The following is a 72,089-nucleotide window of genomic DNA, read 5'->3' as shown; positions in this document are numbered from 1 at the left end:
ACTTAATTCGCAGCACGAGCATGCTGTGCGACATGGTTAGGGCGTGCTAGAGCCTGAGTTTTTTTGCTTTATTTTGTTCTTTTCTATGCCAAGACCCTCTAAATTTCCTTAAGATCAAGTGGATTATGATTAAATGAAGCTTTACACAAAAACATAAATAAAATTGAAAATAAAAACTAAATAAGTAATAAAAATGCTAAAAATCCTAATAAGAACTATATTAAAAATACTATAAAAATAACACTATCAAAATTTCCCAAACTTAAACCATTACTTGTCCTCAAGCAATAAAACTAAATACTAAAGAAAAATACAAGCTAAAAAACTAATAAAGCTAGCTTAATATGGTTGGGGATAATTATTCACAATTTCAAAAGTATAAAAAATCATTAACATGAGAATAAATCAAGTGTTCCCTATGCTAATTATATTCTAGCAAAAATTCAATTTTCAATAAAACACATTCCTTTAGTTAAACATAAGTTAATAAGATTTTCAACACCAATAATTTATTCAATCTATGACAAATAGAATATGCAGTTCCACAAAAAGTATTTAACCTTTAAATAAGATGTTTAACAATATAAGTTCAACATTCCCATAGGCAAAATTAGTCATCCCTTCTCCACAATTGAAATGCATACAATTAAAAAGATCAAAAAGTCTTTACTTAGGTTGTAATGGGGTTTTAGGGATATAATCTTAGCTAACAAAGAAAAAGGATAATATGGTAGACAAAAGTGCAAAGAATATATAATATCAAGATTTTCATTTATATTAAAACGAAATTTTGTAAAGGGAGATTCACTTGAAGTTCTTCACTAGCTCAATAATTTGAGATACTTTTGGCAAGGTCTTTTCATAATACTGTTGATAATTTTTTCCTTGCTTTATTTCGCCAAACTTGAATTCTTGATTGATTGTTTCTTTTATGGGGTGTTTCTCTTTGAGTTTTTCTACTTGCTTCACTTGCTAGTAATTTTCTTCCTTTTTGTTGCTATGTTTTAATAAAAATCGAATCCTTCAATTATACATTATTGCACTTAGGGTAGGAATTTAAATTGGTTTAATGGCTAGGCTTAATAAGGGTGAAAAATAAAATTTGGACATAGGCTTCAAATTGGTTGTAAAAGTCATACTTTAATTTAGGTGGCCTAGGCTAAATAAGGGGTTCAACAAAAAATGCCTAAATCATCTCTTTCTAAATGTAAGCATTTAAAATTTTGTCTCAAAAGAAATTTCTAATTTGTTCTAGGAATGCCAAGATGAAATAAATTTTGATTAAAACACATCTATATATCATAGAATTCACAAAAGATTTAGTGTTTATAATCTTAGAAACAAATAGTTGAACCAATTGATTATGTTAAGTCAAAAATTAAAATTTAAGCTAAAAATAATTAACTTCGAAGAACAACTAAATTCACTGCAAGTTAATGAATTATGATAATTTTTAAACTTGCTCAAAATTATTCCAACCATATTAGACTAATGAAACAGAAGAAATATAAAAATTTTAACTAAAATTTCCCTTCCCCCAACTTAATCTAGCACATTGTCCTCAATGAGCTTTAAAATAATTCCCCAAACTTATCATATTATCAATAATGTAAAAGAATAAGAAAGTGTAGGAACAATTACTATCATTGTATTGAAAAATACAATAAGATTGAAGAAAAAGATACGAAACGAACCGGGTGGCAGAAATTAACAAAGCTATAAAACAGAAAACACTAAAAAATAAGAAAATATAATAGCCAAAATACTTAATACACATAAAAAGGAACAGCAATTCAAAATAGACGGCGAATGAAAAAGAACCAAAAATAATCAATATTCAAGTGGTGGAGGTGGATGTGGCTGCAACAATTGGATCACGATTTGGAGTTGACTAGCAATTCCTTGATATTGGCCTTGCATGGTGTCCATACGAGAGTCGAGGCTCCCATGCATAATCTCTATGGACTAGAAACGATCAGCAATCATGGATTCCATTCCATTAAGGCGAGTATCAAACATGTCCATTCGGGACATCATACGTGCAAGAACTTCATCGTTGGACAAGTTAGATGCTCCATAAAAAGAAGGACCAGCTCCAGAAGTACCTACACCAGAAGAAGTACCAAAACTAGGGAAAGGAGTCGGATTACCCTCATCCATATTAGTGTCATCAGCATCCTCAGCCTCTTCATAATCAGAACTCTCTTCTCGAGTAGCCACAATAAAAACGCTATGAATCTCCTACCTTTTCCACCAATTTCATATGCACCATGACATCTAAGTCTAGCCAAGTGCCCTTTCCTCTTCCTATACTATCATAAACTAGCCTAGCAAGGTTCCAAACTCTCAAATACTATGCAATTTGGGTCAAAAAAACACCCCATCATAATAGCTCCTTTATCTGCCCATGCAACTCTAGCCCATCGTAGGCATAACAAATAGCCAACATTCAGAAAAATGCCCTGATCGATCGCCCATATAAAATATAATTCATTTTGACTCAACACCCCGTCACTCTCACTTCGCCCAAAAATAGTGTTGGCTAAGAATTTATGAATATACCTCAAGGCTGGATTTCTCAATTTTGACGCTTTTCAAAATCTAGGATTATTGTTATGTTCTCCAGTCAGATCGGTCCATGTGCTGTGATCTATAAAATCCTTAGGTATTTGATTAAGGGCATTGTCAGTAGGGAAACCAAAGATGTGACTAACCTCATTTATCGAAAGTTCGTAATTTCTTCCCAAAATCCTGAATTTAATTTTGCTAGGGAAATTAACAGCCAAAAGACAAATAAGAGAAGAATATGAACTCAAAAACTCTAAAGTGATAGGTGAATAAACAAGGTCTTTCATGGCAATAAATTGCTCCCACCCAATACGTTTAAGGGGTCCTAAAACAGCATCTCTAAGCCCTACTTGTGCTAGAGCAGATTCATCAATAAAGCGGTTTGGCAAAATAAGGCGAAGAGAGAGTTTATTATACCTTTCCTGCTATTCTGGTGAGTCGATCTCAAATGCTTGTGTTGTCGTTTCCCCGACAACGATGCCAAAAACTTGACAGTGATTTTTCGCAATTATACGAAAATCGCAACAAGTAATATAGAATGAGTAGAGTATCATTTTCACAGGGATTGTATACCAAGTACCAAAATTATGTTAACCTATTATTATTTAAATGGCAATAAGGGGAATTATTTTAAGAAACTAAATTAAACAAAAAAAAGAGAATAAAAAGAAATCAAGCAGCAATATTTGACGAAAAGAAATCAAGGATTTAAAGCTACTAGGAATTTTGACTTCACTTAATTCTATCCAATTTATTTTATTAATTTGATAATCAATTTTAATTGTTTAAGTAGGGAAAACAACCCTAAATCACTAACAATACATCGGAAGACTATGGAACATGAATTTTTTATTGATACTAGTCGGGCAGTTTCTTCATCAAATAAGGATTTTCGTATGGTGGGCATCTTTTTAACAATGAATGCTATTAATTTTCATTCTATGTGCAATGTCTTTGTCGATTTGTGGCATCCTTTGGGGGGTATCACCATTTCTGATCTTGGTTCCAAGCACTATCCTTTCAAATTTTATAATGAGGTTAATATTGATCGCGCTATGGAAGGCTCTTCCAGGAATTTTAATAGACATTTAATTATTTGGCATAGATTATTGGCTGGTGAAGACCCTCTTTCCATTCCTCTTCTGACTACATTGTTTTGGGTTCAAATACAAGACCTACTTCGAGGGTTAATATCAAATAATATAGGAGTCCAAATTTATAACTTTATTGGGTCATTAGCTCAATATGATTCAAGTCTTCCTAATAAATTAGTGTTCATTTTATGAGGGTCTGTGTGAAGCTAGATATCAGCACACTGTTGAAGCATAGGAAGAAATTAGTTGCACCAAATGGGTCAGTTTTATATGTGTTATTTCGCTATGAACACTTACAATATTTTATTATCTCTATGATCAGTTAGACTGTACTGACACATATTGTGAAGTCATTTGTTGCAGAAGGAGGAGATCAAACTAGAATGAGATGATAGAATCTATGTCCTTTTACACCGAAATTTGCCACTAATGAGTAATTAGTTACATATTGATGATGACAGTCAATTATTTAGATTTAGACAAGCAGTTCCAGATGTTTCAACTGTTCATTCATAACTATTCAAACAACGTGAATTCAGGACCATGTTTTTCGGGAGTACCTCTTTCACAGGAAGTGCAACTGCTTTTGATTTGCCAAATTCAAATCCTAATATTTCTGGCATGAACATAACACAAGATGAGAATGAAACCCTTGTTCATATTGATGAGATTAAGAAGCATCCTAAGTATGAATATATGTCAATTACTGAAGTTTCTAAGAAAATTGATTCAACAGTTTTTACGCCTTTGCATTCAAATACTATGGTTATTCTGAAATAAGTTAATCCTGTATGGCAGGATAACTGAGGGTTATGAAATTTAGGAGTTGGAACTGTTAACGTATTGGTAACCCTCAGACAGTTCATGCTCTCAAGGATATTGTCTTGAGCTATAAGCTAATGATTTTTTTTTATGGAAACTAGAGTCTCTAATAGAAGAATAGAAGATTTAATGATTGCTTTGGGTTTTGATGGGAGTTTCTATTTTGATAGAATGGATAGAGGAGGTGGTCTTGCATTATTGTGGAAGAATTCAGTTAATTTACAAGTGTCAAGTTACTCGAACAACTTTATTAACTGTCATATTTCTATAGATAATGCAATTTTCAGATTGAGTGGCTTCTATGACTTCCTAGAGTGGCATCATCGTAGAATGTCTTAGAATTTATTGCGTGTTTTGGCAGCTCACGATTCACTTCCATGGTTGATTATGGGTGATTTCAATGATTTATTATTAGCAGATGATAAACTTAGAGGCCTTCCTTAGCTGAATTTTTCACTTAATGGATTTCAAGGGGCTATTAATGACTGTTAGCTTAGTGAATTTCCTTTTTTGAGTTATCCTTTCACTCGGAGAGGTAAAGGGGTCATCCTGATTGGGTTAGAGAAAGACTTGACCGGGCTTTTGCTACTTTACCATGGATAATTTTTTTTTCAACTACTCAATCTTATTCTCTTATTTTGCCTACATCTGATCACAGCCCTATTTTCATTGCTTTATTGGATAATTATACTAATTTTGTTCCTCGCAAGTTTCAATTTGAAAACAGCTGGATTTTAGAGCCTGATTTGGAATAAATAGTTCGAATAGGCTGGTCTATTGATTCATCTAATCTAATGGTTAGGAAACAAATTTGTATTTCAGGTTTAGAAGTTTGGGGTCGTGACCGTAATAGGGAATATTGGCGGAAACTTAAATATTTGGCTAATATTCTAGAAAATGGTAGGGACAATCTCCATGTTGATGATTATAATAAATTTCTAACTTAGTGGAATTCTTTATTATCACAAAAAGAGATAAGAGCTTGTCAATCAGCTAAAATTCATTGGTTGCACTACGGAGACAAGAATACCATATTCTTCCATAACCAAATCAAGGGTTGTAAGAAATTTTTTTTTTCTTCCCTTCAAAATTCAGATGGTTTACGAAATTCTGATATGGACGATAAGAATGAGATAGTGGCAGATTACTTTGCATCTACTTTCAAGTGGGTATTTTTAATAGAAGTCGACTTTTAGGCCTGATTCGTCCTAAGGTATTGGATTAAGATAATATGGCTTTAAGAAGTCCTTTTATTGCTGATGAATTCAAAGATGCCTTATTCCAAATGCATCCTGATAAAGCGCCAGCACCTGATGGTCTTAACTCGGCATTCTATTAAAGATTTTAGCTTCTTATTGGTTCGAATGTGGTTGTTGGTTGTATGAGTTGATTACAACAAGGTATTTTTCCCCTCAATCATCAACTGAAAGACTGATTGTTTTGATCCCTAAAGTTGAAAATCCTAATTCTATAAAAGATTTTCATCCTATTTCTCTTTGCAATGTGCTACATAAGATTTTGTCCAAAGTATTAGCAAATGGACTTAAAAGGTTTTTTGCATAAAATTATTTCAGCTGACCAGTTTGCTTTTATATCGGGTAGGTAGATTACTGATAATCTGTTAGTCACTTTTGAGATTTTGCATAGTATGAATAGAAAAACTAGGAGCTCATAGGGAGTTACAACTTTAAAAATTTATATTTATAAAGCATATGATAAGATTCGTTGGTGCTTTTTAGAAGATGTATTACATGTTTTAGGATATTCCCTCTTTGGGTGAAATGGATCATGATGTGTGTATCTAATTTTACCTATTCGGTTTTACTTAATGGTTGTAAGATATGTCCTAATGTTCCCAAAAGGGGTATTCCTCAAGGTGACCCTCTTTCCCTGTATTTATATATTTTGTATGCTGAAGGTTTGTCTACTTTTTTTTTCAGAAGCAGAGAGATTCAGATTTATTCATGGTTGCAGGCAGGTTATAGATGTCCTATAGTCTCTCATCTATTATTTGCTTAATGATTCCTTTTTTTTCTTTAAAGCTAGTAATTTTGAGAGTTTTCATATTAAGTGATTTTAAAAGAGTATGAATTGGCTTCAACCCAAGTTGTGAATTTCTAAAAATTAGGTTTATTATTTAGTCCTAATGTTGGTAATGAATTAAAAAAATCATTCTGCTACTTTGGGGTGTCTATTCATCTATAAGTGGGGAAAATATTTAGGTCTCTCTTCTTTATTAGGTAGTAATAAAAAAAAGATATTTGGACATCTCAAAGACAAGCTTTGAGAAAAAAGTTAATAATTGGAGAAATAGATTATTGTCTAGAGCTAGTAAAGAAATAATGTTGAAATCTGTGGCTCAATCTTTATCTTCATATTATATGAGTGTCTTTTTGTTACCCAAGATTTTGTGTTAGGAAATGCATAAAATTATGAATAGTTAGTGGTGGGGTAAAAAAACAGGTAAGGGAAATAATATTCATTGGTTGTCTTGGGAGCGTATGTGTGGTTAAAGAAAGAGGGTGGTATGGGTTTTTGAGACTTACACTATTTTAATACAGCAATGCTAGGGAAATAAAATTGACGTTTGATTTCAAATACCAATACTCTTCTTTACAGGATCTCAAAGTTAAATATTTCCATGAAGGGGATTCCTTATCAGTTTCTCTTTATAGAAATCCAAGTTATACTTGGAAGAACAATTTATTCTCTAGAGATGTGTTAAATTTAGATATGTCTGATAGAGTTATGGTAATTCCATTAATGTTTGACATGATCCATAGATTCCTAGGGATGATTCTTTCTTTGTTAATGATGACCTAAATTTCATTTGTCCTTCTTAAAAGTTAAGGATTTATTAACTAGTGATGGTTTTAGATGGGATGTCTAAATTTCATTTGATTCTTTCTTTGTTTGAGATATTTAGGGTATTCTTAGTATTCCCTGGAGCATTCATCATCGTGTAAACAAGTGGGTATGACATTATGATAAATGAGGTATTTACACTAATAAAAGTTGTTATTTCTTTTGTCAAAGAGTATTGTTAGGGCAAGACACTATTAGAGTTGTAGGTGATTTTTACATAAAATTTGGTCTCTAGTTGTTAGTCCAAAAATAAAGGATTTTTATGGAGAGCATTATGTGATCTTTTACCCATTAAGGATAGATTGATTCGTAGAGGTGTGCAAGTAGAGGATGTTTGTGGTTTTTGTGATAGTTTTGAGAATCTAGATCATGTTTTGATTGACTGTGATAAGGCAAAAATGGTGTGGTGAGATTGCAGATTTAGAGAACTAACAAATAATAGTTCCTTCAAGCTTTGTTTTTTACAAGTTTTTGCCTCATCCTCAAAGGATAAACAAAATGCTTTTGCTGTGATTTCTTGGAAATTATGGTGGCTAGAAATAGATTACTTTCGGATCAAGTGGAGTTTTCATCTATAACCAGATTTTCTGTAGTTTTACAACATTTAAATGATTGAAGGGATGCTACCTGTCACACCCGACTCTAATCACCAGAGGAATTGTCTGCTTTGGATCAAGCCAAATCGCCCATACAAGATGGCAAGACCCACACGGTTTTGTCCCGCAGGTGAAATGGGAAACTTCCCAGGAGGTCACACATCCTGAGATTTCTGTTAAGCGAGCACACTTAACCCTGGAGTTCTTCCAACTCTCCAGCCACTCCACCAAAAGGCGCCTCTAATGATTAGTTTCCCCCTTTTCGATATATGATTCGATTCATTCCTGTGTCCCGCATTCCACTACCCTAGCTAGCCTGCCATCCTAGAAGCTAGCCAGGAGCTTCGCTCTACCCGCCCTCTTAGGATCATTTTGCCAGGTCGAGATGTCACACTACTAAAGTTCCATATGATACAGTTTTTTAGCCTTCTAGGTCCAGTATGCTGCGTTATGGTTTGATTATTAAAAATGGATAATGCTGCCATCTTGATGGAGCCAACTTCCTAAATATGAATATTTCGGGCTTAGGGTGTGTAGTTGAGAATTGTGAAGGTGTCTATTTTGCTGCTATTTCTAGACAATATCATGGGATGGGATCCGCTTATTTGGTAGAGGCTTTAGCTTTGAGGTCGAGTTTGGTGGCTTCTTAAAAAATTCATGGGGCATGGATGTGTTTTTTCTGATTCTCAAATGGTTATTCATGCTCTATGCTCCAACTCTGATTATTTGTCCAAGTTTCGATCAATTATCCAAGATTGTAAGTTTCTTTTAGCTAGCAGATTAGATGTTTCTATTAGATGAGTGCGTAGACAAGCAAATATGAATCCTCAGTCTCTTGCTAGACTTTCATATTCTCATGCTAGTTTATATGTTTGGGATTTCATTCCAAATGTATTTATGGAATTTTTTTAACTTAAGTTGTTTTCTTGATTTTAAAAAATATTAAAGCTTCACTTTTGCTCTCCAAAAAAAAAATAAATAAAAACAAAAACTCAAGCAACATCTTTCAAGTTCTAAGCGATCTCCAAATTAATGGAACCTAGATTATGATACAATAAATGTCAATACATCAAGAGTATTAAGGTAAAAAAAATATTTTGTCCAAATTATACATCATAAATAAATAAATAACCTTCCACAAAATTCATTTTAGAACAAATTGTGCATGTATACCAAAGTAACTAAATATCATCTCTATAGCAACTCATATATTTTTTATTTTCCAAGCAACATACTAACCATCTAGTCATTGAAGCAACAATAAAACAATGATTAAACAACAAAATAATTGAAATAAAATTTCAATTTCTCAACTCGCTAGAAAGAAAATATTTGCTATATAAAAAAGTTAAATTCACCATTTATAAAATGCAATATTTAGCAATCCACTCTGATTCTTTGAATGATTAATTTCATTCCATAATCTCTAAATTTCTTTATAAAAAAAAAGTAAGCTGAATTTAAAAAAAATTAAACATTGAACAATCAAAGATCATACAATTTATTTAATACAAAAGTTTAGTTATGTCTGACCTAACTTTCAAGCTTTTTAATGGATTCTTCAAACTGGATAAACTTGCTTGGATTTCTCAAGCAAACTTTGCAGCAAATGAAGACCTTAGTAGTTGAAAGTAAAAAATTCCTAAATTAATTCAAAATCCTCTCTTGGGTGATGAATGTAGATTCAAAAGCAATAATTAAGCATTGAATAGTCAAAACAACCCTTGCTACCTTATATAAAACGAGATCTAATTGAATTCACTTTTCAACATAATAAGTTGAAATCCTTAATAAATTTCTCAAAACATTCGAATTGGGAGAGTTATTGAGAGAATACCTTTCCATTTCAGATTGAGAAGTTGAACTTTGCTTTTTTTTTTTTTTTGTTTTTTGAATAAAGTACTCATCAATGTGCTCATTTTCTTGTTGCATCATTTTATCATTGCTTTTTCAATAAGTAACTTGTGACATGGACTACCACCTGATATTCTATCATTCTCCCTCTATTATTCTTTTGCTATTTTTTAAAAGCATTTAGCACTCTATCACTCAATATTATAACATCAATTTTAGAATAATAGACAATGTAATTAGCTTTTATATGATACATTTATACCTAGGGTCCAAAACAATTGCTACAAAAGTATCACATATATTTTGTTTAAGAAATTACTATTCTATCATTATATTTTATCAAAATACATAATTTTGCCCCTACATTTTTAGAACTGCATATTTTTGTTTCTATCTTTTACCTTTGTTACACTCTTATATCCTTTTTTTATCAATTTTTGTAATTTTTCTTTAAATATGAGAGAAAATAGTTAATTTTGATATAATATAGGAAAAAAATAGTAATTTATTGAAGAAAAGTACAAAAAATTAATAGAAGGATATAACAATCATAGGCAAAAAAAAAAGAATAAACTATGTATTTCTAAAAAAATAGGGACAATATTGTATACTATAAGAAGATACAATGATAAAATTGTAATTTTTCCTTTCGTTTAATAAGCTCAATATTTGTTAAATTTAACTCTCTTCAACCTTCTCATTTAACTATTTTCTCATCTATGCAAGTTTCACAATTTTGCAATTCATTTAATATAATATTATTAGGTAGAGTACTAATTATTAATAATATTAAGTACATATTATAATACAAGCTATTTGTAATTAGATATGATCATAATACAAGCTATAACTATAAAATCTAAAATTAAAATACTTGTGACATCCTACTCCGAGTCGAGTCTTAGCATAGAGTTGAGTCGAGTTGAACCAAACCCGGTTGGGATAGAATGAGATTATAAGTGGACTTATTTGAGTGAGAGAAAAAGATCAAGCACATGGGTGAGGAGTGATTTGCATTAAAGATTGAGCTTGGATATTAAGTTGTAGCCTGTTTACAATTGAGGTACCATTTAGGAAGTTTTACATAAAATCCCTTGATTTTTGATGGCCTACCCGTAATACTCATTTTCACTTTCCCATTTTCATGTTTATCTTCATCGTCTTCCTTTCCTCTCCCACCTTCCTTTCAATTTTCATGGTAGTTAAGCCTTAACTTCAATTTTTCTTCTATCCAAGTAAGTAAACCTTCTTGAAGTTCATAATTGAATCATTTGGTGCTATTATTTTAGAATTCATAAGAATTCTTATTTATAGGTGAAGGGAGTTCTAAGAGTGTAGAGAAAAGAAGTTAAAGAGGAGCTCAAGCTTTTGGAGCAAAGGTTTGATATCTCTTATTATTTTTCATTTTCTTTGCATGAGAATTGTGTGGTGTGTTGCTATTGAGACAATATTGCTTCATGTTGAGTGGGAGGACTGGTAATGGTGAGAAAACAGGGGAAAACAGGGGAGGTATTGAATAAATGAAGTAAATATTGAGTTTATGTTGAAACAGGTTTTGTTGGAAATTTTACCAGTAACTTCATCTTGATTTTGACCCCATTTAATGATGGAATTAGGAAGTGTCATAGAAGAGTTATTTGTTCCTCTATGTGTTAACTTTACATGGATTTTTGAATCATTCAAATCAGAGTTGTATATTGAGAGATATGACCAAAAGAGTACAGACAGTGCAGGCTGGAAGCGCGCGCGCGAATTGCATGACGAGTTCGCGTTGCCTTCTCGCACTCGCGAATTTGAAGTACGCGCTCGCGTACTTGGCCCTTGGCCTGTAAGCGCTCGCGACCTTCATCGCGCGCTCGCGAATTTAGCCTGAGAACTCACTGTCTCTCATTTGGCACTTCTCGCGCTCGCGACTTTCAAGTACGCGCTCGCGACTTGTGCCCGATAACTCACTGTCTCTCATCTAGTGCATTACGCGCTCGCGACCTTGCAAGGCGCGCTCGCGACTTGTGTTTTCATGCATTTTTGGACTTCATTTTCAATGCAATTGTATTTCTTTGCTTCACTTATGTGCCTCCAATCATTTTAACATCAAATACAACATTAGAACATGTATCAAAACAACATGCAAGCATGCAAATGATGTGAAATCAAATAAACATTATGAATTAGGAAGTTATGAACTATGACTATGATGTTGTGTGATATTATTGACATACCAACATTATGCTCCATTGAGGTTAGGTAGAAACCATGTAGATAAGGCTATGTCGCGACATAGGATAGCAGATCTGCACCTCATACAGTTTGATACTCCGGCTACAGGCCGTTGAGTGGATATGATTATATGGGCCATAGCAGCCAAGCATACAGTATTCATCCAGTTTCATACAGTTTTTCTTATCACTTCAGTTTCACTATAACCTTATGGAGCCATACAGATATTTTGACATAACATTTCATGACTTATACAGTATTATAAACAGTACCAAAGATAATCAAGGTATCATGAAAGTATCATGATGTGTGTGCTTATATGTGCCATATGTGTTTACATGGTTCTTTCTATACATGTATGCGTTTAATTGTTTCTTTATATGTTGAGATATCCACTGAGCTTTATTTGCTCATCGAGTTACCTGTTTAACTCGCAGGTTTTGAGATTGGACCATAGAGAGTCGGCTTACAACTGCTGCAGTTCATCTGTAGAAGACTCAGTCTTCAGGGTAGCTACTCATTTGGATATGTATCTTTTGTCTATCCTTTTCATGGCATGTACAGGGCACTCAGTTGGGCCCATTTCATTTTGACATTAGTATCATGTTTTGTAAATATAAATTACATTATTTTTGTATACTACATCAGCATGCTATTATATTCAATATACATTATGATTTCAGCATGTAAGGCCATACAGTCAACCAGTTTGTAGCGTCTCGGTCCGGTTCATTCGGGTTTACGGGTGGACCGGGAAGGGGTGTTACAATACTACTTGAATACTAATGCATTTATATAATTAATTGATTATGATTTTATAAAAAATATACACAATATAGCTAGCTATTTATGTGTATGTATGTATATATATATAAGTAAGTGATATTATTTAGTAGTCTATAAGTTATAATACAAAAGACAAAAAAGCTTACTTAAGACAAGTGAATGTTTAATTTGGAAAAATGATCCAAATTTAAGTTTACTCTCCAAAATATTAAATTCATTGTTTAATTAATGAAAATACTTCAATCAATTACACTCATATTATTAATATTTATATAATAGCCATGTTTTTATTTTAAACAATAAAAACTTTATTATTACATAATCAGAACCCCCAATAAATATACATTCACATCAACAAATTCAAGATCAAGTTCAAATTTAGTTTTATTTTTCAATTCTCAATCAATTAATTCTTTACCTTGTGGAACTTTAATGTAGCAATCGTTATATTGTGATGGAATTACTAGGGCTTGTTTGTTATGGTCATTTGTTTTTAGTTTTTATTTACTAGAAATAGAAAATAGTTTTTGTCTTTGATTACTCGTTTCTTTAAAATTATTTTTTCTTTTCTTTTGGTCGATGATGTTAAAAATTCTCCCAAGTATCAAATGTCTCCCTTATTTAGCATTTAAAGATTATAGTGAAATAAAAAATTTTAAAAATCTAAAGTTTGAGAACAAAATAATTTTTTAAAAAAAAAGCGCACTTTAATCTTTAAATTTCAAAGTTACAAAAACTATTAAGTATTATGTATATAGTCAATTGAATAAAAATATAACACTCAAGTAGTTGAAACAAACAAATAAATAAATGCTATTAAATTTATATAAATAAGAAGAGATAGAAAAGATGTAGAGAATTTTTTTTTGAAAAATTAATAAATCATTAATAATGAATATAAGTTGAGTATATCATAAAAAATATAGAAAATTGAAATTTTCTAATTGGAAATGTTCTTGATCTTGACAGAAGAGGTTAAACTTCTGGGTTAAAACTGTCCATTTTCAAATAGGACGATAAAAGAAACCTTCTACAATATTATCCCAAACATTATTTTTTCAGAAACTTGTTACAATTGACACCCACAGAAGAATTTAATATATCAAACTTTAATGGAGGAACAAGCCCCACTACCAAGTTCCATTGGTAAGAAATACTTACCTGAACTCGAAGATCTGAAATCTTCAACCACAAGCAATCAATAATCCATATTGCCTTTTGAACTGCTTGAAAAATAAAAGATCTACAAAAAAAAAAAAAAAAAAAACTCCTCAATAACAAGGAACAACCCCATGAAAAGGGAAAAAATTAATAACCCTAGTAAGAGGGTACTAAAAACACTCAAAATCTACAAATCTGTGAAACTAAATCGAAATTTTATTCCAAACGAAAATTGGAGTTAGAAATTATTAGAAAGAAAACTAAACAAAATAAAGAAAAATGATATAGAGGGGCGAAAAGAAACCACTGTCGATCAACCGTCGATCAAAGAAGATGACCGACGGTGATTTATAAATAAAATCTAGAAGAACACAAAAAGAGAGAGCCAAAGAGAGATGGCTAGAGTTTTTGTTACAAGTATATTAAAGATGTAGAAAATTTTAATATAGATAATATTAATGGTTGTGTATTTTGAATAAATAAATGACTTTAGATTTATATATATATATATAGAGAAGATGATGATGATGATGATAAAAAGATAATTTTATCATGATACGTCTTTAAAAAAAAAAAAGAAGAAAAATGAAGATGTAGGACTAAAAAAAATGTAGTTACCTAAACTACTATTTATGTTTTTCACAAAAGTTTTTTTTTTTTTTTTTTACAAATGGTTTTCTAAAAAGGAAAAAAAGAAAATGAAACAATCTTAAACAAATAGTGTTACTAGAAAATGAAATGAAAAAGTGAGTTGATAAATTGTCCCTTGAAACACACATGAATTAAATGCTTAGAATATTTGTGTCTACCACTTTTCTTAATTGTTGAGCTTCAATCTTAAAAAAACACATATACTCTAATGGCTTTTTAGTGTTTTTAACTTGACTTGCATCCCAAAGTTACTATATATAAAAAAGAAAATTTTCTCTAAATAAAAAAACAAACACTACAAAAAAAACGCCAAATTGTGACCGATTTTTGCGACCGACTAAAATCGGTGGCAATTTTGCGACCGATGTGCGACCTCAGGACAAACGGTCGCAGATTTTAGCGCTGAAAATTCCCACGAGTTTGGTTTTCAATTTGCAACCCCTGTACTATGGATTTGCGACCAATTTGCGACTAAGTATATTTCCGTCGCAAAATTGCGTGCTTCAAAATTAGGAATAAGTTCTGAGACCGATTGGAGACAAAATTGCGATCGATTATTTGTGACCGACCGTTTGAGTTGCAAATCGGTCGCAATTTTGTCGCGAAGTAAAACGACGTCGCAGTGTTAAAAATTGCGACCGATATTAATAAAATTTGCGACCGATACGTCGGTCGCAAAAGTTAGGGCTTTAAACGTCAGACGCCCTCCTTCTTCTTTCTTCTTCTTTCCTTTTTCTCCTTCTCCTCTCCTCTCCTCTCCTGCGTCCGCAGCGCCGCTTCAGCCCCTCCTGACACCGCTCCAGCCTGCCTGATGCCGCCACCGCTGCTCAATTGCAAATCCGGTCACTCCTCAACTCCGTTCGCCACCATTTGGACATTAGTTGAGGTAATTAGTTTTGCAATTTTTTTTCGAATTTTTTTTTTCTTTTGCGATTTATGTGTTTTTCGCAATTTATTATTATTATTATTATTATTATTATTATTATTATTATTATTATTATTATTATTATTATTATTATTATTGTTAATGTTGTTATTATTATTATTATTATTATTATTATTATTATTGTATTAAATTGTTACTGTTAGTATCATTATTATTATTATTATTATTATTATTGTTAATGTTATAATAATTATTATTATTATTAATATTGTTATTGTTATTATTTGAAAAATAATATTGTTATTGTTGTTGTTATTATTATTATTATTATTATTATTATTATTATTATTATTGTTATTAAAATTGTTACTGTTATTATTATTATTATTATTATTATTATTATTATTATTATTATTATTATTATTATTATTATTGTATTAAATTGTTACTGTTGTTGTTGTTGTTGTTGTTATTATTATTATTATTATTATTATTATTATTATTATTATTATTTGAAAAATAATATTGTTATTGTTGTTGACTGAAAATGTTATTAAAAAGGGTGGGCTTAAGTAATTAATTAATTATAGTTTTGTTTTATCCAATTATTAAATAGGTTCTAGAGTTTAGGTGAGTAAAATGGGACCAACATTATCAAATTTATATGCTTAAGAAGCTTACAAAAATATGATTATGTCTGCTAATACAAATAAATAAAACATGTAAAAAATACTTCCAAGTTGTACGTGCACATGACAGGTGTGCTACGGAGAGAGACAGATTAGAGTTTTTAATTAATTTTTTCCCAACTTAAGTATATTTTTAATTGTGTTTTCCCTCAATAAGACTACATATTTAATTTTTAATTGTAAGTAGCCAATTTCAGAGGTTTTAGATTTTGGGCCTTTATCATTGACTGAAGCCTATTTGAAAATTAACGACTTATAAATAATTCCAAATATATATAGATATAATAATCACAAACTTAAGCTTCCTGAAACCTATAAAGGATAATAACGAAGCAGAAAAATTCAATTTTTAGAACCGAATGTAATGGGTAAAAATCAAAAGATAATGTACTGGGTAGGTATTGGCGGTCGAGCAATTTAAACATAATCAAAGACTTAATGCAATATTAGGTCATTGCATGTTCTTAATTATTGGCAACTCTTTCTTGAGAAGTTTTGGCTGTGTTTTTTTTATTTTATATTATTGTCATTATTATTCTTAAATATGTTTTTATTAAATGAATGATGAGTTTGGATTGGAGGCCTAGTAGTAGCCATTTTGCCTTTGGAGAATGTTGGTATGATATAAAAGTGTTTATTGAAGTGTTTTTGTATTTGAGATTTGATTGTGTTGTACCGAAATGCTGCCGAATTTTTTTCCAACAAATTCAATATGTGGAATAGTACACTTACGTTTATTATAGTAGGTATATATATATATATATATATATATATATATATATATATATATATATATATATAGCTTTTATATTGAATAAATGAACTTAGTGATTTGACATTTATATATAGTTACCCTTATTATAGAAATAACATGTAACACCCACCGGCCAAGCCCAGAGAACCAGACGGTGGATACCACAATCGGTGCCGGAGCACCGTCTTATGTCACTTATTAAAGCTAGATCACAAATTAAAAGTGGTTAAATTTTCATAAGGAGGCAAGTAATTAACATTTTGTTGTTTTTTTTTTTTTTACAAAAATAATGTTTTAAGGAAATTCCTACGAAAATTTCGCAAGAGTTTCCCCTAAAAATTAACTTGCCACACAAAGAAAATATGCACACTTCCAATTTTCTCCAAACCCCCAAAACTCCAATTCAACACAACATACCACAAGCACTTCTAAATATCCATCAACATACGCATAAGATTCTAAACACATTCTTTTCAAGGAATCTATAATCATCATACACCAAAAATATAATAAGATGTTATTTCCTTAAATAATCATAACTCTTAATACATTATAAACTTATTATATCCAACCTCCACAACACAAGATTTATATACATGCCAAAAATCACCATTTACAAAATATCCTACCCAAAAGGTGATATCTACTCTGATGCTCCTCCTCTGGTCTTGAAGAACACCCTCCGCTCCTAACCTGCGCGTGATAAAAATCAATGCGCTGAATAGAAATATTATGCATTTAATACATAAACTCTCTAATAATATTCATGAAATATTTTCTACCCGCCTAAATCATGCAAACATGCTCCAAAAATAGTAAATAAAATATTAAATATGCATAGTAATTTTTCCGGACTAAAATAATACCAAGTCCCGGACCAATGGTACTATTCACAGACCAATAAATCACTATTACCGACACTAAAAGAAAATCAGTCTGTTACATAACCTTAGTTAGTTATAAGTGTAAATTGAACATTACATTGTGGCATGTTTTAAGGATGGTTTAGACTAATGCAATTACATATAATTTGCCCTTTATAAACACATTGTTAATTAGGTAAAAAAAAATGCGAAATAATCGAGATTGGATGTACTGGAGGTTTGAGGTCAATGGGATATTAAGACAAGAGTTCCTGCAAGGATTGGAGGCGTTTATACAGTTTGCAGTTGGTAATCCCAGTTTTATGGATGGTAATAAGTTAAGGTGTCCATATAATCACAAGAAGTGTCGAAATTGAGCCTTCTTAAACATCGATACAGTGAAACTTCATTTGTGCAAAAATGGATTCGTGGAAAATTATTACGAATGGATACATCATGGTGAACCTCAAGTTGCCAGTGGGTCAGGCCACTCCATTCCGGTAAGTTTAGAAGTTCAGCCTTATCAATTTCTGTATGGTAATCAATGCAATGATATGGTATTCGATGCAAGTAGAGTAGAATGTCATTGGGATAATATGGAGGAATCGCCAAACGTAACAGCACAACAATTGTTTGACATGCTAAGTGCAGCTAACAGTGAACTGTGGCCTGGATGCAAGAATCATTCAGTTCTATCTGTTGTGGCACGATTACTATACATGAAAGCGGAGCACCATTTTTTAGAAAGGTGTTACGATGATTTTGTGCAGTTAGCAAAGGAAATGTTGTCTGAAGGCCATTCAATGGTTGATAATTTTTATCGGACAAAAAAATTAGTTTGGGGATTGGGACTACCCGTAGAAAAGATTGATTGCTGTCGTAATAATTGTATGATATTCTGGGGTGTTGACTCGGAATTTAGAGACTGCAAGTTTTGTAATCTTCTAAGATATCACCGGCGGGGTCAAGGGACTGGTAGAGTACAAAGAGAGAAGGCTTTCAAGAAGATGTATTATTTCCCTCTTGTTCCTCGCCTTCAAAGGTTATATGCATCTAAGGCGACAGCTGAACACATGACATGGCATGCTTTGCATGAATATGAGGATGGTATAATGACTCATCCGTCAGACTTTGAAGCGTGGAAACATTTTGATAACATTCATCCTGTGTTTGCTGCTGATATGAGAAATGTGAGATTGGGGCTTTATACTGATGGGTTTCAGCCGTTTGGCCAATCAGGACAACAATATTCATCATGGCCTGTCATTGTCACACCATATAATCTACCACCGTCAATGTGTATGAAAGATGAATATATGTTTTTGTGTGTTATTGTTCCTGGCCCTACTAATCCAAAACATAAAATTGATGTGTTTCTGAAGCCTTTGATTGCCGAACTTAATTATTTATGGGAATATGGGGTTGAAACATTCGATATTTCGACCAATCAGAATTTCATAATGCGAGCTGCTTTGCTTTTGGAATGTTATTTGGGTGGAGTACGGCTGGCAAATTGGCTAGTCCTCATTGCATGGAAAACACTAATGCATTTACACTAAAGAATGGAGGTAAACAATGTTCGTTTGATTGTCATTGCAAATTCTTACCAGAATCTCACCCTTAGAGGAGAAATCGACAATGCTTTAGAAAGAACACGACTATAGTTGAACCCCCTCCGCCTGTGACGTCTGGAGCTGAAATATTACAAGAAATTGAAGATCTAGGGCTTATGAAAGTTACAGAGTCAGGTGCAGATGAGGCAAATACAAGAATTGGCAGGAATACCAGGTGGAAAAAGCGAAACATCTTCTGGGATTTGCCATACTGGAGTTCACTTCTTATCCATCATAACCTTGATGTGATGCACATAGAAAAAAATGTGTTTGAAAATCTGTTCAACACTGTCATGAACATTGAAGGGAAAACCAAGGATAATGCAAAAGCGAGAGCAGACATGAAGGAAATTTGTCGTCGACCAGAACTCGAGCAATCTAAACTTACTGGTAAATTTCCAAAGGCATGTTATTGTTTAGATAAACCCCAAAGGCAATTATTGTGCGAATGGGTACGATCATTAAGGTTTCCAGATGGATACTGTTCAAATATGGGTAGATGTGTGGACATGAGGAAGTACAGATTGTTTGGCATGAAAAGCCATGACTGCCATGTTTTCATGCAAAGATTGATCCCTGTGGCATTCCGGGAATTATTACCAGGAAAAATTTGGGAAGCAATGACAGAATTGAGTCTTTTTTTCAAGGAATTGACGATGACTATTATCCGATGCGATGATATGGACCAATTAGCGCGAGAAATCCCAGTAGTGATGTGCAAATTGGAGCGAATTTTTCCACCCGGCTTCTTTGATTCTATGGAACATCTGCCGGTTCATTTGCCCTATGAATGTCGTGTAGCAGGACTGGTACAATATCGATGGATGTATCCATTTGAGAGGTGAATCACTAACATCTCATTGTAATCATTACATCATTTATTTGAACTCATACTTACATATTAGCATTGTACAATGACAGACACCTACAGAAAACTAAAAAGAATGTGCACAATAAGGCAAAGGTCGAGGGATCAATTTGCAATGCATATTTGGTGGAAGAAGCTTCCACATTCTGTTCACACTACTTTGACCAACATGTTTTCACCAAGCATCGGAGAGTGCCATGTAACGATGATGGAGGAGATCGCGTACAATCTGAGTTTCAAGGAAATCTAAAAATATTCACCTATCCTGGGCGTATGATTGGTAAATAAAAAAAAAAAAGATGATTGACTGATGTAGAGATACGACTGACTCAAACCTATATTTTATTGAATTGCGAAGAGATTACACCATATGTACAGTAAGTATACATAATGTAGACAGTCTAAACTCGACGTGGGCCATTGTTAAATCATACTTATGCTAATTATTTGGTTCGTTGATACATAGGATATATATCAATCTTTTGCAGCTCCAAAATCCCAATTTGACTCATACTGCAGTTGATGCAAAGCTGGACTCCGAATTTGCAGAATGGTTCAAATATTATGTAAGTTACTTTCAATGTACACAACATGGAACTTGGTTGATTTATTAAATCTCACTGATGTCATTACTATTTCCCATAGGCTCGAAGCTCGGGAATCGATATTGGTAACAGATTCATTACAGATTTAGCAAAGGGACCACTACCGGTTGCTAATGCCTACTCTGGCTACTTTGTAAATGGTTACAAGTTTCACACTGAGGGTTATGGGAGAAGCAGAAAGACAATGAACAACGGTGTTTGCATAAAGGGATCAAACTACAGTAACATGTCAAGCGATTTTTATGGGAACTTGGTTGAGGTTTTGGAGTTAGAATATCCAGGCCTACCAATGAAGTGCACAATCTTATTCAAATGTGAATGGTTTGATCCTATGCCAAACATTGGCATGAAGGTTCATCCTAAGTATAATCTGGTAGATATTAATCAAAGAAGAAGATATACAAAGTATGAACCTTTTGTGTTGGCAATGCAAGCTGCACAGGTGTACTCTGTCCCATATCCATCGTTTAAACGAGATCGTTGCGATTGGATGGCAGTGTGTAAAATCAAGGCTAGATCAGTTGTTCATGCACTTGAAACCAAACAATCTGATTCACTCGCAGTATCGGAGCCATTTCAAGAAATTATGTTTGACACGCAACCGATGCAAGTTGTTGAAGATTTAACAGATAGATTGGATGATGAAAGCCGATCTTATGTTGAAATAGGAGCATCGGATGATGAAGAGGAAGAAGATCAAATCATCATGGGTACCTCAGAAGACGAATATGAAGAAGAGGAAGCTGATGAAGAGGAGGAGGAAGCAGATGATATTGAAGACACTTAAAACTTAGAGTAGTTTTACTGTTACAAATTGATAAATGTATATCTAATTAATATTATTAGTGAAGAATTTCAATGGTATTAACTTTCTTTACTCATATTTACCACATGTTCTATAATTCATATAATCGTATAAATTCATTTTATCTAGGTTCTGATATCTGCAGTACAGATGGCTAGAGGCAGAGCATTTGATTCAGATGCGTCCGGCAGTGGTTCGTGTGGAGGTCGTGGCCCAGGATGCAGTGCCCGTGGACGAGGAGTCCCTCCTTCTTCTTCAGGTACGTCTGGGGCTTCATCCTCTGCTCAACGACCAGTACTGCCGCCATCACATCCTTCTTCAGGTACGTCTGGGGCTTCATCCTCTGCTCAGCGACCAGTACTGCCGCCATCACATCCTTCTGCTCCTTCCTCTTCTACCCCCGTTTCTGGACCAGTACAGACTCCACCAGCTGCACAGTCACCTACTGTGCAAGGTAATCATAAATGTCATTACTGTCATTTCAATTATATATTAATTATCTGCATTTATAGCATTTGTCACTTCTTTTGCAGCTTCATCAGATCCACGTATCAGCCTCAGTTTGGTAGCGGGACAGTAAGTACTTATTCAATTTTTCCAAAGGCATATTTTGTTCAGATTGTGATGCTTTCGTTTAATTATATTTCACTTCTGTTTTTTTTTCAGCATATATCCATCTTCTCGAGCAGTGAGGCAAATTTTGAGGATAATCAAGCTACAGCTGCATAAAGAAGGATACACATGGGATGCCGTACCACAAGAGGCAAGAGACTTTTATTGGGAGGAGTTTCAGGTACTCTTTGGTTTAAGTTATATCATCATTCAATGTTTACAATTCATTAAGATACCTCCTTAGTATTGAAACGCTATATTTCATTTTTTGCAGAAACATTTCATATGGGACAAGGCCATTACGGCTATGCTGAAAGTGGCCTGGGAGAAGATATGCGTTGATCGATATGCTGACTTCACCTATAGGATGAGAAGAAGCGGTAAGAAGCAGCAATGCGTGTCTCAGGAGATATGGGAGAGCTGGCAAAAGGCTTGGGAGGATCATGCATTCAAGAGAAAGAGGGAGATATTTGCACAAAACGGGCGCAGTGAGACTGGCGGTGATGGAGCAGGACCTTCTCGACACACAGGCGGATCAATATCTACTATAGAGACAGCTCGATTATTGGTAAGTGAACTAGTCCCTTTATATGAAACTGATGTTTAATGAAAGGACACTATATATATTAATAAATCATGCAACCAAATTCATTACAGGCTAAACAATTAGGTCGTGAGCCAAACCCGATTGAGGTGTTTACATACACTCACACGAAGGACCACGATCTTAATACGTTTGTCGACAGACGTGCGGTGAGCGTCAATGTAAGTAACAATGAATAATATTTACATTTACCCTCTACTCGTTACGAAGATGTACAAAGTTCAATATAATAAAGCTTGCAATTGCATTGATTAATTAATTTTTTATTTTCAGGAGAACTATACTACAGCTAGGGACCGTCTTGTTTCTTCTCATACTGATGAATCTGAAGCTAAGTCAAGAATTGACGAGGTAGCACTTTATCTCGAGGCTGTAAGGGGTGAGAAGAAGAGGAAGGTATACAGCATCGGGTCTCAGGCATCACAGTTTTACTACGGCTCAGCAGCTCACGCTTCTACAGCCAGCGCAGGACCACAGCCCGAGCACACTGACGAGCATTATACTGAATTACGGGCTCGTGTTGATGATCAGCAGAGACAGATTGCAGAGCTTAGAGCGCATGTGTGCGGCTATCCGGTGAGCCCGGTGCTGGTACTTCTTCCTCTGATCCTGCGCCTGCTACAGACAGAAATGTTTCGACGTCTCAGCAGCAGCCACTACCGGCTCTTGATCCCGATGCTACAGACGATACCTTGGTCACCCCTCCTGGCACTACAGCACATCCAGCAGGTACTCCTCCCGGTGATCTGATATCGGATCGTGCAGATGAGCAGCAGCGTAGATTTGATTTTGGACCTTTTTAATTTTTCATTTGTATTTTGATATTTTGTCTAGTACAATAAAAATTACATTTTTATATTGTTCTTGAATTGCGTGTATGATATATATGTATATCTGTCAATTTTCACATGTGCGAAAAAATTATTGTTTCATAATAATATTTAATTTTTTTATTTTTTTTTTTCAATTTTGGGACCGATTTGCTACCAAAAGTTAAAATTTTAAATTAACCATTTTGCGACCGAATTTTAAAATTGCAATAGATTTTTTCTGCGACTAATTTGTGACAGACTTTCCAAATGAAACACGACCAAAATTTGCGACCGACTATTCAATTTTGCGACCGACGAAAACATCGGTTGCAATAAGATTTGCGACAAGGAATTTTGCGACCGATATTCATCGGTCTCAGATCGGTCGCTAATCTAAATTAGCGACCGATTGGTCGGTCGCAAAATACCGTTTTTTTTGTAGTGAGAGGGAGTATTATTTTTTATTTGTTTGGCTTTCAGGGAGTAATGTTTATATATTTTAAATTAGGAAATAATTGCTATTTTAAAGTTTTAAGATAAGATAAATTAAAGATTATTTTGATAATATCCAAATAGCTAAGAGTTTGGTTGAAAATTTTTATTTTAGTTTAATTAATTTATATTGGACTTTTAACACAGAGAGCATTGCCTTTTAGTAGGTCATTTTTATGCATGGGGGACAATTGCTTAATCATTTAAAGAGTTATGAGTTTGAGTTTAATTAAATTTGTTTTAAATGTTAAATGCATATGTTAAAAGCAAAGGTAAGAGAAAATAAGAAAGAGCTAACATAAAGAGAGTAAAAGGAGTAACATTAAGGCTATGTTCGGCAACAACGCTTAAGGGAGATTTAAAGTTTTGACTGTGTCAAAACACTGGTTTTGTAAATTATATCGTTCGGTAAAGTAGTGTATAAAATAATTGTTAGTGGATAAGATAGCGTTTCTTAAAATGTTAATCCATCTAATGTTTAGCATTTCCATTTTTAATTAAAATTTTTTCTGACAGTTATATCCTTAATTAACTTATATTATCCTTAATTAATTTATATTAAAATTAGTTTAAAATCTTTTGCTATGGTACTGCAAATCTGCAATTAAGTTAAAAATTACATTATTTTACACAAAAATTTAAATAAAATAATTTAATAATTAATTAATAGAGGAATATATGAGGAAATTGTTTTATCATTTTAGAAATGATAATGATTTCAATTTATATAATTGGACTATACAGTATAAATTGGCATACTTCTTTTTTATAATGAGTTCATTATTATAGTCATAAATTAAAAGTCTAACTCAATATTATTTAAATATCTCTTTTTTTTATTTTAAATTTAACAGCTAATTAAATAATTATTTTTACTGAATGCTTTTACTTTAAATAGTTATATAAACAGCTAATAGCTAATATCTAATAGCTCGTAAAACCATTAAGAGCTACTAAAAAAGCTAGTATCGCCAAACAGACCTAAGAGTTATAATGTCATGATAATCACTAGCTCACTTAGAAAGAATAAACTTAAAAACAGAGAAGAGAATAAACAACCAATTGATGAATCAATAGAAACTCAGTTACAACTCGACGATTAGAATCCTTAAACGAGGTCTGTGGACTTCCACGGGCCTTTATCCCTATTTTTAATTCTTGCATTTGGAATCATGGTAGGAAATAACTAATTTCAAATTTCAATCATTATATTTATTTTTTTTCAAATATTTTTATTTTCTCCTTTAGAATACAAGACTTTATCAATACAATCATTTTAAATATCGAAACATTTATTTTTTACAAACATATATACGAGCTTTTATTTTCTTTATATTATCTACTTCAATTTTCAAGTAGTCATGGAAGCTTAAATCCAAACTCTTTCAAATTTTTGATTAGAAGTCAAGTGAGTTTATTCAATTAAATTAATCTTCTAATTATTTAGAGAAGGTATGCTATTGAATTTAATAATCCATGATTCTATCTCACTCATATCAAATGATTTTAAAACTCGCCTTCAATTTCCTTTTCTTTATAAAAAATATTTCAAAATTTTTTTTCACTTCTACTTTATTTTGTATTGATATAAATTTGATCAGAGCCAATAATTGAAACAAAAGATTTATACAGTGAATCACAACTAATTTGAAACTAAGAGGGTTGCTGTTGTAGGGTGGTTATATCTTACTCTTAAGGAATTAGCATTAATTAAATTAAAATTAATTGATTTTTTTTAAATTTAATAATGTAGTAATAAATGGTAGTCTCTTTGCTTATACATAATTACATATGAGACACATCAGATTAGATAAAACGAATTTATAATCTTATAAAAAATAACAAAAAAGGAGCGGTGATTATCGAGCAAAGCGAAACGGAGAGAGCGCTCTCTCTCTATTTCTTCACCATCGCTGTTTCTTTCTCTTTCTCTTTCTCTTTTTCTTTCTCACTTTCTGTCTAATTATTTTCTCTCTCTCTCTCTCTAGAAATTCGAAGAGAGTGAAATCTAGGGTTTCATTTCTTTTTCTTCGCTAGATATAATCTAGGGTTAGGTTATACAATAAAAGGGGAAAAAATCGAAGGGATCTCGATCTCTGATTAAACCAAGAAGAAGATGAGCTTGGATTCGGTCCCTTCGAACACACATGGAAACCTTGATGAGCAGATTAATCAACTCATGCAGTGCAAGCCCTTATCTGAGCAAGAGGTACTTATTTAAATCTCTTCAATTTTCCTTATTTCATGGGTTCTCTTCGCTTTTTGTTTTCCCTTTTTTTCTTTTTTGTGGTTGGTTTCATGGAAATTGTTTGGATCCAGGTTGGTTTATTTGGGTTGCGTTTGGGAATTTGCTCATTTCCTGGTTTTTTGGCCTCTTGCGTAGAGTGATCTGTAATATTTGTTGATTGAGGTCAATTTAGAGGGATCTGAATGTGTTAATCTGAGGGGATCAGGGAGTTCGGAGCAGATTTAGCTGTAAAAGAATTAGATCCGTTGGTGGGTTTCGTTTTGATAGCTTGAAACTGTAGTTTAAAAGGGGTAATTGGCACGAGGCTAATGTTTTTTATTATTAGATTGGACTCCTTAAGGTTTTGTAACCAAGCTTGCTTATCAATGTCTTGCTTTAACTTCAAATTGTGTGCCTTTTTTGTACAATTATTTATGTAAGTTGCTGGAGATTGATTTTTATGTGTATTAATGTGGAAAAATCTTCTTGGGTTTCGAGATATTTACTAAAATGCCAAAATCTGGGACATTAATTGAGTTAAGGTATGCGTCTGGTTCAAGAAGTATCTTTTCCTCTAGCAGTTCCTTCCTTTGGTAGTGATTTTCCACCTTTAATTGCTTATCTTTAGCAGAAAATTATCTACAAGCTTTGCAGTATTGCCCTTTTCAGATTCTTTAATACTAAAATAATTTTCTGGTATAATTTTATTTGATGTCTGCCTTCAACTGACTGCTGTGGTGGATTGATTTTTATGTGGATTAATATGGACAAATCTTCTTGGGTTTCGAGATATTTACTAAAATGCCAAAATCTGGGACATTAATTGAGTTAAGGTATGCGACTGGTTCAAGAAGTATCTTTTCCTCTAGCAGTTCCTTCCTTTGGTAGTGATTTTCTACCTTTAATTGCTTATCTTTAGCAGAAAATTATCTACAAGCTTTGCAGTATTGCCCTTTTCAGATTCTTTAAGACTAAAATAATTTTCTGGTATAATTTTATTTGATGTCTGCCTTCAACTGACTGCTGTGGTGGAGCGATTGCTGCGCTGCCTTATCTTTTTGATTAGAAGATCTGTAGGAATGACTCTTCATAGCATATTTATATTGTCACTTTCTCTTTATATCACCCCCTGATGAGTATGGGTAGAAACTGATTGTCCACAGATGATGTGGGATAGGCTGTACAACGACCCAGTAGATCTGATGAATTTAATGAATCTAAACTTATCCTGCTCAAGGAGGGTGGCCGGCATCAACATGTTGGAGAAAATGAAAAACTGAATTTTGGTTATGGCTTTGGTTTTTTTATATGAGGATTTCACACCTTAAGCAAACTGACAACATTTTGATTTTCATCGAAATGGCTGTTTCCTGATTCCTTTACATATAAATTCACATGAAAAAGGTGTCCAGAATGAGTCTTCTAATCTCTCTCGCATGTCTCACTCTCGCTTCTTCAAATTGAAACTCATTTATTCTTCGGTGACATTCCTTCCTCTTTTTGTTTCTTACTCTCTTTCCTAAATTCAGTCTCCTTCTGGAATCAAATTTTAATCAGTCCCTTTAAGATCAAAAGCAGTGAAAACACGGTGATCTTAATCAGTGGAGAATTTACTAGTATTTAGGAGCTTAATGTATGATATGAGTTTAATGGATCTGAAAAATGGTAAGCAACCTCCATTGGCTTTTCACTGATTAATATAGAAACTTATTATTATGCATATCTGGATTTGGAGAAAGCTAAGGTTGTTAGGAGTTCTATTCGGATTTTACGATTCACGATTCAAATCCTACAATTTGATTCAATTTGATTCAATTTTCATGCTAGACGAGTCGAATTTTATGGGTGAATCGGTACTCATCGTGAATCTAACGATTCATGCGATTTGAATTATACAATTTGAGTCGATTCTCACGATTCTCTTACCTAACAAAACAAGTGGAAAAAGTCAATATAGAGAAAAAAGAGCAAGAGAATATAGTTATATTAGAACATGAAGATCATGAAGAGCTTGAATTTGGAAATGATAATGAATAAAATATGGATTTGGATAGGAAATTTTAATGGCTTGATGGTTTTACTTTGTTGTTATTTTCAAATTTTAATTTCATAGTCTGATATTTTGAACTTGACAACTACAAAAGTCACTAAGTTCTCTTTCATTTTGTGTTTAGTAAATGATTTGGAATTGAAATTTATTTAAATACATTATTGTTAGTTAAATTTGTATCTTTTGATAAAATCAATGGAACTGTATCCATAAATATATATGTATTTATTTTTAATTAATTTTGAAAAGTTATAATGAATTTTACAATTTGATTCTTGATTATTAAATTTCGATCCTCGATTCGATTTGAGATTTGACAGCTATGGTTAAGAATTGTTGCTAACTTTGAAAAACTCTTGAGGAACCTAGACAGAACAGCAGAGATATAATGGTTGGTCCTTTTTGTCTTTTTTTTTTTTTTTTTATTTTCTTTATTATTTTTGTATTTTTCTTAGGTGACTTGGTAGAGGGCGGTGAAGTGTGAACCATTTCCCTGTTGTTTGCTATATGTTGGACAGTCAACTTAGTTCTATGACTTACTTTTGATTTCCGTATCTTATGTTATTCATATGGTCAATTTTGTTTGAAAAAAATGTTTAAGAGTTGAAATCTGGTTAGAAATGGTTGTCTTCAAGCTTAAATGCTCTTCCAAAACCTCTTCGGTTTCAATTTCCCCTGAACTTGAGGTGGTATCAGACTAACTAACCTAACATGTCACTGCAACCTTCATGCAACTCAACATCACCTTGAATGTAATGAAAACTGACATGTTGCAGGTACGAATGACCTGGTGCACATGCACCCCTACTGGGTGGGGGCATGGTATTCTATTATCGTATGAACTAGCAGCATGCTTCCTATCATACAGCACTAAGCCTTGACTCCAAACTAGTTGGGGTTGGCTATATGTATCCTTTATTTCCTTCCCGCTCTGTATGTCATTAAGTCTTCACTAGTATCAGCAGGTTGTAGATCTTTTCAGACTACTTCCCTCCATGTGATTTTAGTTCTACCTCTTCCCTATTTAGCTCTATTCACCATCAATAGCAGCATGCAGGCTATTAAATTTTCAAAAAAATTGTCTGCTAATAAGATGTTCGCTGTTCCTAAATGAGAGCTTTTATTTACAGCTTGTATTTTATCATATCAAATGTTGATACGTATGGCATTGTGTTTTTCACTTCTCCTTTTGGCTTTTATCACTTCTATTCATTTATTTATTTAAAGAAACAGTTTTCTTAATGTAGAGTAGAATATCTACTATTTTTGCTTTAAATTGGGGATAATTTTCATTGTTACTTTAATGGTTTAGGTGAGGGGATTATGTGAGAAAGCTAAGGAAATTTTGATGGAAGAAAGCAATGTTCAGGTACTCTTTTTTCTATTCGTATTTCTTTGTCGTGCTACTTTTTTCGCCTGTGAATGCAATTTTATATGTCTGTGTGGGCTCATATCTTGCTATATTCTATTTTCTCTATGAAATTTGTTGCACCATTAATGTTTGATGTTGAAATGGATGTAGTCTATACTGTATTGCTGCTATCAGGGCTTAAATTGGATAAAAGTCACTGGTCATATAATCTCTGATCCTGGTGGTTCATTTTATGTTAAATTTTATATTTGCTCTGTTATGTTGTACAAGCTGTCAGTTTATCATGATAATGCTGCTAATCTTTTAGGCATTCTGCTTTGCAGCCTGTTAAAAGCCCCGTTACAATATGTGGTGATATCCATGGTCAATTTCATGATCTGGCTGAACTTTTTCGAATTGGTGGAAAGGTAGATTTTCTGATTAAGGCAGTACCTACTGTAATATTTGCTGAGGAATTGGTTATAGATTTGATTCTGTTATTAGTGTAGACATGACCATGGTTCGGTTCCAAACCGGAAATGAACCGGAGCCAAACGGTGGTCAATGGTTCAAGGTTCCAAACCGTAAACGAAACTGGCGGTTTAAGTTGGGAATTAAAAAACAAGCGTTTCCTGTTTGAAACCGTTAAAAAAAAAAAAAAAGAAAATATCTCATTTCACACTTGATTTTTAATTGTTAAATTAATTTTATTTTCATCATTAAATGCAGTAACTTTACCATCATCTTAAAATTTATTAATATAAATATAACTTATAAATTATAAGTTGAAAAAGAGAAAAAAATTGCTCATTAAAATATTTTTAATTTAAAGCTTTTACCTTTTATAATATATATTTTTTACATATAAATTAAACAATATTTATTTAAGATTTATTTTTGACTCTTAAATAAATAAAAAGACATTTTTCTCCCTTATAACGGTAAAAAAAGGGCAATTTGAAGGGTATTTTTTGGAATAAAACTTTATATTGTAGTTTTTTTTAACTCTTAATGTAGTTAGAATGATGTTTTGCCCCTTCATAATGGGAAAAAAAGAGATACTTGAAGGGTATATTTTGGAATAAAAAATTCATATTATGATATTTTTTGTGAATTGTTAAATAAAATTGAAGGATATTTTTATCCTTTATAACGGTAAAAAAAGGGAAAATTTGAAGGGTATTTTTATGAATAAAAATTTATATGTTAATTATAAATACCTTAATAATCGTCCCTTTTTTTCACAATATCAATTCTTTTTCTCTAAACTCCATTGAATTTCTCCTATCATTTCTTTTATCCTAATTTAAATTTATAGAAATTAAATACTAGTAAAGAATTTTAAATTTATGTTTTGTGTAGTTATGATTTTTTAATAAATTTTAAAACTATTAATTTACTCTTTTTAGTCTTTTTCTTTAATTTAATACTGTTATTTGTTATTAATTTCTTATTTAGCTAAAAAAAACTGAAAAGGTTGAAAAGAGATGATCTAAATTCGGTTCTAACCGGAAACGGCGGTTTTAAAACCGTCTTTAAAACAATCTAAAAGCGTTCGGTTCTGGTTCAACCTTTTTTGAAACTGAAACCGGCAGTTTTAGAATCGAAACCGGCGGTTTTGAAACCGTGGTCATACCTATATTAGTGTGCTTTTTCCTTGTCTTTTTATGAATTAGCTATTACAAGTACAACCCTCTCTTTATTTTTCTTTTTTCTTGATTTTTTTCCCCTTAATGATTACAAGTAACTCGAAACATTTTCACTGGCTTTTTAATGTCATATTTTCTTTTCCAAACAGTTCATATTTTCTCTCCATGCTATGTTTGCATTGCACCTGTTTAAGTTAATGGTCATTCTCTTAGGTTTCCTTTCTCAAGTTTTCATATTCTTCTCTTCTTTTTTTTTTTCTCCTATAACCTCATTATATTTTAAGTTGATGGTCATTCTATTATCATTTCTCTCTCTCCTTTTCAATTCTTCATGTTATTTTCTCCTTGTTTTGTTTTCTAAGTATTACATCCTCATATTTTTCAGCTAATAGTCACTTCTTACATTTCAGAAGGATAGTTTTAAAATTGTTATGCCATTTTGCAGTTTATGGCTTTCTATTTTGACTGTAACTGGACGTCCTTTGGTCTTTATATACTCTTTAATGCTTGCAGTATGAGTTTACTAATTGATGTATTCACATAATCACGTTTGTAATTATGTAGTTATTTCTTGTTATGTTTTGTTTGTGATAGTGTCCAGATACAAATTATTTGTTCATGGGAGATTACGTAGACCGAGGCTACTATTCAGTTGAAACTGTAACGGTACATATTCTATCTTTTAGTTCCAACTCTTTTTTTTTTTTTTTTTTTTTCCTTCTTAAATGCAATATTTTGCTCCATTTTAGCCCTTCTTTCCTTTGATAATATTTTGTAACATACACGAATATATTCTGGAATTGTAAATAGAAATGTGTCCCTAAAATCTTTCATTTCGAATGGGGAACATAATATAATATGTAAGTGATATAATTTTTGATTGAAAAGAATTTTGGTGTCACCCTGAGATATGAGGTGATGTCTTCAACCTGCATGCATATTTATTTGCTCTCTTATTGGCTTTACTTACTTTACATGGTTAAGATTTTGTTGTTCTCTTGTCCTTGTCCTCGTCCTCATTCACATGTCAAATTAAGATTCATCCTTGAGTGTCTTGTGTTCCTGTCCTGAGCTTAGAATGTGGATGTTGCAGCTTGATTCTCTTATTTATAGCTTGGGCTCTTGAGTTACAGACGCCCACACTCGTGCTAGTATCAGTCCAAACCTACTTATTTGTGGTAGCCCTAGTTTATATGTTCTGCAAGAAAAAAAGGACCCGAAGCTTGAACTATAATCCTATCTAGAATTTACCTTTAGAGTGTACCAGTGAAGCTTATCACAGTTGGAAATAGTGGTCGTAAGCAGAATGGAGCTTCATAGTAGTGCACAAAGGTTTTAATTTGTTGCTTGTGTGCTGTGGCATAGAGATGGATGGTTAGTTTTGTTGGCCATGTATGCTGTTGATTTGGTGGAATAGTTGATTTATGCAAAAAAAAAAAAAAAAAAAAAAAAAAAAAGAAGAGAAAGAAGGGAAAAAAAAGATTCGCGTTTGTTATTTGGATTGTTAAATGATATAATATTTGTAATTGATAATACTATTTGTTTCAATGTTGGAGTTGATTTACATTCCATTGATTTTTCTTGGTACAAATTGTACTCGTGAAGGCCCCCCAGATTAGAAGAGAAAGCATTGGGACTAAATGATGACAGAAAGTCACCCTGCAAAATTCCTTTATTCTGTCCATTGGATTTTGGTCCTGATTTACTTCATGCTTTATCTTCTACTGCAAACTGAATTGACTGGTTAATTTATATATTCAGCTCTTGGTAGCCCTGAAGGTGCGCTATCCTCAACGAATTACTATTCTACGGGGAAATCATGAAAGTCGTCAGGTGTGCTTCAGATTGTATTTCCAACAATTCTCCTAGTTTGGCTTGAGAGAGCTTATATGGATCTGTAGTTGGAGTCCCTTCTCAGATGGGCTCTGAACTGTAACATATAATTTACTCAAATCTTATTTGAACTTTGACTTTACATGCATTTTTAACTGTCTAGTCTCCACAAAAATACTGTTCCAATGATGGATTTCTTTTTATTGTTTCAGATTACTCAGGTTTATGGCTTTTATGATGAGTGTCTACGGAAGTGAGTTCCTTTGAAACCTTGATGATGTGATAACTTCTATTTAGCTTGAGATATTTCATGATAACTGGGTTTTTGTGATTGCCTTGATGTTCTGCCTGTTATTTTGCATAAACATAATAATTCCTTTATGAGAATTGTGGTTGATGTATTGCTTATGTAGTGGTGAAAGTTAATGAACTAAAATAGAAATGTGGCAATGAAAGGGAAATTTGTAATAGATAAGTAAAAAGGTGAAAGGAAATTATGAAAATTGACTAATTACATATACAGGGAAAGGTGATAAATACTCTAATTTCATTTCAGTTATTTTTACCATTTGTATCAGTATGATATTTCTTTGTCATGTATTCATTCTGTTGGATTGTTTCCTCTTAATTTCCTCATCTATTCATATGTTGTAACTGAAAATTGCCATGGCCAAATTGTCCTCCGGGTCTCAAAGTAAGCCACATAACATTATCAAATTATACTTTACCACTTGAGATTCTTGAAATGCTAAGTTTTTAACTCTAAGCAGTTGCATTTTATTACCAGCCCCTTTTAATAAAAGGCTTTCTTAAATAGGCTCTGTGTTTAAAGAATGACATGTTTGATAAATGTTGTGTATTTATGCATGGACTTTGTTTAATGTTGTAAATGCACGTTATTAAATGAGTGTATTTCGGTATAATCTTAGATCATCGTTAAGGAAGTAACCTTGTGGTGCAATTTAAGACTATTCTAATTTATGATATTAATGAACAGCTTTATTCATATTTTATTATTCACACAACACAAGCATGCATAATAATAATTTTTTTTTTTTTTTTCGCAGGTATGGCAATGCCAATGTTTGGAAGATCTTTACAGATTTGTTTGACTATTTTCCACTGACAGCCTTGGTTAGTATACTGGAGGCAAAATAACTATTAAATTTTAAAGTTATTTTACCTATAATGATTTAATGTTTTTTAAGTTACTATATATTCTGTTTCTGTGGAGATCCTATGTTTATGCCATATGAATTCTTTATTTTATTTTAAAGGTTGAATCAGAGATATTTTGTCTCCATGGTGGACTATCCCCCTCCATTGAAACTCTTGATAACATACGGAATTTTGATCGTGTTCAAGAAGTTCCCCATGAGGGTCCCATGTGTGACCTTTTGTGGTCTGATCCTGATGATCGTTGTGGTTGGGGTATCTCACCGAGGGGTGCTGGATATACCTTTGGCCAAGTAATTAAATTCTTTTCTTTCCAAAGCTTTTATCAGTTTATCTGAGATCAAGGATTTTCAGAATGTGCTAATATTTATGTTGTTCTAGGACATATCTGAGCAATTTAACCACACAAACAATTTAAAGCTCATTGCTAGAGCCCATCAACTGGTTATGGAAGGATACAACTGGGGTCATGTAACTACTTTCATTTGGCACTTCTGCTTTTTCTGCTTTTTCTGCCTTTTCTGCTTGAGCTTTTGAAATTCACTTGATTGATTATTCATGTTTTGACAGGAACAAAAGGTTGTTACCATATTTAGCGCACCGAATTACTGTTATCGGTGTGGAAACATGGCATCCATATTGGAAGTTGATGATTGCAAGGGTCACACATTCATTCAGGTTGGTCTTTCTGATATTTTGGCATATGTTGTTGCTCAGTTTTGATGTAAAACCACATATTGAAACTTTTTTAACCTATGACCAGTTTGAGCCGGCTCCAAGGAGGGGAGAGCCAGATGTTACCCGAAGAACACCTGATTACTTCCTATAATGCAAGTTGGGATAAGTAATTGAATACCCCTGGCTAGTGCCTCCTAGCTGGTTTAATTATTGAGGGCTTTTTCAAATTTAAGATTATAATTGGGCTATGGTGATTGAAAAGCATGTACAATGGGCAGTTGAGGCTTCCTAGGCTAGAGGATGGTTTAGTTTCCACAAAGAGGAAGCAATGAAGCTGGCGATGCAATTGCTGCATATGTACCATTTCCAGCAAAACAATGTGGCATCTTTCATCTCATTTCTTTGATTTTCATTTTTGTTCCATTTTCTTTTTTTCTTTTTTCTGTAGAAGGGATGGTTGTTTGGGGTATGGGGATATGTAGAGGGACAATGAGTTGACCTGTAATGGTGCTTCTATTTTTATTTTTATTTTTCACTCCTGTAGTTCTAATCAAGTGTTCTCCAATATGAACTTCCATTGTTTTCTATGTAGTTTGACCCTTAACATTCTATGCTATGCTATTTTATGTATATTTATTTGCAGGTACAACCAACTATTTTGCTAATCTTTTCTGTGCACAACATGATTGCTACTCTTTTATGTAAACAGGGATTGGAGATTGATTGTGGAGTTGGTAAATAGGAAATCTAGCAAGTTCTGTGATGCGCATAGAAGGCCAAAAGGTTAATTAGGTTTGTTGTTCACAGAGTGCTAGAATGGAAAATTTCTTCTAATTTAGAAATTTTAGATTTAAATTCTTTCCAACAAGGGCGTTTGTGAGCATTATTTAGAAGCCCTCTTGCTATCTCATTGTGTTGCTTATTTAAGGTTGGTCATAAATATAAGCCTGCTTGTTCTTTAATTGCTAAATCAAGGCTCTCTTTCAAGCTTGTTAAAGCTATGTAATGTACACTCAGGGCTTAGATTCTTTTTTTTTTTTTTTTTTCTTCCTCCTAAATTAACAATTCGGTAATTGGGTCTGTGAGTCGCAAATTCATGATATTTTTTTATCATCATTATTATTATTATCATTTTTTTTTTGCACATGATATTTTTTTTTGCACATTCTCATTTTTTATAAGAAAAATAATGAAATTTGGCAATTAAAGGGATGGAAAAAATTTTCGAACATAAATAAATGGAAGACATTGAAACATAATGATTATTTTTCTTGGTTTATTTTAATTTTTAGAGTAGAAAATTATTAATGAATTATGTAATTACTTCTAGAAGAAATCAAATAGCATTAATTTGTGTTGATTAATTAGGAAAAATGGAGAATTTCTAATACCCATTTGATTGCTAAGGGACTATGCAATTTACATGAATATGTCCAAAATGCAACAACAATCAAAATAACAAACATTCAATTGACGTCTTGATTGGAGCGGTAAACGAATTCAAATTCATAAGGGTGAGAATACAAATTTGATTCCAAAAAATACACTTTGCTGAGAGAAGTGGCAGAACCACACATATAATCGAGAGAGTGCATATGCACCACCTGACTTGAAATTTTTTTTTTAAGTGCACCCTTAATTGTTATATTTATAATTTGTGAGCCCCCTTAAATTACTTTGAATGCCTTTTTAAATATATAAAAAATTAAGTTGATGTTCAAGAGAAAAGAGTTAGTTAAAACCGAAAGGCTTATTGTTTGTCTATTAATATTCACTTATGAAGTTAGTGTTAATTTTACTTGTCGCCGCATCGATCGTAAGATAAAATATTTTTTTATAATGAAGATTGTGAAAAATCGATTGTTTAATCGAATATAAAATATCTGGATGAATGATAGATGTATTTAATAGTATTGACAATGAGCTAATTATTTAGCTGTTTCAAGATATAAACTCACCTAGAGGACGATTGAGATTTTAAAAAAAAATTCATATAATTGTTTTTTATTATGAATGGAAGTGGTAGCTCTTTATTATATAGTTCAATTTATTTTTAAATTTTTTATACTAAAAAATAAATATTACACGTTAAGTGTCTTTCTCGACCCTAGGGTCTTAGCTCCTCCACTGATTAAAAGGAATAAAGACCTTTACACTTTACCGTTCGAGAGAGATTATACGTTTGTTCAGAGTACCATTGAGGAAAATATTGTCATTGAAGGATCAAAGTCGGTGATGTTTGAGCTCTAGTGTATGCTAAGGGCAAAGTGAGAAGCTTTTTGGTCCTTCCAACGTAAGCTCTTTTTGTCAAATTGTCATAATCGTTATCCTCAATTGCATCTAATATTTCTCTGTACAGCATCAAGCATGACCATACCTGCACATCACAATTCAATACTCAGCTTCTACACACTAACACATTCAATTTTTTTATTTTTTTGAAAAATCACTAAAATATTTAATTTATCTATACATTCCTCATTTTTATTATTGTTATTTTTGGTCATCATATGCTTGGCTTTGTGGTAAGTTGTATTCTTGTCAGGACGATCGTTTAGTCAGTTTGATTAATTAGTGTAAACTAAATGAATTATAATTTTTATAAGGAAAATAAAATCATTATAGAACTAAATTGAACCAACTCGATTTGATTCTGTTTAATTTTTCAAATTTGACTAATTTTTTAGTTACATCGGTTTGATTTTAAGACTAGTAAATTTTTCATTTCTATATAATAAAAATGAAAGATGAAAAATAATTTTTTAAAAATATTATACGCATATTATTTTTTGTCCTTAATTAAAAGTATACATAATGCTTCAAATATTCTAAACTTTTAGTTCTTATCCGTACATTATTATAATTTCTATATAAATATTCATGTAGGGTATATGAACAAATTAATTTTTTTTCATATTGTCTTCAAAACTTCTTTTTTTTTTTTTTTTTTTTTTTTTTTTTTTTTTTAATTCCTCTATTTTTTAAAGTCTTTATAATTAATAAACCAAGCAAATGAAATTCATTATATATACCGGCCAACGGCTAGCCTTGTCTAGCTGCGAGGCTCCCTCCTCAGCAAGATTGAAGTAATATCTTGCTCTTGCAATCTGCTGCTTCATGAACTCTCTCCACCCATCACTCACTTTTCTCGCAAAAACATCTTTATCACATAATCCAAATTCTGCAAGTTCGTCCTGTGGAAGATAAACTCTTCCTCTCAATGCACTGTACAAACAAACACAATATATAGTTTCGATCAGTCATGGCACGGATTTTTAACGAGTGAACTATTATTTAATCTTCTTAGCACATACACTAGTTAAAACTTTATTTTCATAATTTAATTATATAATCCCTAAATTTTATTTCCGTTACCTTGCTTAATCATTCCGTTAAAAATTTACTGTTAGTCACAAAGATTAATAAATAATTTAACAAGAACCAAATCGAAGGACTATATAATTAATTTCTTAATTAGGGTCCTAACCATTGTATTTAGTAGTACAATCAGGAGATTTTCATCCTTTTGAGATATTTTTACATCTCACATAACTAGCATGTGCATTAGAAGAAATTAGTGTGCAAGTGAAGTTAAAAAAAAAAAAAAGAAAAAGAACTTACTCCTCTCCCACGTCTCGGAGAATGTTAGTGAGCTGATTTCCAATACCCAAGAATAGAGCAGAATTATAGACAGTTTGAGGAGAAAGAGAAGATTCTGGAGCTATTCCCATTACTGGTACAGTCATTAAGCCAACAGTGCCAGCCACATAATAGCAGTATCTATACAGCTCTTCAAAATTCTCATACCGACATTTCCTTGTGTCCATTCTCATTCCTTCAATCATGTCCCTAAAAGGCTGAAATATATAATTTAAATTTGAGTTTTAAAGATAATGCTTTGTTTGGCAAGTCCATTCCTTCAATCATGTCTAGACTTATAATTTTCCTACGGTTTTTTTTTTTTAAATAATAATTGTCATACGCCGACTATTTTGTTAAATTTGACAGTTTTGACTTTTCACAAAGATTAAAAAATGATTCAATCGCTTCAATTTTATTAGGAAAAATAATGGTAATTGATTAAATTACTCTTTAATTAATATTTAATTGAGATAAAATTTAATGCAGATATCCGGAAAAGAATAAAATTGGAATAAAATGATTAATGCTACTTTTATTTTCTAAGAAGTGTTATGTAATGGGAAAAAAAAGAAAGAAGAAAACTGTTAAATTTAACAGAAACGGAGGAAGTATTTATTAGTGAGTGTGAAAATGGTGAGTTCGGAAAGAGAGAGTTTAGGGAGTTTACCTTAATGTCTAAGGGGAAGTTGAAAACAGTATGAGTAAGAGCAGCATCAAGCATGTCATAAGGGCGGCCATCAAAGATGTCTTCAAGTCTCTCTTCCCATCTATCAAGAACCGCAGAGCTCATATGGACTGCATTTGGCCCATCTACTAATTCATCTGTTCTTCTACACCACACTGCAATATTATATTTACTCCTAAGATTTCAGTCTCAATCGTAATCATGCCATTTTAACTTGATTTTATAAAAATTATAAGTACCACCAATTACATACCATAAATAGCCCATATAGCCTTTTGCCTCTCCTCCGTCATTAGCAAAGTTCCTGCATCAACACAGCACTTAACCATCAATCCTTCTCTTCTTTTTTTTGGCCAGATAAAAAATTCTTAAAAGAAAAAGGATGGTGAGGATTTGAATTCTTAATCTTTTTACACTAACCCAGACACAAACTTTGACTATATGTTTGGTGTGAATAATAAATAAACTTCATATATTCTATTGGTGAAAAAGCATTTAAGAGAAAGAAGAATCATGAGTCCTGAAACGAGATTAGTTTCTTATCTAAAAAGGTGCGAAATACTCGTATAAAAAAAATCATATATAGGAATTAAGGGATAATCTTTCATCACACTCTTTGCGGATGATTATGCATAAATTACAAAAAATAAATGATCTTCCACAAATATATATCGAAAAAAGACTAGTAGAGAAGCTCTAAGGCAAACCTAGATAGAAAGTCTTGGCATATTCAGCACAAATGTTCTTGCACCTCTCATAGGCTTCTTCAAGAAACAAAGGATGAAACTCAGGTTTTCTGCAGGCATTTTGCGTGGCTAAATACTTACTCTGAGACTGTCTCTCAACAATTTCACTTACATGAGGAATGCCTTTTGTTAGTAAAGGAGGAGAGGCAGTAATCTTCGATGATGGCTTATTAGGAGGTGATACGATCACTTGATTAGCTCTTGCCCTTGTAACTATGAATTTGGGTTGCAAAAATTTACCATTGTTTGTTTTGATGAAACAAGGCTTTGCTGCAATAGAAAAGCTTGAGCACATTGCTGCAATAGTAATGTTCTCTCTGTTTCTTTCTTTTTGGCTCCTCGAAAGAATGGGAAGAGCTCAATAGGAAGGATTAAATGGGTTAGAAAAGACTTATTGTAACGATAGACCTTCTTAGCCAATCTCTCTCTCTCTCTTTCTCTCTCTCTATATATCTCTCAAGTGAAGACTTATAAGTGCTTCTTGAAAAATCAAATTAATTTGTTAGTTATGTATTTATCTCTATAGTTTCTATCAATGGAATCTTTTAACACATGGAGATCAAGTTACTATCTTTGTTCTCTCTATTTGTTTCTTATAATGTCATGACTAAGGAATAATAATAATAATAATAATAATAATAATAATAATAATAATAATAATAATAATAATAATTTCAAGAATCAGCATAATTAACAACTTTTTTTTTTAATCTCGGTCTTATAGATAATAGTTTGAATCCTGTTATGATAAAATTTAAAAGAAAATTCAATCTAATCCAATCCCGTCAAGGTTGAGGAGTAATGAGATATCTACTCGTTTAAAACAAAACAAAAGAAAAGAGGTGGTTAATTTATATTTAATTGGATTTTTTAATATAATATATTAGGATTTCATTCAGAACTTCAAATCAATACATATAATACATGAAGAACACGACCCCTCTTCTAAAGATCAAATATAGAACAAAAACTATTATAACTAAAATAATTATTGTTTGTTGATCTAATAAAAAAAATCCTAATGACAATTGGAATGTGAACTTGAAAAAACTAATAGATCTTTAAAAGTGGCCGATTAGGCCAACTTCCTAAATTTTCTATAGACGGCTTAATTATCTATGAATTAATTGCTTATAACGAACACAGAATTTGAACCACAAAATTCAATGAAGGAATATACTGCGCTACCAGACTTTAAAAGACAAATATCATAATATAAAAAGAAAATATACTTTTATTATAATTTCTATAAAAAAATTTGATAATTTAAAGCTAAAAAAATTACTTGGTAAAAGTATAAAGAAAAGAATGGTTTTTAACGATGGATATACTATTGTATTATTGCAACATAGTTATAGAAATAACCGAACCACTTAAATTCCTACAAGATGTTTTTAAATGTTTGATATGTTAAAATAGCATAATTGGATACTTGTAATAAATTTTGTAATTTCAAGTGTTTTTCTTCTTATTATTTAATTAAAGACATATTCCTGTTTTTGTTATTGGAGAATGTTGGGTTATACAAAGATGCTGAACTTGTCTTATATATAGTCATGTTTTGAGATATGAAGCCAATCAATTGTTAAAAAACTGTCTTCACTTGCAACCAGAATCAGAATCTTTATCTCATAAGATGCCTCATTAGATCATTGATTCAATTTTTATGCTTTTTATCCTAAAATGGATCACTCCAAATTTCTAAATTTTGGTGTGCATTTCCAAGTGGGAATTAAATCTCATATAAAAAATGTTTCAGTTCATATCTGAGGTTTCAAAGCTGATCTCAATCAGGAAATCCAAAACTCACCATTTATCAAAATTTCTCCAAGAGATTTGCTTCTTTGTAATTCTTTGGCTTCATGAAACGTGAGATCAATGGTTTTTCAAATTTGTGAAATTTTACTTTTCATTATTTTTTTTAGAAACAAAATATATAGATTTTGAAAGGTAGTTTTAAATAGAATTAGGTTAGTGAGAAAAAAAAAATTGTAAAAAAAATTCTAACAAATTCATGAAGTACTTAACTTTCATGATTATTCAAATTTCACCAATTCAAATAACCTCTTAATTAGTTTTTGCATTTCTTCACTTGCAAATTACATATTTAGGCACCACCCTTAGGAAAAATTATAATTTTGCCATATGCGCAATTTGATTTTTTCAACAATAAATGCTTCAATCATGCATCAACGTGTAACAACTTCAAAATGTGTAGTATCGATTCCTCTATACTAATTATTATGTTTCATAACTTTATTTAAGTAATATAACTCCACAAAGAGAATTTTTTTTCTCCTATTACTTCTATTTAGGGTTTTATATTAATTTCAAAGTACAAAAATATACAATTTTACTTCAATTATGTTAGAATATATGAATTTAATTACTAATTATAGTTTATTAATAATTTGATAAAAAAAGATGATTTATCAATAATATGTGCACTTGAGAAAGAAAACACTATATCTGATGAGTCATAATAGAATGAAACATAATAAAATGAAAGATATTTATTTGTGTTGAATCCATTTTGTAATTTTTTAATTTGGACTTTGTATTTTGGATTTAGGCTCATTTGGATTGATTATGACCAAATTAATATTATTTTATGTAATTAATTAATAATTAATTACAAGGAAAGGGATAATGAAGAAGCGGATTGCTGTTGAGAAAAAAATAGCACTTCTCAAGTGATTCTTCACATACAAAAGTGGAAGACTTAGGAACATGCATCAGTGGATCCTTTTGGTAATTGCCTGCGGAGCTTATAAGAGGAGCAAAAAAACAATGTAGAAGAGTCAACAAAATTTTCCAACGAATTCAAGCAAATAATTTCAACTTGGGTTTTAAGCAATCCGGCTAATTTCAAAGCATTATCTTCATTTTATTTTCCAAGCATTGTTAATTTATTTCTTTTGTAATCACAACTTTATTTCAATACAATCTAAACTCTCTTTTATAAGTTCATGTGCTCAAATTATTTTAATTGCACAATTGATGAAGCGTATATTGTGGATCCAAATCCACAATCTAAAAGTTAAATCAAGCACACTTTTATTTTTTCAATTGGTGTACTTCATACCTAACACACCCGCAATTCACAATTCAAGCTATTAGCTGATGAATTCCTTGCTTTTTCCATAGAAAGAACCAACAAGTTGAAAAACCATTAATAAGTAAAAAACACTATTACTAAGATAAACCGATGGACAAGGGAAGTAAAAATACAAACTCCATTGACCAATCACAAAAACTAGTTAATGGATCGTGTTCATGTCATTTTCTAATTTAATTTTGCACTCATTAGTTTAGATAATATATCTTTGTATATAATCCAAGCTAGTGAATACAAAATGTATATATGAGATTGAATGAAATTGATTTTAAATTGCTTCTTGACGTAGAAGATGAATAAAGATGGACAAAATATATAGTTTGTAGTCTTCTTATAGGTATTTGCTTCCACTTTGGATGTTGACAACCGGTCAGTTTGATAGGGGCCCACTATCTTGGCTGAAATCCTTAGATATGTCTTTGTACCTCGTTTGTATGAGGATCACGGCGCACGAAGTTCTACCATCGATTAGAATGGTAGGGCTTTGAAAGTGCCACTCCGGGAGTGGGCTTAGTGGGTTTGCAGGGTGGATCGAGCTTAGAAAATTGATTTTATTGGTTTTGTCGGATGGTTCAGATTTAGAAAACTGGTTTTATCAGTTTTGCCGGACGACCCGAGCTTAGTGTGCCGGATGGATCGAGCCTTAAAGCATGCAATATGTCGGACAGACCAAGCTTGACAGTTGATAAGGTGTTGGATGGACCGGGCTTAATTGACGAAAATTTGAGTTTGAGTGATTATACCTTAGAGTTCGTGACGCGGCTGGATCGGAGCTCCATGGCGACAATCGACCAAAGAGGTCGAGTCTTCCTCCAAATGAAGCAAAGGTAGGGACAAGGAGCTTATTATAGTCTTATAATATTGCTAATTAACAGATTATAAATTAATTCTTAAATTAATTAATAATAAACTAACTAGCTAAGAGCTTTAGTTTAAGGAAAATCAAAGTGCGTGTGAAAATTGAAAGGATCGACTTCTGAGTGCCAAGTCGGGCCTTAACTCAACTAAGGAAGAAGAGCAAGGTCGGACTATATTGCTTTAGAACCGTTCACAAGGGAGAAATAAGTCGTTGATGCTTGAGAAGCGCTCAATCAAGCAATGAGAGGTGTGTAAATGAGGGGGAGAGTGCCTTTTGTAGGCTAAGGAGCTGTTGGGAAGAGGGCATGGTGGTACTGATGTCCTCAAAATCGGTACACAGAGCTCTAATTCGGTATCGATCAAGGCGAACGACATGCACAAGATCGGTATCAATTTGGGGCTCATCGACATCAGCCAAGAGATGGTCGGTGCTGACCAGGGCAAATTATTGCCCTGTCCCTGGCCTTTGATTTTAAGGTTTTTGGACTTCTGAAGGTTCGTTCAAGGCCCAAACGACGTCCGATCGAGTTAATTCTCACGCCGTTGGGACTGTAGCAAAATTTCTTAGAGCTCGATGTTGAAATCATGGTCAACAATTATGGACTATGTTATGTATAATCTTCTTTGTTTATCTACAGGAAAGAACATCAGAAGATTGTGGAATTTTTAAAAAATGTCTAAGAATCAGTTAGAATAAGGTTAGGTTAGGCCAAACTTTTCTCTATGCAATCGCATGATGAGCATCCATCCATCCATAATGCATATATATCGTGTCTAATCTACGTTGCTAGAATGCTTAATACTTGTAATTGAGTAAATAGGAATGGGATGACATAAAGCCACGTAAAAAATGAATTTTAATATTGTATATAATATGGTAATTATGATTGTTGTGGATTCTATAGGATGGTTGGTGTTGATTACCTTTGGTATTCTTGTGAGTTAGTTCATAATGTTTAGCCTTAGCTATGATGATAGGACCAATTTTGCATTAAAAAGCCATGATTTCTGTAGATTAAGAGAGTCCGAGAAATGATATTGCCTAAAATTTGAGGTTAGAGTACCTTCTACTAATTAATTCCTATCTTATTATCTGATTACATGATTATCCATCTAAATTCTACAAGTATAAGTGTTTTTAGAGAGTGAGGACATCTTGTTTTCCGTTTACTGAATTTTTCTCCATTTAAACCAAGGTGTTTAATCTGTATTTTTTGTGATTTTAGCCAAAAATCATTTTATTTTTCTTACTAAAATTTTTTTTCTGATTTGGTATTTTTGAATCCTTTAATTGTATATAGGCAAAGTAGGATGTTGAGTAAATTTGCTTTTGGAATTTAGCAATTCAATGCATTATTTTCAATAATAAAGGTATCAATCTAAAAAGCTGCAATTTTTTTTTTCTCATAATGTGATTTTACACTTTTACTTTTATTGGAAGTGATAGAAGTAATTAGTATAATTGATAAAGTGTTACCTAGATCAGTTCAAGTAAAAGTAACGTTCGGTCAAAGGATCAATTAATCATGTAATTAATGCTCGAGATTCTCGCTCGTCATTTAAGACTGAGATCCTCGCTCGACATTTATCATTCTATCTCTTTAGCTAAAATAGGCAAAAAAAAAAAAACTATAAATACATGTATTTGAACTCAGTAATGGATACATTGGAATCAATAACATTTATCTCATAATCTTTTCACTTCTATCAATTTGGTGCGGTGAGCGTGGAATACACCTCAATAGTCAATTTTTTTCCCAAAAAAAAAAATATCCCAGAAATGGCAACTAATGAATCCCGGATTGTGTTCAATGATTTTCAAAAAGTTGGGTTATAATCCACTCCTAATCTGACTTCAAATATAGTTGTTAATCCAAACAACCATCCCCAAAATAATTACCCATCTACTTCTAATCATCCACCCTTGACAAATTCGCCCATGATAGATCCACAAGTTGCAATAGTCTTAACATAGGCCTATAACAAATTTGCATCCATTTTGGAACGATTCATGCATTCTCAACCTTCCCAATGTCATGGTTATTCATCAAGGAATAGGAAGCAAACAGTTGGGGATGAAGAAGATGGGCAGGCACATATGATGGAAGAAACTGAATCATATGAAAAATAAAAACAATGCACAATAAGAGTACTTATAATGTTCCTAAAGAGGCGAATGAAGAACATTTTCGAACAAGCACTTATAAATAGGGATTAGTCCAGAAATCATAAGCTACAAGCTTAGCATTAATCCTAGCACCAAACCAATAAAACAAAAGAAAAGAAATCATGCACCTGAAAGACAAAAAAAATAGTTGCAGAAATAGATAAGTTGATCAAGGCTGGCTTCGTTAGGGAATTATTATATCCAACATGGCTAGCCAATGTTGTATTTGTATGTAAGCCGAATGGAAAATGGTGATTATGTGTGGATTTCACAGACTTAAACAAAGCTTGTCCTAAAGACTCTTATCCACTCTCTAATATTGACCAGCTTGTAGACTCTACAGTGGGATATGAGATGTATAGTTTTATAGGTGCAGCGGCAATATATCAACAGATAGGGATGAACAAAGAAGATGAGGAAAACACAACCTTTATAATAGATAGGAGAACCTATTTTTATAAAGTCATGCCATTCAGACTAAAGAATGCAAGCGCTACCTATCAGAGATTGATTAACAAGATGTTCAAAGATCTGATTGGTGATTCAGTGAAAATTTATATAGATGACATGATTGTAAAAAGCAAAAAGGCCGAGCACCATGCCGAGGATTTAGAACAAGCACTCCAGACATTGGCACATTTATAGAATGAAACTTAATCTAGATAAATGTTTTTAGTGTTACTGCAGGAAAATTCTTAGGCTTTATGATTTTGCAAAGCAGAATTGAAGCTAATTCGCAAAAGATACGAGCAATATTAGAAATGTAGCAACCTAAAACCATTAATGATATCGAAAAACTAAATAGAAGGATCAAAGCTCTTGGAAGATTTATATCCTGTTCGGCCAAAAGATGTTTGCCATTCTACAAATCATTAAAGAACCTGAAGGACTTTGAGTGGACTACCGAATGTCAACAAGCATTTGAAGAACTAAAGGTTTTCCTTACTTTTCCTCCTCTTCTTAGCATACCTAAAACCACTATATCTCTATTTATCGGTAGCAAAAGAAATAATTGCTTTAGTACTAGTCAGAGAAGAAGGTATCGAATAATATCCTATTGTTCGAGTATTTTACGATATGCCTTCCACAAGTATACGGGTCGTACAAGTAGTAAAAAAAAAGATTATCATCCCACCAGGTTTGGGAATAAGCTATTAATTTTCTATGTTCAACAATTATTAGGAAGGTCATATAAAATTGAATTGATTTAAACTAAGTTGCAATTTAAATTAAATAAATTCAAATTAAAATTAGCAAGTGGAGATAATCTAAAGTAAATTCAAGCAAATAATTGTTTGAGATGGTCTAGCCATGGGATCTCTATTATCTTTTAGTGCAAACCATGATTGGTTGATTTACGGTGTCCAAATTCCTCTCTCAAGTCTAAATGAACTGTTACAACCACATGACATCATCTACTTTCGTAGCTTAACATGGTTAAAACGTTTTATGCCAATCTAATTTATCAATCTCTCAATCTTTTGAAACAGATCTAAAATCATATAAATATGGGGCCCAACACATTCACAGGCATTAAGCTCAAACACATTAAATTAGGAATTTAAGCATTTAAACACAAATCAAACTATTCAAAGTTGCATTTTAAATTAATAAATAAATCCTATAACTAGATCCAAATATTTAGCCTAGCATTGTTACAAATATATTAATCAAAATAAAATATACAAAAGGAATAAGGGGCATAAACAACAAACTTTGGGGTTTATTTGGTTGGTTAGCCATAGTGTTCACGTGCCAAGCTCGTCAAAATCCTTGCTCATTCTCCTTTTTGTGTTGTAGTAACACTATTACTAAAAGCTACTGACTCTCTCCTATTTTTGCTAAAGTTCTTTTGATTGGTTCACTCCCTATTCTCTCATGCGACAATAAGTGCCCAAGGAGTGTGTTACCTCCAAAACTCCTTTCTTCGCCCCTTATATAGATTCTTTGCTTAGCTCCTATTGGTCCACTTTACACACCTCTCCACTTGCACAACTTGTTACTAAAAAGTTATCTCCACCACCCAACTTTTGGAAAGAAACGTTAAAATAATTAGGAGAAGCTGCATCTAATAACTAGGTGCAATGCTTCTTCAAAAATGCTGCAGTTTTGGTCCAATTGATCTGTCAGAAGATCATTTCAAAGGTGGTTTTTGCCTTAGTCCAAGTTCTTCCACGTTGATCAATTCTTCTTCTTTCTTTCTCTTTGGGTTGGTTATGCATTGGACCTTGGATTTGTTTGGCTTTTAAGAGCATCATTTGGACTTCATAGGCAACAAGGTTTCAAGGGCTTTCTTTGAATTGATTAGGTGCATGATGGAATTCAATTGGTCCATTTTTGCTCAATAATAGCAAATGTTGTTGTTGCTCATGTGCCAACAATAAAAGAGAGAAAACTATACAAAATGGAGTTTTATTCTTATTTTAATTCAAAATGCAACTAAATTTAATTAAAACAAATGATAAATTACATGCATATGTCGTTGTTATCACCTATATACTATGTTAGGAAGGTCTTAAAAGGTATAAAGGTTAAGTATTTTCAAATAGAGAAATTATCTTACACAGTGCTGATAACCTTGATCAAACTTAGGAATTATTCTAATGACACACAATCTATGTTCGTACTAATTATCCTTTGAAAAACGTGCTGCACAAGATAGAAACAATCAGGCGAATGGTAGAATGGTCCATTCAGGCTTAGAGAATTTGATATGAAATATATACCAAGGACAACCCTAAAAGCACAAACACTTTTAGACTTTATTCTTGAGTTAATAGGAGAGTTAGAAAAGGACAAACAAAAAGAGCAAAAGAAATGATACTAGCATATGTACACAGATGGTGCATCCAATAACATAGGAGTCGGAGTAATGATTGTATTGCGAGGTCCAAACATGATTAAACTTCAATATGCAGTACAATTAAACTTTATAATAACAAATAATGTGGCAGAATATGAAGCATTGATTATAGGTGTAAAACTGGCACAAGATGTAAGACCCAAAAAATTATTTATATATTGTGGCTCACGGTTAATAGTGAATCAGCTGACATGCTAATTTGAAGTTAAGAACCATCTTTAATAAAATATAAAGCTTTGGTAATACAATTGCTATCTCAAATTGAAGATTGGGAAATAAACCAAAATCCCTGAGCAAAGAACATTGAGGCAGACAACTTAGCAAAAACAGCAGCATCAAAAAATAAATGGATGAACAACACTGTACCACTGGAAATACAACAAGAGCTAAGCGTTGAAGAAAAATAAATTTTGGTAATTACACCACATTAAGGGTGGATGAAGCCTGTAACATCATAACACCATGTATCTAAGGATAAATAGTGTTGAGATGCTACACAACATATTATACAAATCCATTAAAAGAAATATAAGTTGCACCATGTGTTAAACAGTAGGAACCAATATCAGAAAATTTCTTACTTTTCACAAACAGTTATATATAATATATACATGACCAAACATAATTTAAAAGTTACTTATTACATGGTGGACGTTAAGGAGTTTTAAACTCCTACAAACATATTTACAAACTGAGGAGGTGACATATGCATACATAATTGATCCCGACATTTGTTCCATTCCTGTCGATTTGAACAGACGAAATTTTGACTGCTAATGCCTCCTAGTGCCAAAGTCTTAGAAACATTAGCATTTTATATGAGATGCCACTTAGTGAGTACAAACCGGCATAAATGATTATTTGAAATAACATAACATATCATGAGCATCTCAAATAAAGCATGTAGTGCACTTTCAACAATCCAAACATCTTTAACTCCTCCGGCCATCAATGCCCAGCATCAATGATTATCAAATAATAATAACCATTCCTCAAATCATTCATAGCAATAGTGTGGAGATATCACATCATTCCCATTGACAAAGATTCAATCATAGTCATTCAAGGCATCACATATACGATGCTACAGAGATGTATTTCAGAAATATGATGCAGATAATCATCAGATTATTTATGTTATGACTTGTCAAACCATACTCGCCCCGGGTATCAAATAATAAATTTCAGATATCAGATTTAGCTGGCCAGCTTTCAAATCAGATATTTTGAGAACGTAGCTCCAGATTCAGATTTACGAGCATGCAGCTCCAATAATAGATTTATGAGCACGCAGCTCCAGATAATATATCAGATTCATGAGTTGGTAATGACAGTCAGGACTTCCTTTTATCTCAGATGCAGATATGACAGAATTGCATTCACAAATTAGGCTCATCGGCCTCAGAATAATACATACCTTATATCTTAACTTACCCCTTTTCAGAATGAATCATATGCTTTGCATTCATAGATAGGCTCATCGGCCTCAGAATAACACATACCTTTTTGCTTAACTTACCCCTTTTTAGACAAATCATTTCTTTTTCAGATTGTAATATCAAGTATAGGATAATATCATAATTGATATAACAAACAAAAATTCATCATATACAAATAACCATCATAAGTTTTTACTCACAATATATAGTGTAGTAGTATCGAGGCTTGAAGAGCCGCCTCCTTCACCTTCTTTTAAGACCCTTTTACCTATATGGATAAGCAAGCACCTTAATACTCATTTAGGCATTTAATCAAAAATTTGGTGCATGATTTAAATGCTTAACATTTTTATCCTCTTTGTATTTTTGAACTCTCGTAGAATTGCATGTATTCTCTAATAATCTTTAAACAATCTTTCAATCTCAATTCAATCAAACACTCATCAATTAACATTATTAAAATTCACTATGATATCACCATTTAATGAATATTTCTTAAGCTCTTTAAACTTCCATAGCCATATAAATATGGTAACTTCAATTTAAACACCACTCTTTCAAACAACACTTGATAATATCATTAGAATGCTTCATCAACTAGCTAAACTTATCAATTAAAAATGAAATGCTCATTTCCAAGGTCATTTTGAGTTGGCAGAATTTCTATGTCTAGCCTTAGATAAGATTTTCTCAATTCAATCAAATTAAAGCTTAAATCATGGTTTATATAATCAATACTAACTAATTAACACTTTAAATCATGTTTATTTCACTTATTAGCATCAAAATCAATTTCTCCTTCAAAATCTCAAATTTGAAACCCTAACTCAAACTTCTCCATATTATGAAAATAACATAAAATAAATAGAGATTAAGCTACCTTAGATGATTTCCAACAAAAACCCTTTGAAAATCAAGTTGAAAACTTAAGCTTTTAAGCTTTCTCCTTCTCCTCCTTCTTCTCCTATGCTTCGGCCTCCTCTCCTCTCTCTATAACAACTTTTGTTTCTATTATTTTTGTTATAGCTTAGGTTTCTTATATAATAACAAGTCATGTGCAAGGCATATGACTACTTGTTTCCTTCTAACTCCTTAAAGTTTTACTTATTTCTATTTTGCTCCACATTTGTAATAACAACTTCTCTTTTATGTTAGCCATGTCCTTAATCCTCCATTAACACTTAATTAATCTCATTTAGGCCTTAACTAAACACCTTAGTTGATGTAATACAAAATCATTAAATACTTAATCAAAACACTAATTGAGGTGCTTCTTGTACTAGCTTCTCATCATTGTAACTTGAGCACATTTAACCTTCTTCTAATTAATCTCCATAATCATTTTCTAGTTCAAAGATATGAGGCCTCCTTTCCCATTAAGGCAACAGTGGGAAAGATGCCATATAGGGTCATATAACCGTCCCATTTGGAGCTACATCCGGTGTTCCATGTGAGCTTTCTCAAGCCTTACCATAAAGACATGGAGGATCCTACACCAGGCAAATCAAAATGAGCCCCCACAGCCGTTGACATCACACATGAGCATGAAGTCAAGGAAATTTTGGCACATCGTGTGATTTTGTAAAGGGGAGTCCATCCGAGTTATACTGAGTACTTAGTGCGATGGAATGGCCTACCCGAAGTTGAAGCTAGCTGGGAGTATGAATTTTCCATATGACAATTTAAAGATAAGATCCTCGCCTACAAGTAAGACAGGACGAGGGTATCGCACATTTAAATAAGGGAGAATGTCACGAGCTGCCTCTCTTAGGCCTAAAGCCATACGGGCCAAGGGGGCATAAGAGTTCTAATAATGCCCTACTAAATGTATATATAGCCAACCAAGTTGGTTGGAGGAAGGGACTAGACCAATCTCCATGATTCTAGAAAATTCTAGAGAGAACAAGACTCCAACGAAGAGCCTAGAACCATATACGACATTCTAGCTAAGCTTAGAGAGTTCTAGAGTGATCCGGGTAGATCTAGGGTGTTCTACCACAATCTAGAGCCAACTAGAGGGTTGGAGGATCATCTGGAGAACCCTAGAGTGTTCCAGCACTTGAAGAAGCAAATTAGACTTATCGGGAGCCTTCTAGCACCATCCTGGTCCTCCTAGAGGACTCTAAAGCCTTCTACTAAAATCTAGGTTAAGACATGCCTAGAAGACTCTTGGAAGATTGGGTACTGACCTTGCTAGGAGCCAAGGTTGGCTGGCATTCCTATATATATATATATATATATTGCAAATTCAGCAAAGTTAGGAGTAACATATGGTGACATTGCTACATATGAGCCAACACTCCCCTATAACTTTTGCATACCTTTAAACCAAGCTTTTTAACTTCTTGTACATCATTTTTACCATATAAATAAAAGTTCTAGCCTTTTGTTTCTTATTTAGAACACTTTTGAATTTCCACCTTATTTTAGCCTTAGCTTAAGCAAATGGAGTTGGGAGGCAGGCTAACTAGCTATTTGACAGACCAAGTGCCAGTGCCACACAAGGAAATTGCTAGGAGTAGTAAGCAATAATCTCTACAAATAACACAGAAAATAGGTCCGAGCACCTATAAAATAAAAAAAATCAATGGGCAAGAAATGCCCCGAAAATGAAATGCAGAAAATCTGTGAAAATATTATGTATAAGTGATGTATTAGATGACAATTTTTTCACCTAAATGTTGGGATCTTAGGAGATCGGATGTAAAAAGTGTAGCTCAGGGGGGCTAAAGGAATACAAGATGAGAAATTTTGGACTTTGTTCAGAATTTGCCCAAACATGGTCAACCACAGTAAAAGGTTCAAACTCCACAGGAATTGAATATTTTAACCTAGTCCTTCCCATATCGCTCTCTATTCTCCCACTGAGGAACATATTTGTTTTTCTTTGGTGCCATTTTTGTTTTGGCAAGAGTGGACGAGGGATTTGAACGGCGATTAAGGCGAGGAGGGGCATCTCTATCCCTAATAATTCTAAACTCTCATACTCTTCCATGAGATGCATGGGAAGCTTGATTGGCAGCTCCATGGCTACCAGACGATGATTAGAAGGGAAACCACCAAATCTTGTGGCCTTAGAACTAGAAGAATCAGAAGAAGAGGATCCGACAATAATGGATTTTCCTTTGCTTGAGGGTGGAATGGTAGAACTCAAAATTAACAGAGTTAGTTTGCTTTTCCAAAGGAAGTACCAAAAAGGTTTTTGTGTTGAAGGAAAATGGCAGCGAGGTAGTAAATAGTTGAAGATGTCCTAAAACTCAAATTTATAGCTTGTAGAAGAAAATGAAGATGCGCCACAGATAACTTTTGATGTGGTCACTGCATATTTTTTTTTCTCTATTAATTTTTTTTATTCTATCAAATTAAGAAGAGTCTATTTAATCCTATGGTGAGAGTAATTTGTACTAAATTATCTTCAAGAATATTATATGTGCATCTCTTATTTTTATATTTTATAATTTTTAGTATTTTCTATATTTTATAACTGTTAGCTATTCAATAATAAAAATCTTATTTTGTCTCTTTGAAAAAAATGCATTATTCCTTTTATTAAAATGAGCATTTCCTTTAATTATAATTATTTCAAAAGAGTATCATCCTACATATAATTTAACTTTAATTTTGTAATTGAGCAAGTCATAACTCAATGATGGATTACATACGATAATAACTAAGCATTAATACCAAATTAGTTGTATGAATCATTTGTTTTGAATATCCGTTGTCATCAAATTAATAGCAATGCAAGCAAGGTATAATTGGAAAAAAATTGAAATGATTTTCTGTAAATTAATTAAGCCCCAACTCATCATCAATTAGTTTGAAGTACCAAATTAAAGCCGAAAAGAAAATGATAAACAAAGTCACTATGAAACAAAATGTTGTTGTTGAACCTATTTTGTGATTTTTTAGAATTGGATTTAGAATTTTGGATTTGGCTTGGATTTTATTTAATTGGGTCCCAATTAATATTGTTTTGGGTATTTAATTAATTAATTTCTATTAATTAATTGATTAAAGAAAGAGATAATAGAAAACGTGAGTTGCAGTTGGGAAAAAGGAGAGCACTCCTCAAGTAGTTATTAACCACGTACAAAAGGTGGAAACCACAGGAGCCAATAAGGGTAACGTGCATCAGTGGATCTTTTGGTAATAGCCTGTGGAGCTTATAAAAAGAGCAAGTGAACAACATAAGGAGTCCGAACAAAACCAACCAAATTCTCCGACGAATTCAACAAATCAAATTAAACTCTCCAACGAGTCAAGCAATTTAATTTTCAAAGCCTTGTCTTTATTTTTTCTAAGTACTGTTTATTTACATTTCCTATAATTACAAGCTCTCTTTTGAATACAACAATCAATTTACATTTCATGCAATCAAATTTCCTTTACTTTTCAAGCAATCAAGCTCTCTTTAATGTTCCTCTGCTCAAATTTATTTTAATTGTACAACCGATGAAGTGTATATTGTGGATCCAAACCCACAGCCTAGAAGTCAGATCAAGCGCACTTTATTTTTCAGTTGGTGTACCTCACACACCCGGCACGCTCGATTTTCTCCAACCCAAGCTGTTAGCCAATGGATTTGTTGCTCTTTCCACAGAGAGAACCAATAATCTTTAATGCCACGCCTAGCGGGACCACTTTTGTGCATTCCACCTTTCACTTGAGTTTTAGGAGAAATCATCATGACTCGAAAAACTAGTTCTATTGTTGAAAAAGAAACTGTTATCAGGTCTCTGGATTCGGATGTAGGACCTACGAGATTAGGCATTGGAAGCCTTGAAAGAGGAGCATCTCCTCATGAGGAAGGAGAAATCAACTCTCCTGCTCAAAATCCCCTAGAAGTTGCACTGAATCTGACGATCTCAATAAACGCTTAGGTAAACATGTTGGCTCAAGGGTCAAATTCTAATCTCAGAATTTTGATGATTAAAACAAAATAAATAAATTTAAATTATTTGTGCTAATATTATTTTATAAAGAATTCTTATGGCAAGAAAACGAACAAGGCAAGTCCTACAAAAATCCATAGTATGTCAAGATATCCGAAGACCCTAGTGGTTAGGTATTTAGGATACATTGTAGGATAGAGAGAAAAATTCATCTATAAGCACATAAACTAATCTCTCTCTCATCAAAAATATTTTTCGGAAATTAGATTCTTCAAAAATAAATTCTTTTTGTTTTCGAAAAACCTTTAAAAGAAATCGAAATGATTCAATTACCTAAAATTGAAGAGATTATGTCTCTAAAGATTTTGGTAAGAGATCGTATGCTTTTTTTTTCGGAAATCCTCTTTGAAGATCTAAAGAATTTTAATTTATTCTTTTACCTAAAATGAAGGAATATCTTATTCTTTTCGTTTTAGTAAATACAATCTTTTAGAAAAATATTTCTCAAATAAATTGCTTTCGGAAAATCTTTATGTTTAAGGAAAGGAAGATCGTCTCCTATTTTCTTACCAAAAGGATAGAACAAATTTTTGGTAACTAAGATTTTCGTATCTTCTAAATAAGGAAAGCAAATATTCTGATTTCAAAATAAAATATCCACTTTCTAAAAACGAGAGTCACAAATCTCTCTATAAAAAGGAGTTTTCACGCTTTGAACTAGGTGGAAGAAAGAGTTTTCGTTTTAAGAGTATTCACCTATTGATCACATCCTTTATCTCTCAAAACTTACTCTCTACCCCCATTTTTCTTTTCATCTTTAGACTTCACGTTTTTATCTTTAAAGAGAAAAGAAATTTTATAACTACTTTTGAAAAACGGTTTTGTGTCCTAAAACAATTTTCTAATCTGAAAAACTGTTTTTCCTGTGCTTATATTTGTATTTCTGTCTGTCTATTTAGATTCTATAATCTTTAGTAGACAGGTTTTTATTTGATAAACAATTGTGTAATAGCTTAGGTTAGAAGCTATTGTGACAGATGTTATCAAGCAACCTTCTCCGTGAGAGAGATTCTAATGTCTTGAATTGAGTTTCTGTACTCTACCAAAAACAGAAAGGGTTGAGGTTAACTAGAACCTTTGGAAAATCTAGTGGGATAAAGGGTAGATCTAGTTGTTGATCTATTCCCTTGTACTGTTGGTTTGTCTCTTACCCTTGAAAAGAGATAACATAGTTGAGGATCGCAAGATGAGTCTTGGGGAGTGGATGTAGGCGAGTTAGTGCCAAACCACTATAAATCACTGTGTTGATCTTTTTAATTTCTGAAGTTTTGTTTGATACTGTTTTATTTACACTTCTGTTTATATTTTAGAAATGCTGAAGTTGTAAATGGATTTAATGTTCTAAAATTGAAATAAGTCTTATCTTCTCTGAATATTAGAACTCTGAAATTCTGATAAGTGAATATACCAAGTTCTAAACTGTTCTTCTATTTTCAGTATATTTCACTACTTGGGTTTCTAATCAGTTTTCTAAACCTGGTTAAAGCTCTGTGAAGCAGTTCTAATTTCAATAACTGTCTCTCACACAGTCTTATATGTTTTTTCTAAACTTTATGAGAAAGTTCTAAACACAATAGCTTTCCATCATAAAGAAGTTATAATATTGAATGAGACACTGTGAAACAGTTCTAATTAATAGCTGCACTTTGCATAGTCTGTCTATAGAACATTGTGAGGAAGTTCTAATCTATAATTTATTCTCACAAGTTTTCTATTTTTCCGCTGCACTTAGAATTCTATATTTTGTTTTAAAATCTAAAATTTATATTTTTAGAAAACCCAATTCACCCCCATCTTGGGTTGTGCCATACATATACGGGACCCACAAAACACCTTATGTTTCTGATGATATTGTCATTAACTTTAGTTCTTCTGATGTGAAGGCAATGCTGGAAGCACAGAGGAATAATAGTTAGATGTTGGCCCAATTGCTGCAAACCATGAATATCTTCATGGAGAAGGTCACTGAAAGAAGATTGATGTTATGGACTCACCTGTCAATCAATCTGCTACTAGCAAGTCTTCTGCTAAGGAGAAGGATGAATCTTCATCCAAGTGTGCCAAAGAACTCGGGGGGCAATTGCCTCGAAGTCCCTCAGGGGGCACTAACTATGGTCGTGCTTTTGCTGAAGAGAGGTATCAATCACCATATCGGAGAGAGGAGCCGGTGCACCACCCATCAAAGGCACCAATCCAGACAGGCTACCCCACTGGTAGGCTTACAGTGACTCCTAATATTATTTTTGGGACCATTAGTCCTATGACTCATCCAAGTGTCTATAAGGCTGAGGCTTCTCATGCTCCTCAATCGTTGACAGGCACAGGAGGAAGCTAAGGAACTAGAGGGGCTGCCTTCAACGCAACTCCCAAGAATACATACTCTAGTGTCACTATGGTTCCTCAAGCGACATGTAATTCTGTTCCTTAGATTCCCCAAGTCATCATGGATGTTCTGAAGGACATTGTTTAGGAGCTGTACGGGCTTAGCCTCAGAAAGGTTGGCTGCCCAGAGTTTGTGAAACCTTATTCAGAAACCATTGATAGATGGAATCATTATCCCAGGGGTACAGAATTCCAAACTTTACATTGTTCTCTAGAGAAGATGGACAATCGACCATGGAGCATATAGCCAGATCCACCATCCAATGTGGCAAACTCGCCAATTTGGAGAATTTTGCTAACTATAAGTTGCAATTGTTTCTTAACTACTTGATAGGTACATCTTTCACCTTGTATTGAATACTTCCAAGGAACTCAGTCAATTCATGGTATGAGATGGATCGTCTCTTTTATACCCAGTTTTTTAGAGCTGAGCCAGAGGTTTGTGCGGCCAAGTTGTCTAGGCTAACACAAAGAAGTGGAGAGATGACTGACTCATTTATTGCAAGGTTTAAGAAGCTTGGAACAGATGTAAGGTGTTCTTACCTATACATGAGTTTGTCAAGATGGCTTAGAGTGGCTTGGACTTCAAGCTGAGGAAGAAATTCCAAGGGATGGCGTTTAGAGATTTTTATAAGCTGCAGCTAAGGTAGCAGAATATGAAGAGCTGCTGAAAAAACAATCATAGAGGAAGAGAAGCTCAGTGGAAACCTATTATCAGGAGCTTTATCAGCAGACAATTGTGGTTGACTTGGTGAACTCAAGATCATGTGTTTGTCCAAACTTAGGAGCCCTAATAAAGACAACATCTCAAAAGAAGGACTCTAGTTCAGAGACTCAATTTACCTTTGATGTGTCTAAAACTGAGGAGATCTTTGATTTCTTACTGAAGGAAAAGTTTGTATCTCTCCCACCTGGTCATAAGCGGCTGACGAAAGAGGAGATGAAGGGAAAGCAATACTGTAAGTGTCATGATTCCTAGAACCATAATACTAATAGTTATTATAGTTTTAGGAATGCTCTATAGGACTGCATTAACAGAGGAGTCTTGAGGTTCCCTAACAAAGCGCAGATATTGATTTATGAAGATCCTTTTCCACCTATGGCATCCATCAATGCTATAGAAGTAGATCTGAGTGTGGGTCCCGTATATGTATGGCACAACACAAGTGGGGTGAATTGGGTTTTCTAAAATAAAAATTTAACTTTTAAATCCAAATTCAGAATTCTATTGCAGCAGAAAAAGTATGCATTTGTGAGAGTAAGGTTAGAACTTCCTCACAATGCTCTATGCAGAAAATAGAAAGACTTTGTAAAGAACAGTTATAGATTAGAACTACTTCACAATATCTTATTCAATTTCAAAAACTACTTTATGAAGGAAAGCTATTTCATTTAGAACTTCCTCATAAAGTTTAGATATATATTAAAGACTATGTGAGATACAGTTATTGAATTTTGAACTACTTGACAAAGCTCTAAGCTAGATTAGAAAACTGATTAAAACCCAATTAGTGAGATATACTAAAAATAGAAGAACAATTTAGAACTTGGTATATTCACTATGTAGAAGTTCAGAGTTCTAAAGTTCAGTAATAGATAATGCTTATTCCAGTTTAGAACATCAAAACTATTAACAACTTTAGCATTTCTAAAATATAAACAGAAGAGTGAGTAAAATAGTATCAAGCAGAACTTCAAAAAATAAAAAGATTAACATAGTGATTTATAGTGGTTCGACACTAACTCGCCTACATCCACTCCCCAAGACTCATCTTGAGATCCTCAACTATGTTATCTCTTTTCAAGAGTAAAAGACAAACCAATAGTACAAGGCAATAGATCAACTCTTAGATCTACCCTTTGTCCCACTAGATTTTCCAAAGGTTCTAGTTAACCTCAACCCTTTCTGTTTTTGGCAGAGAACAAAAACTCAAATCAAGATATTAGAATCTCTCTCACGGAGAAGGTTGCTTTATAACCTATTTCACAATAGCTTTTCACCTAAGCTATTACACAAATGTTTTATCAAATAAAAACCTGCCTACTAAAGATTATATAATCTAAATAGACAGACAGAAATGCAAATATAAGCATAGAAAAAACAGTATTTAAGATTAGAAAATTGTTTTAGAGATGAGAACTTTTTTTCAAAAAAAGTTGTTATAAAATTTCTTTTCTCTTTTAAAGATAAAACGTGAAGTAATAAGATGAAAAGAAATTAGGGGGTTGAGAGTAAGTTTTGAGAGATAAAATATTTGATCAATGGACTTATACTCTTAAAACAAAAACCCTTGTGTCTTTTAAAGGGAAAGACGTCTTTTATAGAGAGGGATGAGAATCTCATTTTAGAAAGTAAAATCTCTTCTTTTCAAAAACAAAATATTGACCTTCCAAATTTAGAAGATATGGAGATCTTTGTTTCCAAAAATTCTTTAAGTCAATATCTTTTTCTTAATTTTAAGGCAAGCGAATAAGAGAAGATTTTAAACTTTTCTTTAAAATAATTTTCGAAATTAGGAATAATAAAAAAAAATCTTTTTCAAAATATTTTATTACCAAAAACGATTGAGATAAAATCTCTTTTATTTATGTAAGTAGATAAAGCAGGATTTGGATTTTCCTTAAAAATTAATTTCCAAAAATAAAAGCATAAAAATCTTTTTCGAATTATTCTATTACCAAAAACGATTGAGATAAAATCTCTTTCATTTAGATAAGTAGATAAAATTCAAATTTTTTTATGAAGATATTTTTCGAAAAATAAGAAAAATTTTTTCTAAGAATTTTGTTACCAAAATGATCGAGACATAATCTCTTTCATTTTAGGTAAGAGAATTAAAGAATGAAAAACTTTTAATTTCTGAGGGAATATTTTTCGAAAATACTTTTGATAAAAAGAGAGAAGAATTAATTTTGTGCTTATAAATGAACATTTTCTCTATCCTACAATAAATCCTAAAAAAGCTAACCACTAAGATCTTCAATGGTCTTCATGATCTTTGTTTATCCTTGGATTTGTAGGATGTTACCTTATTTATTTATTTTCCATATTTAGATCTGCATAAAATAATATTAGCACAAATAATATAATTTAAATTTATTTATTTTGTTTTAATCATCAAAATCTCGAGATAACAAATTAACTCTTGAGCCAACACTGAGGAGTATCATTGATCAGTTGAAGAAGCTGCAAGTTCATTAGAAGTTCTTAAAGACACATAATAAGCCACAACAACATTGGTTGCTGAAGTTTCCAAGGGAAGCTAGTCCATTTGTTGACCGTTTCCTGAGAAAATAAAAGTGTTGGATTTAAGCTAAGTTCCAAAGGAACCAATCAAGATTTGTTGTTCCTTCACCTGTTGAACTAAGTAAGAAATGGATGATAGTGTGACGTCCGAAGTTCCCCCAACCTCTAACTCGAACTCAGAAGAGGAGGTTGCAGAGGAAAAGAGTCTTGGAGAAGTGGCAGAAGGCAGCTTTAGCTAGTTTCAACTATGGAAATGAGAAAAATAAGTCCAAGCGTAAATCCATAGACGATGACACAAAATCTCAAGGAAGTTCTACAGGGAGAGAGATTTCAGAAGGTAACTTTTCATTTAAATGTGTACCTTTGCCTTTTGGTTATGCAGTTTCAGGAATAGTCTTGCCACTAGAGTTCTGCAAGTTCCTAAGGAAGACATGTGTATCTCAAGAGGAACCAGCTTTTGACAAACCAGAGATTTGCAGTGGACTGACTATTCAATGTTCCAAGCCAGAAGAACCGAACCAAGTAGTGCTTGACAGAGATTTTCGCAAGTGTACGAAATCGCTACAAGTAATATAAAGTGAGTAGAGTACTATATCCACAGGGATTGTGTACCAAGTACCAAAATTATATTATCCTATTATTATTTAAACGATAAATGAGGAAATTGTTTATAGAAATTAAATTCAACAAGTAAAAATAAGAAGTTAAGCAAGCAATTATTGATTAAAGAAATCAAGGATTTAAAACCACTAGGGATTTTGATTTCACTTAATTCTATCCAATTTATTTCATTAGTTCATTAATCAATTTTAATTATTCAAGTAGGGGAACAACTCTAGAATCACTAACAAACTCTCCCGATGTATTGTTAGCTATTTTAATTTTGTTTAACTATCTATCTTCCAATAGCACAATCAAACATGAATTAAATCATTAGGTTTTGTAGTTTGTTTATGAATCCATAAATTAAGATTGTTAATTCATGAAAACCCCCCATGAGTCAAACCCAATAACTTCCGCATCAAGTTGTTATTCTCATGTGATTTATTAACCTTTTCATATCAAAGATCCTTCTTCCAATAGTGATAATTGAAATAAATCAATCCAGGGGAAAACTCTGCCTGGAAGCGTTAAGTTCATCAATAAATCATATCTTGAATAAGGAAAAATAAATCTAATTGCATAAATTGGAAAAGAGATTAAGCTACATCAAACCCCCTAGTATAAAAGTTTAGTTAGACTTGGCACTTAAATAAAACCCAGTAATGCTTGATAAATATTTCATAATTAATAAGAATAATGAAAGAGATAAGCAAGATTAAGAGTTTAGAAATAAGAACTAGTAACAATTGGCTTGGATGGCTTCCTTGAATCTTTGCACAACTCTTGAATACTTAACTTCTAAAACTAAACTATAGACAAAGCTATAAAATGAGAGAAAGAAAGAGTGGAGTGTAGTGTAATGTGTGGGATGCGTGGGATCCTCATTTTGAGATGAACTCTACTCTTCTTTATGTAGACTTCTTTGAGAGAGGATTCCACATGGGTTAATGATCTATGACATCCTACCGAGTCGAGTCAGTTCATAGAGTCGAGTTGAGTCAGGCCGAACCAAACCCGGTTGGGGTAGAATGGGTTTATAAGTGGATTTACTTGCACTAGAATATTAAGTTGAGGTATTAAAAGGTAACATGTAGAAAATGTAAGTCTTATTTGGTAATTGCACCATACAATTAAAGAGATGGTTGGGAAGTATACGAGCCTTCCATTTGACCTTGCGTTCTTCATTTTCTTCACCTTCATCTTCAACGTTTTCTTCATCTTCATCTTCCTCTTTATCTCCTTCATCTTTCTCTTCATCTCTTTCCCTTCTCCATCCATTTTCATGGTAGTTAAGCATTAAGGCAACCTCTAGTTCTCCAAGTAAGTAGAATTTCTTGAAGCTTTATGCTATTCAACCTCTAATTGAGTTATATCGTAGATAAGTGATAAGAATTCTTATTATAGGTGAAGGAAGTTCAAAGGTAGTAGAAAAAGGAAACTAAAGAAGAGCTCAAGCTTTTTGGAGTAAAGGTTTGATATCTCTTTTCATTTACCATTTTTCTTGCATGAGAACTTGTGTGGTGTGTTGATAATGAGACCATATATTGCTTAGTGTTGAGTGAGAGGACTGGAAATGGTGAGAAAACAGGGGAATGTTGAAACAGGTTTTCTGGAAAAAGAACCAGTGACTTCATCTTGATTTTTACCCTAGTAAATGATGGAATTAGGAGGAGTCATAGAAGAGTTATTTGTTCCTCTATGTGTTAGCTTTAGATGGGTTTTTGAATCACCTAAATCGGAGTTGTATATTGAGAGATATGACCAAAAGCGTGCAGCTCGCGCAGGCTGGAAGCACGTCGCGCGACCGCGTAGACTGGAAACACGTCGCGCGCTCGCGACTTGCACTTGCGCGCTCTCGACTTGTGCTCGATAACTCACTGACTCTCATTTTGCCCTTTACGCGCTCGCGACTTGCATTTCTGCAGCTCGCGCTCGCGACTTTGCAAGGCGCGCTTGCGACTTTGGTTTTCATGCATTTTTGGACTTCTTTTTCAATGCAATTGGATTCCTTTGCTCACCTTGTATGCCTCCAACCATTCTAAAACAAAAATATAACATTAGAACATGGATCAAACAACATGAAAGCATACAATGATGTGAAATTAAGTGAACATTATGATTTATGAAGTTATGAACATGAGTTATGAACTATTAACGTGATGTTATGTTATACTATTGCCATACCAACATTATGCTCCATTGAGGTTCGGTAGAAACCATGTAGATAAGACCATGTCGCGACATAGGATAGCAGATCTGCACCTCATACAGTTTGGTACTCCGGCTAAAGGCCGTTGAGTGGATATGATTATAAAGGCCATAGCAGCCAGGCATACAGTATTCATACAGTTTCATACAGTTTTTCTTATCACTTCGGTTTCGCTATAACCTTATGGAGCTATACAGATATCTTGACTTCACATTGCATGCATCATACAGTATATTAAACAAAAAGAAAGACCATCAAGGTAAAAGAATAATATCATGATATGTATGCTTATATGTGCCATATGTGTTTACATGCTTATTTCTATACATGTATGTGTTTCATTGTTCTTTTTATGATGAGATATCCACTGAGCTCTTTTGCTCAGCGAGTTACCTGTTTAACTCGCAGGTTTTGAGACTGGTCAGTAGAGAGTCAGCTTACAACTGCTGCAGTTCATCTGTAGAAGACTCAGTCTTCAGGGTAGCTAATCATTTTCTTGTATATCTTTGGTCTACCCTTTTTATGGCATGTACAGGGCACACAGTTGGGCCCATTTCATTTTGTAAACAAACATCATGTCTTGTAAATATTCAGTACATTATTAATGTAAATAACATCAGCAGGATATTATATTCAATATCCATTATGATTTCAGCATGTCAGGTCAGTTTGTCAACCAGTTTATAACGTTTCGGCTCGGTTCATTCGGGTTTACGGGTGGACCGGGAAGGGATGTTACAAATTTTGGTATCAGAGCCAAGGGTTCAGTTTCCCCGGGCTTGCATTCATAAGTCAGTATAGTGTACATGCCATGACTACCCTGATGAACTAAGCAGTTGTTGTTCTTTTAGGAGGATGTCTCAGGAAGGTGAGAGTGAGTCACACGCCTCCAGGCCAGTGGAGGGTGAGGCTCCAGTAGCACCAGGTCAAGAGGTGTTGTTAAAGCAACTTGCGGATACTTTTCGACAGATTGCAGGGGTGATGCCTCAAGCACCAATAGTAGTAGAAAGAGAAAGAAAGCCCCCACTAGAGAAGCTCAGAAAGTATGGTGCAAAGGAATTCAGCGCTAACAAGGATGATAGTCCGGAAATAGCTGAGTATTGGCTAGATGGGACATCGAGAGTCCTGGAACAATTACAGTGTTCACCAGAGGATAAGTTGATTTGTGCTACATCATTGCTCATAGATAAAGCCTACACATGGTGGACTACTGTTCAGCAGCGAGTATCACCAGAGCAGCATACTTGGCAATTTTTCTTGGATGAATTCAAGAAAAAGTTCATCACAGAGGCTTATCTTGATGCGAGAAGGAAAGAATTTTTATACCTGAGACAGAACAGAATGTCCGTTTCAGAATATGAAAGAGAATTTACCCGGCTTAGCAGGTATGGTAGTAGAAACCCATACAGTGGTTAAAAGCTGTTCAATTATTATTCATGGAAAAGAGTTTCCAGGAGATCTTATGGAGTTGCCATTTAGAGAATTTGATGTTATTCTGGGTATGGATTGGCTATCCAGACATCAGGCTATAGTTGATTGTGCAAAGAAAAGGGTGACAGTATATACTACAGCAGGGGAAGAGATTATAGTAGTCGGGAAGCGGCGAGATTTTCTGGGTAATGTGATATCAGCCATGGCAGCAAAGAGATTAATTCAGAAGGGTTGTGAAGCATACTTGGTATATGCATTACAAGCAGAGAAAGAACAGTTAAAAGTGCAAGATATACCAACGGTGTGTGATTATCCAAATGTATTTCCAGAAGAGTTACCAGGGTTACCACCAAGGAGGGAAGTAGAATTTACCATAGATGTCTATCCTGGAGCAGCACCAGTATCCATTACACCTTACAGAATGGCACCAGCAGAGTTAAAAGAGTTAAAGATTCAGTTACAGGAGTTATTGGACAAAGGCTTATCAAACCCAGTGTATCACCTTGGGGAGCACCGGTATTATTTGTAAAGAAGAAAGATGGATCATTCAGATTGTGCATTGACTACAGACAACTGAACAAACTGACAATCAAGAATAAGTATCCATTGCCTCGAATCGATGATTTGTTTGATCAGCTAAAGGGTGCAGGTATGTTTTCTAAGATCGACCTTAGGTCGGGATACCATCAGTTGCGGATAAAGGAAGAAGATATTGCTAAGACTGCATTCAGGACCCGATATGGTCACTATGAATTTTTAGTCATGCCATTTGGTCTCACAAATGCACCAGCGGTTTTCATGGATCTCATGAACCGCGTGTTTCATTCATATCTGGATCAGTTTGTGGTGGTGTTTATAGATGACATTTTGGTCTACTCCAAAGATAAGGTTGACCATGATAAACATTTGCGGATTGTACTTCAGACACTGAGGGATAAACAGTTGTATGCCAAGCTCAGTAAGTGTGAGTTTTGGCTGGAAGAAGTTTCTTTCTTAGGACATGTGGTGTCATCGGAGGGTATCAGAGTGGATCCGCAGAAGATTGAAGCCATTGTTGATTGGAGACCACCCAGAAATGTCACAGAAGTTTGAAGTTTTCTGGGTTTAGCCGGTTATTACAGAAGGTTCGTAAAGGGATTCTCTATTATTGCATCACCTTTAACAAGATTATTGAAGAAAGCAGTTGTATTCCAATGGGATGATAGGTGTCAGCAGAGTTTTGACACTTTGAAGAAAAAGTTGACTAAAGCACCAGTGTTGACCCAGCCAGTGTCAGGTAAAGACTTTGAGATTTACAGTGATGCCTCTCATATTGGGTTAGGATGTGTACTCATGCAAGACAGGAAAGTGGTAGCTTATGTCTCCAGACAATTGAAGCCACATGAATTGAATTATCCAACCCATGATTTAGAATTGGCAGCCATTGTTTTAGCGTTCAAAGTATGGCGGCATTATCTGTACGGTGAAAAGTGTCACATCTATACAGATCATCAGAGTTTAAAGTATTTACCGACACAGAAAGATTTGAATTCAAGACAACGGAAGTGGATGCAGCTTCTGGCTAATTATGATTATGTCATTAATTACCATCCGGGCAAAGCTAATGTGGTAGCTGATGCCCTTAGCCGGAATTCATTGTTTGCTTTGAGAGCAATGAGGATTAGCATGGAGTTGCAACAACAGGGAGTTATTCTAGCACAGATGCAAGTACAGCCATCTTGGGTTCAGGAAGTTGCAGAAGCACAGAAGAAAGATGCACAAACAGCACTATAGGTGAAACAAGTACAGGAAGATCATGGTGGGAAATTCAGATTGGATGACAGTGGAGTCTTATTCTATGAAGACCGGGTTGTTGTACCACAAATAGGGGAGATCAGACAGAAGATTCTGCATGAAGCTCATAACAGTCCCTACACAATGCATCCAGGTAGTACCAAGATGTATCAGGATTTGAAGAAATGCTATTGGTGGCCGGGCATGAAGAACGATATTGTAAATGTTGTAACAAGATGTTTAACATGTCAACAAGTAAAAGCAGAACATCAACTGCCATCTGGGTTGCTTCATCCAATAACCGTGCCGACATGGAAATGGGATCAGATCACGATGGATTTTGTGACAGGCTTACCTCAGACGCAGCGGAAGCATGATGCAGTATGGGTGATTGTGGACAGATTAACTAAGTCCGCACACTTTTTACCAGTTAGGATGGACTATTCTCTAGACAAGTTGGCAGAAATTTATGTTAAAGAGATAGTTCGACTACATGGAGTTCCATCATCCATTATATCTGATCGTGATCCAAGGTTTACATCGAAGTTTTAGGGTAAACTGCAGGAAGCATTAGGGACGAAATTGTATTTCAGCACTGCATTTCATCCTCAAACAGATGGACAATCAGAGAGAGTCATTCAAATCCTGGAAGACATGATGAGATCATGTGTTATAGAATTTGAAGGCAGTTGGGACAGATATGTACCTCTCATGGAGTTTGCCTACAACAACAGCTACCCATCAAGCATTAAGATGGCACCATATGAAGAATTGTATGGTCGACCATGTAGGACACCTGTGTGTTGGACAGAACTGAGTGAGAAGAAGATTTTGGGTCCAGATTTGGTTAGAGAAACAGAAGAGAAAGTGGAAATCATCAGAAAACGGCTGAAAGAAGCAAGTGATCGACAGAAGTCCTATGCTGATTTAAAGAGAAAGGATATTGAGTACTCGGTGGGTGATAAAGTATTTCTGAAAGTTTCACCATGGAAAAAGATCCTAAGGTTTGGACGAAAGGGTAAGCTTAGCCCTAGGTTTATTGGTCCATACGAGATTGTGGAACGTGTAGGACCATTAGCCTATCGCCTAGCATTACCTTCAACCTTAGATCGAATCCATAATGTTTTTCATGTATCCATGCTAAGGAGATACAGATCAGACCCATCACATGTGTTATCAGCAGAGGAGATTGAAATTCAGCCAGATCTCACTTATGAAGAAGAACCTGTTCAGATCCTAGCCAGAGAAATTAAAGAATTACGGAACAAGAGAATAGCATTGGTAAAAGTTCTTTGGAGGAATCATAAGACAGAAGAAGCAACTTGGGACTCTGAAGACATCATGCGACAACAGTATCCGCAGTTGTTCACGACAGGTAAACTTCGGGACGAAGTTTTTATTTAGGAGGAGAGAATTGTGACATCCTACCGAGTCGAGTCAGTTCATAGAGTCGAGTTAAGTCAGGCCGAACCAAACCCGGTTGGGGTAGAATGGGTTTATAAGTGGATTTACTTGCACTAGAATATTAAGTTGAGGTATTAAAAGGTAACATGTAGAAAATGTAGGTCTTATTTGGTAATTGCACCATACAATTAAAGAGATGGTTGGGAAGTATATGAGCCTTCCATTTGACCTTGCGTTCTTCATTTTCTTCACCTTCATCTTCAACGTTTTCTTCATCTTCATCTTCCTCTTTATCTCCTTCATCTTTCTCTTCATCTCTTTCCCTTCTCCATCCATTTTCATGGTAGTTAAGCATTAAGGCAACCTCTAGTTCTCCAAGTAAGTAGAATTTCTTGAAGCTTTATGCTATTCAACCTCTAATTGAGTTATATCGTAGATAAGTGATAAGAATTCTTATTATAGGTGAAGGAAGTTCACAGGTAGTAGAAAAAGGAAACTAAAGAAGAGCTCAAGCTTTTTGGAGTAAAGGTTTGATATCTCTTTTCATTTACCATTTTTCTTGCATGAGAACTTGTGTGGTGTGTTGATAATGAGACCATATATTGCTTAGTGTTGAGTGAGAGGACTGGAAATTGTGAGAAAACAGGGGAATGTTGAAACAGGTTTTCTGGAAAAAGAACCAGTGACTTCATCTTGATTTTTATCCTAGTAAATGATGGAATTAGGAGGAGTCATATAAGAGTTATTTGTTCCTCTATGTGTTAGCTTTACATGGGTTTTTGAATCACCCAAATCGGAGTTGTATATTGAGAGATATGACCAAAAGAGTGCAGCTCGCGCAGGCTGGAAGCACGTCGCGCGACCGCGTAGACTGGAAACACGTCGCGCGCTCGCGACTTGCACTTGCGCGCTCGCGACTTGTGCTCGATAACTCACTGACTCTCATTTTGCCCTTTACGCGCTCGCGACTTGCAAGTGCGCGCTCGCGACTTGCATTTCTGCAGCTCGCGCTCGCGACTTTGCAAGGCGCGCTCGCGACTTTGGTTTTCATGCATTTTTGGACTTCTTTTTCAATGCAATTGGATTCCTTTGCTCACCTTGTATGCCTCCAACCATTCTAAAACAAAAATATAACATTAGAACATGGATCAAACAACATGAAAGCATACAATGATGTGAAATTAAGTGAACATTATGATTTATGAAGTTATGAACATGAGTTATGAACTATTAACGTGATGTTATGTTATACTATTGCCATACCAACATTATGCTCCATTGAGGTTTGGTAGAAACCATGTAGATAAGACCATGTCGCGACATAGGATAGCAGATCTGCACCTCATACAGTTTGGTACTCCGGCTAAAGGCCGTTGAGTGGATATGATTATAAAGGCCATAACAGCCAAGCATACAGTATTCATACAGTTTCATACAGTTTTTCTTATCACTTCGGTTTCGCTATAACCTTATGGAGCTATACAGATATCTTGACTTCACATTGCATGCATCATACAGTATATTAAACAAAAAGAAAGACCATCAAGGTAAAAGAATAGTATCATGATATGTATGCTTATATGTGCCATATGTGTTTACATGCTTATTTCTATACATGTATGTGTTTCATTGTTCTTTTTATGATGAGATATCCACTGAGCTCTTTTGCTCAGCGAGTTACCTGTTTAACTCGCAGGTTTTGAGACTGGTCAGTAGAGAGTCAGCTTACAACTGCTGCAGTTCATCTGTAGAAGACTCAGTCTTCAGGGTAGCTAATCATTTTCTTGTATATCTTTGGTCTACCCTTTTTATGGCATGTACAGGGCACACAGTTGAGCCCATTTCATTTTGTAAACAAACATCATGTCTTGTAAATATTCAGTACATTATTAATGTAAATAACATCAGCAGGATATTATATTCAATATCCATTATGATTGCAGCATGTCAGGTCAGTTTGTCAACCAGTTTATAACGTTTCGGCTCGGTTCATTCGGGTTTACGGGTGGACCGGGAAGGGATGTTACATGATCAAAGTCTTCTTTTGTTAGGTTGTAAAGCTCTCTTTTAGGTCTCCAATTTCTTCAATCATGACTTACCCATGTGCATAGATTGGACCTTGGTTTGCATGTGAGGAAAGTTGTCCAAGATTAGCTCCATAAATTGGTGGAAGTTGGTTGGCAACTTTTGACTAAGTTTAGGATTCCTTGCTTGGCACGGGCGTGCGCCCTAGCACGGTCTGGGGTGTGCACGCCTCTGGAAGTCTTATGCAATAACAACACGGGCGTACTGATTAGCACGGGCTGACCGTGCTAAATGAATTTTTACCTCATTTTTGTCCTTTTCTTGCAAAACCCTGCATTTTTCCTCAAAATCAAATGAATTGTATTTCAAGGAAGCTTTTAAATAAAAACATATCAATATTATATAAAAACTAATTTAAATAAATTAAAAGCAATAGAAATTTTAATCAAAATTACAATAAAAATACTATAAAAATAACACTTATCAAAATTCCCCAAACTTAAACCATTGCTTGTCCTCAAGCAACAAAACTAAAAACTAAGAAAGCTAGTTTAATATAGTCGGGAATAATTATTCACAATTTCAGTAAGTATCAAAAGTCATTAACATGAGAATAAATCTTGTGTTTCCTATGCTAATTATATTCTAGCAAAAATTCAATTTTTAATAAAAACACATTCCTTAATTTAAACATAAGTTAACAAGATTTTTAACACCAACAATTATTCAACTTATGATAGGTAGAGTATGAATTTTCACAAAAATCATTTAACCTTTAAATAAGAGATTTAAATGTAAGTTCAACATTCTCATAGTCAAAATTAGTCATCTTTTCTCCACAATTGAAATGCATACAATTTAAAAGATCAAAAGGTCTTTATTTAAGTTGTAATGGGGTTTTAGGGATATAATCTTAGCTAAGTAAAGAAAAGGATAATATGGTACACAAAAGTACAAATAATGTTTAATATCAGGATTTTCATTTATATTAAAAATGAATTTTTATTTATAAAGGGGAACTAACTTTGAAGTCTCTTACTAGCTTGAAATTAGAGCTATTTTTGGCAAGGTCCCTTCATAGCACTTTTGATATTTTCTCCCTTGCTAAAGTTCCCCAAACTTGAATTCTTGATTAATTGCTTCTCTTATGGGGTTTTTCTTTCTTTTTTCTTTTTCTTATTTTTTATTTTTATTATTTATTTATTTATTTATATTTATTTATTTATTTATATATATATATATATATTTTTTTTTTTCATTTGCTAATATTAATGAAATTTTCTCCCTTTGTTGCTATGTTTTAATAAAAATCAAATCCTTCAATTTCACATTATTGCACTTAGGGTAGAAAATTAATTTGG

At 33.3% G+C, this 72,089-nt stretch overlaps 2 protein-coding genes and 2 long non-coding RNA genes across 4 annotated transcripts; 2 read left to right on the top strand and 2 right to left on the bottom strand.

Moving 5' to 3' along the window:
• Positions 1-26,073: 26,073 nt before the first annotated feature.
• LOC105644337 (serine/threonine-protein phosphatase PP2A catalytic subunit) lies at positions 26,074-35,811 on the top strand. The gene is made up of 11 exons (XM_012229644.4): positions 26,074-26,426; positions 29,807-29,863; positions 30,190-30,273; positions 32,089-32,160; positions 33,256-33,327; positions 33,540-33,580; positions 34,395-34,461; positions 34,605-34,796; positions 34,885-34,974; positions 35,074-35,181; positions 35,267-35,811. The coding sequence occupies exons 1-11, from the start codon at positions 26,334-26,336 to the stop codon at positions 35,330-35,332; spliced, it is 942 nt and encodes a 313-aa protein (XP_012085034.1). The 5' UTR covers positions 26,074-26,333; the 3' UTR covers positions 35,333-35,811.
• Positions 35,812-37,334: 1,523 nt separating this feature from the next.
• LOC105644338 (phytoene synthase 2, chloroplastic) lies at positions 37,335-40,662 on the bottom strand. The gene is made up of 6 exons (XM_012229645.4): positions 40,216-40,662; positions 39,762-39,812; positions 39,491-39,663; positions 38,803-39,038; positions 38,214-38,406; positions 37,335-37,558 (listed from the first exon to the last, which is right to left on the bottom strand). Exons 1-6 carry the CDS (start codon positions 40,547-40,549, stop codon positions 37,394-37,396), a joined length of 1,152 nt encoding a protein of 383 aa, XP_012085035.1. The 5' UTR covers positions 40,550-40,662; the 3' UTR covers positions 37,335-37,393.
• A 9,165-nt stretch (positions 40,663-49,827) lies between these two features.
• Positions 49,828-51,694, bottom strand: LOC149494547 (uncharacterized). The gene is made up of 3 exons (XR_016321599.1): positions 51,580-51,694; positions 50,900-50,967; positions 49,828-50,043 (listed from the first exon to the last, which is right to left on the bottom strand). It is a non-coding gene; the product is annotated as an uncharacterized LOC149494547 (long non-coding RNA).
• An 11,402-nt stretch (positions 51,695-63,096) lies between these two features.
• LOC149494546 (uncharacterized) lies at positions 63,097-64,609 on the top strand. The gene is made up of 3 exons (XR_016321589.1): positions 63,097-63,206; positions 63,291-63,356; positions 64,504-64,609. It is a non-coding gene; the product is annotated as an uncharacterized LOC149494546 (long non-coding RNA).
• The last annotated feature ends 7,480 nt before the right edge of the window (positions 64,610-72,089 follow it).

The sequence above is a fragment of the Jatropha curcas genome, chromosome 7, assembly GCF_041381405.1.
Source record: "Jatropha curcas cultivar XTBG-Jc1 chromosome 7, XTBG_Jcur_1.0, whole genome shotgun sequence".
Taxonomy (NCBI): Eukaryota; Viridiplantae; Streptophyta; class Magnoliopsida; order Malpighiales; family Euphorbiaceae; genus Jatropha; species Jatropha curcas.
Note: the sequence above shows the minus strand (reverse complement) of the source record. Positions and strands in the feature narration are given on the sequence as shown.

Coding starts and splice junctions, on each gene's coding strand:
- LOC105644337 (XM_012229644.4), top strand. CDS start 26,334: ATGAGCTTGGATTCGGTCCCTTCGAACACACATGGAAACCTTGATGAG. Junction 34,975..35,073: donor AAGGATACAACTGGGGTCAT/GTAACTACTTTC, acceptor ATGTTTTGACAG/GAACAAAAGGTTGTTACCAT. Junction 35,182..35,266: donor AGGGTCACACATTCATTCAG/GTTGGTCTTTCT, acceptor ACCTATGACCAG/TTTGAGCCGGCTCCAAGGAG.
- LOC105644338 (XM_012229645.4), bottom strand. CDS start 40,549: ATGTGCTCAAGCTTTTCTATTGCAGCAAAGCCTTGTTTCATCAAAACA. Junction 39,813..40,215: donor TGCCAAGACTTTCTATCTAG/GTTTGCCTTAGA, acceptor GTGTTGATGCAG/GAACTTTGCTAATGACGGAG. Junction 39,039..39,490: donor ACTTCCCCTTAGACATTAAG/GTAAACTCCCTA, acceptor TATATATTTCAG/CCTTTTAGGGACATGATTGA.